Source organism: Metopolophium dirhodum, chromosome 6 (genome assembly GCF_019925205.1).
Source record: "Metopolophium dirhodum isolate CAU chromosome 6, ASM1992520v1, whole genome shotgun sequence".
NCBI classification, from domain to species: domain Eukaryota; kingdom Metazoa; phylum Arthropoda; class Insecta; order Hemiptera; family Aphididae; genus Metopolophium; species Metopolophium dirhodum.
The window spans coordinates 7,801,087-7,873,175 of record NC_083565.1 but is presented as its reverse complement, the minus strand read 5'-3'; the positions used below and the strand labels follow the sequence as shown (position 1 = coordinate 7,873,175).

At 31.6% G+C, this 72,089-nt stretch overlaps 1 long non-coding RNA gene across 1 annotated transcript; it reads left to right on the top strand.

The window, feature by feature from the left end:
* The first annotated feature begins 47,055 nt into the window (after positions 1 to 47,055).
* LOC132946042 (uncharacterized) lies at positions 47,056 to 67,069 on the top strand. The gene is made up of 4 exons (XR_009664641.1): positions 47,056 to 47,294; positions 54,480 to 54,557; positions 61,432 to 61,590; positions 66,596 to 67,069. It is a non-coding gene; the product is annotated as an uncharacterized LOC132946042 (long non-coding RNA).
* Positions 67,070 to 72,089: the final 5,020 nt, after the last annotated feature.

The following is a 72,089-nucleotide window of genomic DNA, read 5'->3' as shown; positions in this document are numbered from 1 at the left end:
ATGGACATGGACCGCCGCCGACTACAGTAGAAAAATAATTAAATTGTCGATGAAAAGCTTTAGTTCGCCGTTCACTTTCCGACTCTCGCGTTTATAATATCATAATAATATAACATTATGCCCACCTAGGCATCAATACGTCATATTATTATGTACAAATTGTGTTGTTTAATAATTATTATACTTGTTTTTCCGTAAAAAAAAAACATCGTATGGTCTATAATATTTTATTGCGAATCGTGTTTGGACACGAAAGCGTATATAATCGTATTTTTGTATAAAGTCTTATCGATCGACGAGATTTTCGTCAGTGGTCATATTTTCTCCCCCAAAAACATAATTGTTCTGAACTCGTGTAAGATATAGGCTGCGGCGAGTACCCATGCTACCCATTGTCCCCTACAATATAATATTACATAGGTGTGTGCGTTTATATATAGTGGCATGCGCAAACGAATTTCGTGGCTATATTACGAAACGCTTCACTACCCCTTCGTGTACAATAATAAACCGATTCGGCTGCATTATAATCATAATAATAGTATACCACATACCTGTGTATCAGTCATCGCGGGTGGTGCACCGGTGTACGGTGTACCTTGTGACATACTATATTATACTATTATAATATAAACGTTCACATTACAAAACGTATATTTTTTTAGGACAAGACAAAGGACGTGCAAGTACGAGACAAATAAAGAGAGGGAGAGAGAGAGAGAGAGAGTGAAAATTAAAATAATTAAAACAATCATATTATTATTTTACCTATCGTACAAGACGACGAAACGATTATTATATCGTGTATCAGCAAAAATCAATTTGTACTGCGGCGTACTCAGCAGGGTATTTCGTTGTGTTCGTACCCAAACTTATACTACCAGTCAAAAACTTTTTTTGATCGGTAAAAATTTTTAAATATGTTTTTGGTATATTCTATACATGTATTTTTTGATTTACCTAAACTCGATATAAAAATAGATAGATATCTTATAAAAAAAACAACTATATAATCGTTTACCAAATTTATATAGCGTTTTTTTCATATTAATTATCTTAAATGTTCAATTTATTGATGTATTATGCAAGTATATAGTAACTAACTTATTAAAGTGTAGGCAGTAGGTGGATTGTGGAGCAGAGAAGCATGTGTGTGCGAGGAAAAACACGGCGAAAAAATCCTTATCATTGTATAATCTTTATGAAAATATTCTCAGTTCACGTGATATAATATAGGTTATCACTATATTATAAATATGCACGCTGTATGTTTAATATTATACGAGCATGATATTCATTTTTTGCACTGTACTTTAGGTGAGTTTCGAGCACGTCTGATGGATTTATGTAGGAACATGTACCATATACGCCTTTATTAATAATGAGATATTAAGCTTTGTTATAATAATTATATTTGTTAAACATAATCATTTTTATTAGCAATATAGTTGATGTGCGAAAAATATTGGGAGCGCTTAATATACTATTGGGAAATTTTCCATCATTATAGGTAGACATCATAATATACAGTACCATCGATGCTGCTGCTTTTAGCGTATACACTCAAAAATTCCTGCAATTTGAATTTAAAAAAAAAATAAAATGCTAAAATTGGCCACTCTTAAACAATTTGACATTGTATACCTATAATCTATATGTATTATCATTTATCACTTATTATTTGTATCATCCTTTATTTTTACATTAAGTAGGTAGCTGGTAGGTATCTATATTATATAGGTGTGCATTTTAAAGTATGTGTAATCATAAGTGCGTTCAAATCTCCTTAAAGTGTTCTTTTCCCTCTATACCCACACCGCTTGCAAGTTTGACTGATTTGCCTACAAAGGAATAAGTGTGCAGTACCGCGGGACCTACATGTACCTGTTATAGTACCTACTAGGATATTATAAATTTATACTGAAACATAATAATGTATATTATAGTGTTTCATGTGTGAAAAGTGCGTATATAGTTATAATGGAATATACCAATAGCGTTTCGAATATCATTGTCCGGTCGATAACGCATGTTTACACGTTTAGGTATATAATATTATGAATAACGTACTTATGAATACATAATATTACTACTGTAGGTACGTATATCTATACATTATTATATTGTATCTATATATGTAACGCATACATTTCAACAACGTACCTCTATATAGGCTCTATAAAATGTTATACACGCGTATAATATATATCTAAACCATCGTACATATCATTATATTGCAATGATAATATGTAAACGATTTCTCGAGTCAAAGACTATACCTACACGTCATAATAATATCATATGATACCTATCATATATAAATATAACATTGTAACAATATGGGCTGGCTCAGTGCCGGAGTGGAAAATATAGCGTCGTAAGATTGGAGGTTCCTATATATAATATATTCTATAACAATATAATATAATATAATATATTATAATATAATCGTATATTAAGCATGTTTATATGTATATACTTTATACATTATACTGGATGTCTCGACAACTCGACGTGTGTTTGTCCGGGTCGATAACTTTTTTTTTCAAACATTTTTTTACGTATTATGCTACCACGTCCGATGTAGGTATAGAGGTATACGTTATGCGAGGGTGCCGAGGAAATGTACCTATAATATTTGTACGATTACTATACGTACGTGTATATAGCTGAGGTATAGGAATAAAAACGATTTATTTTATTTTCACGTTGCTCGAAAGTCTTTAATATATTATATGACATATAGGAAATCCGATTTGCAGAGCTGATGTAATACGTACCGAACGTAAATGTTTTGAAATTACACTAATTTCCTGTGATGTAAGTGTTCAAAAGTATTAGAGTTATGGAAGTTATATTAGGCTACAGCCCGCGGATACCGGATGATGATCGTGCAGCGGATATTATATATAGTATAATACGGTTGGTTAAAAGCACGCCGATGAGATGAGACACTTTGCTGTATACGCAAGGTGGAACATAATAATATATTAATACCCATCAAATGAAATAACTTTTGTTTTAATCAATATTTAATCATTAGGTAATTGTTTTTATATACATATATGCATAATATAATGAATTTATAAGTATACACACGCTTGCGTTAAGGTACCTTAAGGTATCTACAGTATACCATTCAATTTTTTTTTATATTCTGAAAACAAACAGTTTTAAATTGTATCACGTTATTTTTTTGGAAAAATTTAAAATAGCTAATTTGTAAATAAAATGTTTGGACAAATTTGGATTGTGAAAACGTTGATCTAAGTCAAGTAGTCCATTTTTTATTTTTTTTTTTTAAATACCTATCACTATTTTTGTGGAGTAAATTAATTTGAAACGTAATAACTTTTTTAAAAATATTCTTTTGGGAATTTCCTAATATAAGTATATCATTTCTTAAATTATTTATTATCCATGAATATTTTCATAATTTTTGTCATACGTTTAGCTATAGTATATCAATATATTTTATTTTTATTTATTATGTATTTCTGTTACACCTCTGTACATAGATACACAGTTGTAGTCTGCTAATAGGTACGTATTTGATGGCATGTCAGGTATAATTTCATTTACAGCAAAACTGAAAAATCGTTGGCAGCAAGGTTTTGAATCATCCAGAAATTATCTATGGGTACACGATAATTTTTTCTTGGGACCTTATGCCCCTTGGACAAGATTATATGAGCCACCGTGGCATTTCAATATTTATTCAAAAATACACACTAAATTCATATAAAATGAAGAATAGAAATCTGGCAAATGGGCACTGACTATATAACCTGCAGCTATACCTGATGGAAGGCATATTATAAGTCATGCGTGTCGCATACTCGCGTTATGTTAAAAAAATTCCCCACTACTATTGAAAAATGCTTTGAGCACGATGGTGCAGCGATGTGACACAATATAATGTATTGCAAGACATCAACAATTTTTGACTACGATTGTAGGGGGAGAACCCTGCTGATACTTTTCTTAGCTACACGTTGATGTGTATATAATATATGAACTACCACTGCAGTCGAATATTGAACCAACTATTATAGTTTTTTAAACGTGCCAACTTAACTGCTGCAAGAGCCTTATTTACATTGCAAGTGTTGATCAACGGGTTAATATCTATGTATACAGATGATTTACGCCGCGAACATTATATAGATATAGGCAATAAGTTTACGTGTAACAGTATAAACGGCAAAAAAGCAAAGTCCAAGGAAAAAAATCCGAGAAAAAAATGTATTTAAAGTAAATATATTTTTACTGTGAATCATCCCATACGATTGTACACATATTTTGATCATTATTATTAACTATAACAAAAAACGGGACTGGAAGAAAAACGTCCACCACAAACCTAATCGTCTGCATCAGTGATTTAACGAAAATTGTCGTCCAAAGCGAAAAAAATCGTTCAACAGAACCAACCGGTATCTTTTTTATAAAAGCGTTTAATTGTATATATAGAGAGCGCAACATCGCCGGTAAGTAGTAACACTTAATTCAGATAACCTTTGAGATTTTTTAGGATAATATGCTCGACTTTCATGATTCAGCAATAATGTTCTCTTTTGCCATCGGACAATTTTTTCCTCATACCTCGCGCAACAGCAGCGGCCAGCGACGAAGACGGCCACGGTCCTGACGCTAATATCGTGTGTGATACGAAGATTATTATTATTATTATCATCATCATCGTCGTAGCTTACACGAGGGGAGGGGCACACACAAACTCACACATACATTATACAAATACGAACAAACGCACACGCGCACACACACAAATGCGCACAAACACGAGTCCGTGGGCTCGGAATGCGCCGTGCGCTGCAATACATATATATATATACTATTATTATTATTATTATTATTATTATTATTGTACAATATAATATAGGCGCGGTCCGCCGCCGCCGACGTATTATTATTCGATCGTAATAAGTGGCGGTCTTACGTCGGACGCTGGCAAATCGCACACGCTGACGGCCGCGAGAATATAATATTTTATTAACATTATACTACGCAAGTACTCGCTATAATATTATCAGACTGCATTACGATATCGGCGCGCGTATGTATAGTTAAGGATTTCGACTTGTTGTGGTGGTGGTGGTGGTGGTGGTGATGGTGGTGTTACGGGAGGACGACGAGAACAATTTTTAAGCAGCTTTTAATTTATATTTTATAATTCCGTAATGGTCGGTATAGCTATGTTTTTATTTCTGTTTTGGTACTGATATAATATAATGATACAAATGGTCTATTACGACAGTCGAATAGATAGGGTACACACTTTTTGAATTCAAGTACCTACATTATTCGGTAAATTTCACTAAATAAACTCATTTTGTATATTATGCTGAGTGGAGTGATGAATGTATTGATTTTACAATAATGTGTGTGTTTTTTTTTTAAATTGAATATTTCATATTTGTGTCTAAAGACACTTTTCTAGTAAAAAATGGTAGTTTCGAGTTCATGAACTTTGATGGAGGTTTCAGGTAGCTAATTGGATCTAGTTGCTACTTTTAGGAGGTAAAAATTGATAATGCTCAGTACCTAGGTATTTTTTGTAATAGTAAAAAAAAAATACCGACCTTAATCTGTTTTTGTTGAGATTTTAATATTATTATTAAAAAAATAACTCGGTAACCTTGGTCACCAAAAAGTTGGACCGTCTCCGCTCAGAATCGTTTTTTATCGTATATTATTACAGTGCCTATTTGAGGTGGAAGAGGTGCACTCGACTTCTATTCTGTACAGCAGATGAGTGGTTACCTACTTTCCCCCTTATTGTCTTGACTGTAATAAATAAATAAATATTTTTGTTTTCTGTATAATACAAGTTATATAGGTTATATAGTCAATAATAGGTAAATCATAATACCTACACGTTATGTATACACATCAGCTATTCAATAAAATATTGAATAACAGTGTGTATGGTCTCAAGTACGTGTTATGGTAAAACAAAAAAAAAAATTTCACTTGGACATCTATTCATAATATCATATCCCACACACCCGACAAACGTATAATTACGCCACTGCCGCACGTTTGTGATGTGACTATAATATTGTGAGCGTTTGTATGGACACAATTTGCGTGCTTGCGCGTGTGTCGAGTTGTTGTTGTTGTTTTGGCATTCGTGTGTAGCCCGAGAGATAAACGCATTGACCTTGGCACGAGTGTTGGCAATCGAACGAAAAAATTATTCGCACACGTGTACCGTTTACACTACAGTTTAGGTACAACCGGCAAACAAAAAAAAAAAATTACGTCTGCGGACGTTGTTTCGCGCGTGGCCAACTTTCCGAATATTATACTCGGCACTAATGCACTATGATATTGTTATCAAGTTACCAAGTTACCACTATTCCATATATTTTTACCGCGAGAATATTATGATAGGTATAGGACACGGGTGCATATTGATATACAGTATAATAATATTATAATATATCCGTTGTAATTTAACATAACAATAGTTATACTAGGAAAGTTTTATCTAATGAGTAACTGTGCAATAGTAATAAATTAATAAAACTATTAGGGTCAGGTACATTATATATATATTAATATTATATTACCCTGAAGGTAGCACCACTTGAACCTCAGCCAGCAACAAGCTATATAGTGAACGTAGTTCAGACGAAAACTGTCTTATGATGTGGCGTGTTGTTACTGCAGCTATACGGCGATGTATGATGTAAGCGTATAGTCATTTTATTTATTTATCACTTTTAGATAAAACTTTCCTAGTAATATAATAAAGTGGAATAGTTAATCAACATACGATTATAATATTGTTAATACTATACTGAATTGGTACAACACATTGCCACGTTCAGTACACTAATTATAATTATTATTATTTAAATGCAGAAAATATCGATGGATCGCCGTCGGCTGCATCCGTTATAGACGGTCCGGGAGCGGAGAGTTAGGGATGTGAGATAGACACTAGTAAGTTAGTGGTTGTGATCACCGAGTGTTCGGCGTCTGTGATATTTAAATCAGGCCAATTAGGGTATTAACGTCACATATATGATAAGTAAATGGGTTTCATATACGAGAAACGCAATATTCACGCGTTTGAAAAGGAAACGAGGCCGATATATTAAGTGGTCAAACACCCCATAAATTGCTCGAAATCTTTGCGATGAATACCAGAATACATTGTCGTGAAAAGCCGCCATGTATCGCAGAACCATAATCTGGGATTTGCCACAAGTTATTTGAATAAGCTCATGCGATGAGATAAAAGTCGGCTTTGAGGTCATGAATGATGGGAGTAATGGTATGGAGGTGGTTTGGGTGTGTCCTTGATGGAATAATTAAAAGTAATCTTTAGAGAAAAACGGTTTTTTCTATACGAATATATAATACCCATGTCTCGATCTCGATATTACATCGTTGGAGTTATATATTATATATGTTCTATTCTACCACGCCGGGTAATGACGAAAGTTTGATTACTGCAGGATAAATATATTATTATATTTATGTTTTATTTTTATAAAGACACGCGTGATTTAGCAGAAATAAATAAATTAAAATCCATTTTTAAGGAGTTAGTGTAGGCAACCCTATACAGATTAGCACTCGCCGGAAGTGAACGTAGTTAATGCTCATTATAGTCATTAGTGTGCGCGCGCTACTCCGGATACCGATGCAGCTCTCGCACACGCACATATTATGTTATATTATAGCGCGTTTGAAAAAATATATCTTTTGTTCCAGTGCCACGACGGAAGTTGGAAAAGTATGATATACATTTTAGGTACTATATATATTATATATACTATATACACCAATAAGAAACAATAGATTTTCTTTCGTAAAAATAATATTCTTTTCCAGATGAATAATTATATAGAATATTATGATCATTCGATCTCAAAAACACGCAGCAGTATTTAATATAGGTAAGCGGGTCTCCGAGAACAGTCAGCCTATATAGGATGTAAGTGTACTTTCGAAATTATTTAAATCGGACGCAGCACAACCTTGATTCATTTAACGCTATACCTACGTAATTTTCATCGTCCACAGTATAGGCTATAGCTATAAGCTATATGGCTAAGTGCCTATACCATCGAAAATCGAAATGGATACCAAAATGATTACCTACTTTGTTTTTTGTATCGTCAATAATCTATACGCGTGCTTTGTGCTTATGTGTAAGACGACCTATCTAAGACTGCATCAGTAAATGTGACGTGGGTATTATAATGGCATCGATTATAAATACTTATAGTATGGTAATAGGCAATCGTAACCAATACGACCATAAAATATAATATAATTATGTATAAATCGTTATGTTATAATACGCGTAAAGTGTGGTGCGTATATAATATAATTTAAATGTGTTTTTGGTCCAATAGGAGCATTTTGACAAAGACTTTTTTGACGGAAGGTATGAAGACTTTTACGATACTTCTTCGTTTCAAAGAGCAAACAGAACATGTTTTCCGGGAACGGTTTGACCTTATCCTAATGTCACGCAATTATTCGTGTATTTTGAAGTATTTAAATGGCGACGACCGGTCCTCGGACGACATTAACGCCTTAGTGTTTTTTTTTTGTTGATAAATGCTATATTAACCAATACGTAAATGTATACAGAGTGATTTTTCAAGCATTTTAAGCAATTTGATTGGAAAATGATTTCTTTATTAAATTTGATGTATTAATTACCACGTGGTTTATGATGAATGGATCGATTAGAATTTTTTAAAAAATTATGTTGAAAATTAGCAAATAAAAGGAGGTTCTTGTAATACTTTTATTAAATTGCCATACACGATACGTCTATACTAGTTGCAAGTATTTGAAAATATGGTTTTTAAAATATATACTTACAAATTTCCAAATTCTGTATTTGAACATATGCATACACTTAACCTTAATTATAAAGATCCTGATCACTGGCCCCTGCCTTGGCATGCTTAAAATATCACTCTGTATATACATAATATATATAATTCAATCTTGTATGCCACGCATATACGATTCCAACAGGTTAGAGCAGGAGTCTTCGAACTGCAGCGGCCCGTGGACAAGTTTTTACTGGCCCGGTCAACAGCAGCGAACAATCCAAAAATGATTCAAAATAAAATATTCAAAATATTCTTGGTTATTTTCATCCAGGTTATCACGAAGTCTTCTACAGTACATCTTCTATACAACAAAAAAATCGCGAATGTGGTTATACACATAGGAGATAGTCCGGAAAGGGTTTTTAATATTTTTTATATGGCCCTCGATTAAAAATATTTTGAGACTCTTGGGTATTATGGAGACATACAGACACGAATCTTATACAATATGTATAACGATTAACGAATGTATACCGCCTGAGGTAAACAGACTGTATCATATAATTACGTTATCCCGTGGTTATCGGGACGTATTTCATCGCAATATTTCCAATATTTAGAATATTTCTCGCTTGACATCTGAAGGAATCATTTCGTCTTATGACTCGTAATAATAATAATATGTTAGGTATATACGCTCAGGTCCCTGCAATTATTGGCTTCAAGCCGGTGACTGAACGCAGGGACGCGCCCAATCAGAAATGCACAACGGGTGTAACACTGTGCCAGCATTGGTTAATACCACGGACTTAAATATAATGGACTGGAAACGACAAGGTGCGCGGGTGACGGGGGACAGCCCGCAAAAGGTTCCTCTGTTATCATCAACACTCATAATTGAATGTTTTCAGCGCTACCAGTGGTTTTATTTAGCGTCACATATTGTATCTCAGTCCGTGTTTTATACAGATGGCGCTGTAAACTCTCAATTATGATTGCGACCCCCGGCATTTGCCTCTTGTACATACTTTCGAGGCCACAACTGATAAGCTGCTCGTTCCCAGTCCATTATATCTTAGTCCGTGGTTAATACTAGAGCAGTGGCGCACTATACAGGGCAGCCAGTGTTGGCACCAGTACTGTCATATATCTGGGGATGATAACGTTTTACCAGCACTGTTCGTCTGTTCGGTACTGTCGTACTGACTTAATCTGCTGGCCTTGCGCAGGAATCCCGCCAACGTTTGTTCAACTACGACAAACACTGACTGACCGCATTGCTATAGCATATCGAATGGAGCCCGAAATATGCCAATACTGGTATAGTACTGTCTAAAAATGTGGCCAGTACTATGTGGCCCGTAATGGACAGTTAACTGTATAGGCTATGCAGGCGCAGTATTTTGCCCGTTGGGAGTGCATGTCGGCGTAAGTAATACATTTCATATTGGACCGCGGTATCGGTAGGTACCATATGGCATATTAGTCTAATGTATAAATATATTATTAGTAGACGCTTGTGCGTAATTTTCAGTGGTAAACTAACGAGATTTTGTTGGTAAAATATCTTCCGGTCGCTCCGAAACATTTTACGACGAAAAGGGCGTAGGACGTTTGCGCATCGCTATTGTTATGAATGACCTTTTTTGTAGGCCGTTTGCGCATCACTATTGTTAAAAAAGGCATAGGGTATTTTCCGATCGCTATTGTTACAAAAAACCTTTATATAGGCCGTTTGCGTATAGCTATTGTTAAAAAGGCATAGGGAGTTTTCCCTAGCTATTGTTACAAATAACCTTTTTATAGGCCGATTGCGCATTCCAAATTACATATACCAGGTTTTATTTACACTTACAAAAATAATCGTCAATATTCATAATTCATATTTAAAAAAAAATTACAAAATTAATATTCATATTTACCAAAAAAAAAAAAAAAATATAATATTATTTGATCATCTACTGAATAGATTTGTTGATTTGTTATAAATTGCAAAAGTATTTACATATAAATATTATCTAAATATATTATATCATCACTAATAGGTGGATAGGTAATAGGTAGTAGGTACCTTTCTATTGTTAAAATTTGCGATGCGCAAACGACCTACCAAATTTCTTACCTGTGGTACTAATGATGCGCAAACGACAAACTCCGGACGAAAAACGGTTTGATTCGAAGTAGGTAAACGTAATCGAACTATGCCGATAGGTACGTTAATAAGTTACGTGAATAAACGTAGGTACTTATGTAGTTGAATTCTTGAAATGCGTTTACAATTTTCTGGTATATGGGACAGCGATTTATATAACTGAATACATTTTTGAAAATGAAAGTTTTTTATTTTATTTCTCGTCATTTCGACTAGTTTGACTTAGTTTGACAATTTTCATACAGCACACGTGCATATAATCATGAAATGTTTTCTTGCGAACGTCGTCTTGTCATTTGTAATCATCTAAAGTGAAATTTTGTATAAGAGTCAAACATATCTAACGTACAGTTTTTTATTTATGCAATATAGATACCTACAATATTAATATTGTAATTTTCAGAAAAGTACCTATAAGTACCAAAGAAATTGTAATATACACGAACAGGGGAATTCTAAGGCGGGAAAAAGCGATTTTACAATAATATTCGGTCGTGTTGTAAAGTAATAAATAATATAATATTAAAAAATACAATTATAATAATATATTATGCAATACGTATCAACATAATATTTTCCAATATAGTAAATATAATTGTGCGTATTATATTTTAGGTAGGTATAATGTATATATATAGTATTAAATATGTATATACCAGATACCTCATACAGTCGTTATCGCTATATACACCCGTTACATAACGCAAATTTGTTTAAAGTTTGATGTTTTAAATTGTATTATAAAAAGCATGCAAGAAAAATCACATACGATAAAATGTAAAAACGATGATTGACGAGTGACAATTCAATTATCAAACCCGCCCTTTACCAAGCAAACAACGAAATGTATAATATTATAATATTATGACAACCGATATTTGTATTGCATTAATCATATTATTATATTGTGCTACTGATCTGTGATTGATTTCAATTATTATTTACGATCTCTGTTTAATTCAAAACCGTATATTATAATATATTTATATTATAATATTACGTTTTAATCGTACACGCACGACGCATAAGCAATCTATGGCATGAGCTGTAGCAAAGGGCACATAAAAGGTGAAACACGTCGCACTTTAATGTATAATAAAATATATATATATATATATATATTAGGTATATAATATCATATAATATGTAAGATTGGCATTAGAGAAGAAAAGCTGTATGGACGAATTAATATTGAAATAAAACGTAGACAATTGTCGTGTAACACGTCATTATATTAGTTATTCCTATATATAAATATAGCTCAAAAAGATTCAAAATATTTTGATGTAAATTTTATGGTTTATAGAAAATACTAACATACATTTTCGGTGAAAGTTTAAAGTATATATCTACGGTTAATCTTTTTTGAATTGCACAAAAATAAGAAAATCGACTTTTCACATAATATTATCTGGGTCACAGGGTCGACCCATATACATTTTCGTGAGAGCGTGGCGTGTCGTTCGACCCATTAGCTATGCAAGTGTACAACTGAGTATATATACTGAGTTATATATATATATACCTATATATTGTTATTATTATTATCATTATGCACGAAACTGCTGGTGGCTGCAGCCGAGCCTAAAAGTAAACTTTGGACCGGTGTCAAGCTGACCGGCGTATGCTGCATGATGATCAAAAGTGCCGGCCGATGCGTTTATAAATAACCACGATATTATAATATATTAAAGCTATACAGCAGACACAACAGTACAGCACACGGCAGAACTGCAGCAGGCCTAGAAAAAAAGAGAAAAAACCACGGCGTTCGATATGATTATATATATTACAACAGTTTATTGGTTTCCATCCGCATACACTGATACATGCATATTATAGTAATATATTATTTATTATCACAATACGCTGGATAATCGCAAAGTTCTCACGTTGGTTTTTTTCCGCCCTCCCCATAGCATAAAACTACGGCCAATAACCCATATAATATGATATATAGAGACGTATATATAATAATATATAAGTATTAAAGTATAATACTGCATTGCATTGCATGTACACGTTGCAAGCATGCCACTTTGGTTATATAATAATATAATATATGCAGTGTTGTAAAGTGTACCATGAATGCTGCGGAGTGCAGGGTGTCTATTTGTACAGTTTCAGGTCAGATCCTGCCCGCAATAATCTTTAAGAGTCGGATTCGAACGCTTGATGGAAATATTGACAATAATGCGAATTTTATTCAAACGTTCCTATACATTATACAAAATTGTATCATAACATATAATATACAATGACAATTAATTTGTTAAAATTTAAGACATTTTTCATAACAATTTTAGTTTTATTCATTTCCAAATTGTGCAAACCGAAAAACTAATTCAAGTTATAACGAATTATCTCGACTCGTGCGAATATCAGCTCAGAAATAAACTGGGTATATGAGATACTGCGTGTATAGGCCAGGCACGAGTTTGGTGGAATCGGTGGCGAAAACCTTTAAAACATCCATGATATTAATAATGTTATATATCATGGAGTTGTTATATATGGCGCGTCTGCGGATGGGATAACGATAATAATATTGATTTAATCCACCTATGTGCATAGTGTTATTATCCATTGTAATAATATAATGTACGCACGTGGACGACTTCCGGTTCACGCAGCTTCGCGTGGACGCAGCATCTAAATATACGATCTATAACTGTTGTAGTACCCCGCATAGCGAAAGGACGAGCGCATGATAAGTATTTGGCGAAATTCTGTCGTCAATCAATAATTCAAATCATAAATAATATGCATATCGGTTGGTATATAATAATAATCATAATCGTATAGGTATTACTCGCAAATATACAACGCGTTATTTCATTAAATTATTATATTATTATCGTTGAATATAATAATGATTCGAATTTCAAAACGAAAACCGAAGAAATTCCGAAACGAAACTCTTCGCGTTTGTCTCACCTCGGCATTCATAATAATATTATTGAGTTTTCCCCGTTTCAGAATTTTCGCAGCGGGCGTGTCCGGGTCGCGCAGGTCTGTGACATTTACACGGGTGATCCGCACGCATTCCGTCGCAGAAAATCTGCTGTCGCCCGCCGTCGACCTGGCAAAAGCCTCGCAGCGATAAAAATACATACTATGACGACGCTATGTTATTAATATTAAAAATAATGTGTTATACGAGAGAAATGAGTATTACGGCGCGTGCGCGATCTATACGGCCTCGTTTACCGCGGGTTACATGTAACGCGACGATGACTTCGCGCAAGCACGGCATAATATTATGTACTCACAACTTGTATCTACTTAGGTTTGTATATCAAATATTATAAATATAAATAAGTATAGATCATTCGGACGATTGGGCAACACCAGCCTTGCTATACATTACCGCCGATAAGTTTCATTATTCACGATTTGTCGATCTATATAAATAACATGCATAATATAATAATATATAATATATATTATATGTTTAACTCTTTAAGGGGCATACGATATTTACGTTCACTATAAGTACTGAGGATTTTCATATTAAAACATGACATGGTGGGATTACGTAAGACGGTGGGCCATAAATAGTAAATCACGAGACTAGATAAGTGCGAAACAAAACGGTACGCCTAAAGGTACAATAATATGTTAAAGCTTCTGCAGTGTAACAGTCATGAGTCGTTGCCATTACTACTAATAATTGTTATAGTTAAATATAATAATACAAAAATTATTGATAGTTAATAATAATATTAAGTATATAGGTACATTTAAAAATTTAAAAATTTAATTCAATTTAAACTTTACTTACCTGTATTTTTTCATGAATATGTATACTTATATTGTAGTCGATTAATATAGGTATAGGAATATATATGTATATAAAATCAACTTGTATAATAACATAGTATTATGTTATTATTCAGATAAATAAATGTTTCCATTACATGAACCCAAGTTCAACCAAACTTAGTAATAATATGATCGTATAGTTCATGAAATGGATATCCATTTTTTGAAAAATGAGATTTCACTAAGTGAATGCGACATAATATACATTTGTTTTTTCAACAAGCATAATTTTTTGGTTGTTAATTTTGACATGTAGTCTCAAGAAACATGTCACTCACTATAGTCACTATATAATAGAGACCCTTTCATCCACGATGAATGATGCGAACCATAGGAAAAAAAATTTTATTTCCATATGATATTATAATATAATATACAAGTCACTATAACTCGTATTTCAATATATAGTTTTTCGCTTCACTCGTAAAATTCGATAAAATCGAATTACGTGGGTTTGCAACGTTGCCGGCGAATCATAAATCATCTCCTACCGACGAGTATAAAAAGTCTACGGAGGGCTTATAATCTATATTAAACATTATGACGTATCACGTATGACATATTAGATATATTGGATAGGTATAAGTTTCAGCCGAACCGTTTTGTATTTTATAAATAAATTCACATTCGTGTCGTACCTATACCTACTGCAGTATAATACATCCTTTTCACTCACTGATATATTGTAGAGGGAGTAATATAATTAGTTGACAAATGTAATAATCACTTTTTCTATTTCATGACTATAGAAGCCTTTGTTTTTATCAAATGTATGAAGTGTTTTAATTTTAAATTTATAATTAACAATACCAAATTATATATAATGTTTAAATTTAAAAAAAAAAATAAAAAAAATTGATGAGAATAAAATATCTATTGGAGAGTTAATTAATTATGTTGTATAATTAAATATCTGCCAGCTATTTCTGTTACGCCCTGCATAACTACGCCAGAAATAGTCACTCAAAACTTACGATAAGACTTGGAATGTCGTCGCTTTTCGTATATAGTCCCTGCAGCTGGACCGGAGTGATGTTGGTCGCAGACATGTCTGCAGTACTACGTGATGTATATATTAATAATACAAAGTGTATTACGACAAAAAAAAAAAAAAAAAACAGTATATTTACATTTCCGTTTTCTTAATAATACATTCTTATTCAGTCAACAAGTAGATTCGTTGATATCTTCTGTCGAACGGATGTATAATATTTATTTAGTGTTTTCACCGCGCGTTTAGCCGTAATTGGTGTACAATACGTGCACTGCGGTATGCCGGTATTTACTCGTTAGTGAAACCATTTCGTTTACACGATCATCATTATGTTAATGTAAAGTCATTATTGTCTTTGGGTTAAATTACATTTCGTATAAATAATGCTCAATTAGTTGTAGCAATAATTACTATATTATTTTAAATGCGATTTACCACTCACGCATGATCGGTTTTAACGTGTGGGTAAAAATAATATGAAATAGAATTTAAAGTGATAAAATAATCTAAATTAATCTAAGCAATCATGTAGAGAATATAGGTAACTATATCAAGATACAAGACATTATAATATTTTGTTACAATAAATTATAATTATGAAATTCCAACGTCTTAATGAACGTTGGAATTTCATTATTAAATCGTTACGACGTTACTTGTTAAAGGCAACACATAATTAAATACTCTGTGTATACACACGCTATACGATGACATTGATTTAATAACTTTAAAATTTTCAATATCAATATGTCAAAAAGTCAGGAACCGTATTATTTTTTTATCAACGCACTTATTATAACAATATAATAATATGTTGTATACTCTAATCTTCTCCAGCTATAATATACATTTCTTTAGTGATAACTGATGATCATTGGCATATATGTATGTAGCACATTGGCCGTTGAGATTTCTATAAAATTCTGTTCTCGTCCATATAATTATATTATGTCGAGCATTTTGGTTGTTCAATCACGCGTATAGCTGTAATTATAATGGAAAAAAAATAAACTGAAAACGATAAACGATATGAAATATTATTATATATTTATATTTAATCGATTGATAGAATTAAAAGATTTCAAAAGAATTTCAAAAATATTTGCCTCAAGTAAGTTTACCATTACACAATCGTTTAGATAACACGTGGCACATAACAATATTACATCGGAATTATATTTTATAGTATATAATATTATTGTATTTTATTAAACGCTGGAGAGATATTTCTGATTTTTTTTCGATTTCTATAATCGAATTAAATACAAAGAGTTGGTTTGTTACGCTTGATCGAATGTACCATAATATATATATATATGATAATTCATACGTAAATATCATTGGAAAACGATTCAACGAATTCAGAAAAAAACGCAATGAAAATATAATATAGACAGTAGGTTTGTACAACACTATATTTAAATATTTTATACTTTTATTATCGTTTATTATTTTGCCTATATGGGTTAGGTACATGTAAAAAAGGTTTCTAGTTAATAATTTTGTATTTATTGTAAATACGAAATATTTGTTTGCAGTGAAAAAAGCAATACAAATTGTCGGGAAAACGATAGAAAAAATGGTTAGTATAAGTTCTCGCGTACATACACGAAGTATATATTTCTACTTACATTTACATGCACTGAAATACATACGGTAGCCTAGTATTTGTTATACAATATTCAATAGGTATTTATATACTTGAATACTTCTAAGCCAACAGACTCCCTCGTTTGAAGACTGGTGTGTTCAACCGTGAAAAAATCTTAGCAAATAATACTATACTGTTAAGTATTAATATATGGCCATATGGGTATAATAGGTATACTATTTCAAGGCTGAGCGTTTAAGAATGTTTTTTGAAGTTTTCACAGCAACCTTTTTTGCCGATCCATTCAACATTTTGGTGTAGCAGTTATTACAAACTATTGCAAATACTCTAACTTAACCAAATGCATTATAGTTTGATACGAAAATCAAAATGAAGATATGCCAAATTTGATGAAGAATAAAACAAATTAAATGGACTTACTGTTTGGACAAATATAATATTTTAGATTCTGAGCGGAGTGAAGAAGCTATACTGGTTTTAAAATGGTGTTTATTTATTTATTTTAAGTAGCAAATTGGATCAAGATGGTACTATTTAGAGAGGGCATTTTTAGATTTTCTCAATAGTTATTTAATGCCAAGGGAAAAACTACCGACAAATTACGAAAAACCACTAAAAATGGAATTTTAATTTCTAACGCTTTGTTTATCACTATAGGAATGAATAAAAAATTATAATATTGTAATATTAATTCAACTTACAAGCTATAATAAATAATAACAATATAAAAAATCCAGACTGACAAACCGTCTCCACTCAGAATCGTTTTTCTTATGCAATGATATTATATCATTGAATTCAAGTTTAATACAATCTATTACACATTGACCAAATTGTAACCTACTGTATAGCAGAGCGACATCCACTTACCCGCTTTTTCTTATTTGTTTCCATAATTTTATCGATGTATATAATGATTTTTAAAGTTTTTAGAATTCTTAAATAGTGCGTTCATTTTGGTCGTGTGCGTTAAATTTAAAAAATAACGGTTTTGGTTCGTCATCAAAAATCAAGTTTAGAACATGAAAACTGTACATAAAATATTAAAATATAAAGAATTTTGAAAATTCCGAACAATTATATAATTCGTGTAAACGTCAACGTCTAAATAGGACAAACTGAATCACTTAATTTTGACTTAAGCACGTTTGCTTGGACTGGTTAACCACCAGAATTTTCATCTGTCTTATAGTCGATTTTATCGCAGAGCATACCTAAAGGTTTAGTACATATACGATATGTATCGTTTCAATGTAGGAAATGTCTCCTTATAGTTAATTCCGTATGATGTATAACAAATTGTTTTATCATGTCTCTTTGATGTTTTGATATGATCTTTATTCTTTTGGTTGCGAATTGTGTAGATAATTATTGCGTACCAACGCAAAACTGGTAATTCTGAATTTTCGAACGCACTCAGATACAGAGCACATTTGCATTAGTTCCAAAATCGGCCATCAAGTTCCGACACGCCTATAGGACTGAAAATGTGTACGAAATACATAAATGGTAGAAACGTTTTTGAAATGGTGATAAACTTATATTGGAGTACTTAACAACGAGTACTGCGAACTGTGTAATATCTAATGGGTACCGTACCTAACTAATGACTTGCGACATTATATACATTAAACTGACACTATAAATGACGAAAAGTAACATTTCCAACTTATAGATTATTGGCGATATGCCTATACTTGTACAAAAAAAAAAAATAATAGTAATAATTAACCTACATTATTAATTATACACAATATTATATTTTTATGTTATCGTCTACTTCAGATTTCCACAAATGGTGTAACACGAAATAACATTACTATCGATCGAAACGAAATACCAAAATGTTGTAATAATTATATTGGTATTTTGTCAATAATATTAATATAATGTCATCGTGTTCTGCAACATATATCATGTTGCGTATTATTATTTTTTATTTTATTTTTAAATTTTCATATTATACTATTTGTGCGCTATAATTGTATAATAATCATATTTTTCATTAATGTTTAACACAAAGACTGGAAAAAAGGAGTCACTATCGTTGATGACACTTTCATGCGAGTTTCATCTATGAAATTTTACCATAATAAGTCACGTCACCAAATTTTTTTAGTGACAGCTAATACATGCCTATAAGTGTGGATTTTGGAGTACGGAGTGGTATTTTAACGTATTCTAACGTTTGCATATGGATATCACTATATCAGAATGGATAGAATGGTTTGTGAGTTTGTGATTATAGACAAAGGGTTTTTGACTGGATTCCAAACAGGATTTTTTTTAAAATTGTAGTTTTAGGCAGAACCCCATATTCGGATGCCATATACTGTGTATATCATATGCCAATATAATTATTGCGGTGCATTAGGTTGTGTGAAATAAAAAAAAAATTTCACCTTTCAAGAACACATTTTGAAAAATATTCTGACAACATAGGTATTGCGTCAAAATATACTATATATAATAGGCACATATTAACCAAATTTTAAGCCGTAGTGCTGTATATTAAATAACGATAAAATCCGATAATTATAATTCACGCTGACTGTAATGTTGCTATTGTAACAGCCCCACGTGCAATCGTGGAAGGAAAATATGTTATGTAAAGCTGTAAAGTCCAAAATATTTATTTTAAATCAAACGTTATAGCGACGTAGTATTATTATACGAAAAGTTTGCATCAATGTAAACATATATAAGATAAGATTATGGATAAATATGTTTGTGTTTCTTATTTCTTATCCCTATAGTTCGGCGGAAGAGCGTGGGATAAAGCTGTCCGGAGAAACTATTGCGTATTAGTTCAAAATAAATAAATAATTATTTCGCAAGAAAAATGGTACTAAAATAACGAAAAGAAGATATTATTATAATAATATTATAATATTACAGGATGACTGCTTCAAGTATTATAATAATAAATACGAAATATATTACATAATAATATTACTCTTATAAAGACAAAAAAAAAAAAAAAACAATTAACGAAAAACGAAATATTCTTATTATATTATAGGTTTTGAAATGTATTTTGAAGATTGCAGCTCGCGCGTATATTCATAAATAATTTATCGTGAGATTGTAGCGGCCCGTCAGAATGTTGAAATAATAATCACATTATGCTACAGCATACCTTATTATTATTGTGCGCCGCCGCTGCAATAAATGGACCGTCGGCTATGAGAAAATTAAATATTTCAGTGGCCGAATACCGTATTTAATGCTATATGCACGCGACGAGGTGATTAAACGCGCATATTATTAATTCAGGATTACCGCGAAGATGTTATTATAATTGTTATTATGTCATATTGTACGTCATTACTCATTAGGCGTGTGTGTTCCACATAATATGCGATTTCAGGCGTTTCGGAGAAGAGAGCCGGCTGCAGATATAAAATATAACGGAGACGGGTTTTGTTTCGTTAGTGGTACCTATAATATATCATAACAGTATGTGCTTACGTCGTTTAAGAAAACGAACACGGATTTAGTATATACTATATAGTTGCAGTAGGTGCCTATACCCCTAACAAATACGTAAGACATAAACGGCGGTAGCTAATAAATAATTATGAAAACGGCCAATCCAAAAGTATAATATACGAACAAGGTGAGCGTTTTTATATATAATATTATGTACCTATTGGCCTACAGGCAATTGTACCTAAAGGCACGAGGTACGTATTATATAGACAAATATTTTGAATTAAACATTGTTATCGTCAAAGAAACAAAATATTGTTAACTTATCGTAATGACGTTATCGTAAAAGTGACATTGATCATTATAAAAACCATGAAGTTCTGCGTGGATAATGCCTAACCTAACCTAACCCTGTTTGAACCCCAAAAACTCTCATATCATAATATACGTGCTTGCTATATATCTAATTATGTCAACAGCATCGAGCTAGCATTATTATATACAGACCATCAGCTATTATGGTATAAAATATGTCCATCTTCCCCCGATACATTTTTTGATAATGACAATAACCCCATACTTATTTTTTAAAAATGTATTATTTATTATTTAAAAGAATTTATAAAATTAATTTTTTTCGTCTAATGTCTAATAAAATATAATGAATTTTAGATGTATATTTTTTAATAAAAAGTACTATTAAAATAATAAGAAATGTTTAAAACTTTATAATATAATCACAGTGTTTTACAAAAACCCATTGCAATTTTATTTTTACTTAATTTTTTTTTAACATTACTTTTGATTACTTTTAACTATAGATATCATGTATTACAATATTTGTTTTAAACATTACTTATCATTTTAATATTTCTTTATTGTTTCAAGTAGGCAATGATCAAAAATATATAATATCTGTAATTTATTATAATGCTTATGAAAATATTTAGAAATTTGTTCTGTATTTAGACAAAATTAAAACATTGGACAAAAAAAAATTATTTCTAAATTATTTATATTTATTAATAAACTTTTAAAAAATATGGGGGGAAATGTCCACATCACAAAATGTATCAAGCTACACTACACTGGTAGCAGTCAGGGGGGGATTCAGCTATGATATAGGTATATATAAAAATATATATATATTATATATAGGTATATATATAATAAATTCACGTAGAAGCAGTATGGTGTAGAGTGTAGAGCGTTTATGACTATAGGTTTTGTAATTCGAACCTCAAAGAGCTTTAAGCTGTCATCCTCACTCAAAACTGTGTACTGTTCTCTTGTTCGGTCATTACTGACGGTGTAGTGGCGTCTGTTCTTTGCAGGGATCCGTTTACGGCAACAGAATCCTCACATTTAGAGCTTTGAGTTCAGAGCCGTTTTTTTTATCATCTGCCGCATTTATTTTGAAAATTAAACATTTTCAGCGAGATAACCTCTTGTATTAAATCAGCTTGGACTTATCTCCTTATAGCAGATGGACAAGTAACAGTCAACTTGGTATTATTGTTGAAGTTTATGGATGGACATATTGATGCTCCTTCTATCCTTTCTCAAAATAACTGAGTTCTAACTCGTTCTCTAGAGTCTGGATCATATTTTTCTTTTGTCGATCCTCATCTGTTATTACAAATTTTAGAAAGAATAATCAAATTTATCGGATTATGCATCCTGCCGATGAGGAACCTACTTTATTCATTTTGTAATAAATAATTATTAAGAATTAGATTTAACATTCAACACGTTTGTGTTTGTTAATTATATACAATGGTTTTATTTGTCAAGTCAATTAAGTTTAGTTTTTCTGTAAATCGATATTATGTATTTTCTGTTGAATTGTATTATTTGGGCATCATGGCTGTTTATCAATAATACATAATTAAATATTCACTTGTTGACTGGCCGTGGGGGTATCCGGCAGATATATAATATTATATACACATTTTATGCATCATATTATGTGCTTTCTGCTCGTTAGGTCTCTGGACCGTTTACGACTCGTGTGTGCCCATTTCCCACGTACGAAAAAAATAGCATTAATTTACAAAACCTAACAGGAAAATGCGCGTTCCTCCCCACGGACGGTCCGCATCTGTCGGCGTTTGGGTCTCGATATTTTCTGAATAAAAAAAAAAAATATATAAATCGTTTCCGACGATACGCCTATCTGTATGATGATAGCTATAATAGCCGCGCGGCCGCTATCGTTGTGTGTGGCACAATAATTGATCATTAATATCGTGTACTATACGAGAGAGTACAATATTAATAATACTATAACGTATAATAAAAATATCGTATATTATAGGTATATAACGCGAGACGGTGGAGTGCTGCACAATATTATAACGACTGCTGCTGCACATTTATAGCCGAAACACGGCCTGGGAAATTTGCATTACAACTTTACTTTATGTACGTTTGTAAGACATTTGTTTAGGTTAGTTAAGACAAAATGTTTGTTGGTATAAAAGAAAACCAAAAAATGTGTACCTGAGCAGTGAGCATTTCAAAATGGGGGAGAATTGAGAAATGGATGAAAATATGTGTGACATTTGGAATACACCAACCGTTTTTGGCACAATCGTTTGTGTAAAGCCGTTTTTAGAGGATCATATAAATGGTTTACAAACGAAATTTTCGCGTTTTTTAAAAATAAATGTTAAGTGGTAAATTTGTTTACTGTCAATGTAGAAGCATACAATCTACGCGTGGACATTTTCCTTTAAGATGTTTGATGATTTTTAAACTTTTTTTTTTTTTTGTATTATTTTGGTTAAGGCTTCGACTACTCAGGTCATTAGGCTGCTTTAAACTTTTATTAAGGTGAGTAATGCATATGTACTTGGACAAACAAGGTGATACACAATGCACTCTTATGGTACTTATATAATATTACGTCGACTCGGAAACACATCGACGACACACATATTATTATCGTAATGATCCCACGTCGCGATGTGGACGTGTGTAGCCGATGACCGCCCGAGTGTATAATATAGGAACTCGTTTTTTCGTTTTTTTTTTTTTTTATATTCTATATACCTACCGTTTTACGACCGTTGGTTTTCTAACGGTTTTTTAACGTCACCAGTAATTTTTTTTTATTCAACTCATTATATCGCTGCACCTGTACATAGGTAATAATTATTACCAAGTTTTCGATATACCTAGCTATAGTTATATAGGTATTTCGATACGTTGTTTGGATATGATCATACTATATTTCGCGATTTTTTTCGATTTATATAGGTACTTTCTCGTTCAACGACGACCGATCTGTATCAGTTTTCACCGCGAAATTACCTACACATAATTTCACCGTTGAATATTATATATTATTCTCAACACCGAGTATCGGATGATTAATTACACAAAATGTAATGATATAGGTACTATAGGTAGGCACGTGACATGTCTTAAATGTTATTCAAATACCGTAAACGAATGTTCGCTTTGATTGTTTCTGGGCTTGAAAGATTTGATCAAGAAAGACGAAAACTGTAAATTCCAATGATATGGCTATATTGACTTATTCTCGGAACTGCAGAAATCAGCAAAAAATAAAATGACGTGTCAAATTATTTTTCTTGAGGTTAAGTCATTTAGTCATATAATAGGTAAACAAACACTTTAAGTACACACGCATGCACACTCATATATTTATACATGGGTTTCGGTATTACCGTAATCAGATTATCAACATAACAATGGATATAATTATTTTATGAACAATACAATTATTGGGCAATTTAAATTTGCCACTTTTTAACTGTTGCCAGAAGGCACACAGCAGTGTTATAGGAAGTACACAATACACATGCAATTATAGTTCACTGTAAGAAAAATTTAATAAGATTTTATGAATATACTCGTACGGTGATATTGAACCAACGAGTGTGTTGTACCTATATACTACCAATACGATATGGAATATGGACGAGGTACTCAAAGTTACAAAACGAATCCATGGTGAATTAAAAATAATGAATAAACTATAAAGGTGTTAATAAGCAAAGTAATATTATACTGAAATATTAATGTTCTTCTGATTATGGCTACAAATGTCAGAGATTATTCAAGTTATAAATAACGGTTATTGCCTGCCTTGAAATTATATATTATAAATTTATATTAATATGTAATTATTACAGCCAAAGTATTCTTACTATAGAGATACTACCTTTTATATGTTTTGTATACAATAATATGTTGTACCTAATAAGCTTAAGTGTTTGTAAATATTTCATGACGTTTTTGAAAGAAAAATTACACGCTTACGACAAATTTATTATTATAATGAAGTGCTTTGAAAAGCATAAACCATCGTTTTTAAACGTGAAATGTTACAAAAGAATCATTAACCTATTTGTTTTATTTCACTTGATATTATATAGATGCACGTAACGTAATAGCTACAATGCCACAATGAGTATAGGATGTATCATATATTTTAACTGTTTGAGATAATACTGCACAATCAATTTACGTTTTAAATAGAAGAAAACAATAATACTATATTGTACAGGCGTGAAATATATTGCATAATTTCATACTTTCGTCAGATAATAAAAATTTAAATTTAAAATACATCAACGTAACCCAAAATGCAACTCAAAACACGTTGAAGATAAATTACAAAAAACGGCTACTGCGTTTAAAATAGGCAAAGTACAATATAATACTGTAAGGACCTAGAAGTCCATAGAGTCTTCTTCTATACTATAAAATTAGATTTAAATTGCATTCGTAGAAATTAGTTAGGTATTATACATTTATTGATAAACTAAATAAACAAGTAATAACAATGCAACACAATCATACATCATCGTATGTACCTATAAAGTATAATATCGGATTGGCGATTCAAAATAATAGATTAATGATTATTCATAATAATAGCGTAGTTGAGTAAGTTATCAATAGTATACATAATAAAAATGATATACCATTAAAGCTATAGGTATAGCCGTATTAATAGGTATCGCACAATAACTTTTCGAAAACAAAATGTTTACGTCGAATAACTGATTTGACCTAATTTTAAGGTGGACTTTAAAATTGTTTTTTTTCCTGCAGATAAAATGTATCAAACGAGTTATATTCTTTTAAGAATTTTTATTTTTATTGTTTTATACTTCATTGTTTTATATTGCGGGTGTGTACTATGTGTATACATTATAATTTATAATAAGCAAAATATAGATAATATATTAATATATGTAGACCAGATTAAAAAATTAATTAATACTATTTAGTATTCAATACATTTCTATATTAATATTAAACCCTAATATTTGAACATAAACTGATTTAACAGACAGTATTGGGATGATCCCAGCAGCACCCCTGAAAATTAATTCTCTTGAAATGAGATGTATACATTATACATAGTATAATATACACAAAACAAATTTGGTATGAAAGGAAATATTCAAAATTCGCTTAACAGAATTTGCTTAATTAAAACGAACATAATATACAGTACTTTTTAGATCACGTCTTGTATATTATACATAATATTAATCAATAATTAGGTAGTTGAAATTATAAATTGAAGATCTAAAAAGCTATCATCAAGCTATTTTAACGAATCGTTTTGTTTTAATAATTTAATTCATATTTTATAAGCCTCGTTTAAAGCCTTATTAAATATTTAAACACAAAGGACTTTACTGTGCATAGACATTAGGTACACATATTTTGTGTGTAGTTAAAAATAATAATATTAGATACCTAATATATCCAACGACAAAATAATATTTGTCACTTATTTTGGCATCATTTGGCTACTATGCATGCGATTAAATACAATTTGTAATCAGATGAAAATAATTTTAAGCACTAAACATATCATGTGTGGTTATTTTTTGTGTGGATGCATGCATTATATTTAAATATTTATAGAAAAACTATTTTGAAATAGTTTCTTTGGTGAGCAAAATATAAAAGCATATAACCATAAAACTATTTCATAATGTGATAAAAGACATGCATACATCCATCTTATCCGACAAAAATTATAAATGAATAAATAATAAGTGGTCGGATAAGTTTATTGACACATGTATTGATGTATACGACCGAATGTGTTGAGAATTGAGATAAATCGAAAAGATAACCCGTAAACTATTATAATATGAGTTTTTCGATGATTGGAACTATTGCGTACATGGTACATATATACCTAACCTACATGACAATTGAGCAATTATCATACTATTGAGCGCTGATATAATGGGCACGGTATGAAAAAATATATAAATAATTAATAATTATACGGTGAAAAAGTCGTTGTGCAACAATGACACAACGCTGCACTCTGCACTCTGCACGCATATATAAATATAATATTATAATATGACGCTATATTATATCTTTCCACTTCCTGCTGCAGTGTGACATCGACTAGTTATTCTGTATATTATATTATTTAGATTTAATATTGTGTAACACTGTCACATGTAGGAGGATTATTTAAATTCAAAATACCTAGCTTATAGAGATTTCTTTTACACCACAACATTTAAATTTCATATTTTGTACCGTTAATTGTACCAATGTATAATATTTTATGGAAACGCATACTTGGCTTACAGCTTTGAATCAAATTATTAAATTATACATATTACCACAGCAAGGCGCATCAAAAACGTTTTATAAAATTCACAATTTTAATTTCAAACATCTTACAGTTTGATACACGAGCACTGAGCAGACTATTGCAGACTATTCTAACTACCAGTACTAGCTGTATACTACAACTTAAAAAAGCAGAACATTAAATTTGGAAACGATAATTTTTTTAAGTGTTTTATTTGAAGTGGAATGACAGCAAAATGTATTGATTGTGCGACGCACAATAAAATACAATTTTTTATTTATCTATAATATAAATTGTATTATGTTGTTTTGGGTTTTAACATAGAATCTCAATGAGGAACTGAAACCATTGTCCGATTACGCAATCTGCGCAAACAATATATATCCTCTTTATCAATTTGTTGCATCAAATGAAAAATATATCTATACGAGGTCGTAGGGGGTAATAAACTGCGACATTGCCAGCATTCATGTTCCGGATTTACTGTATTTATTTAAAACAACCTTCCTGCAGAAACGTGTCGAGCTGTTATATGTAATATATACCTACCTACCAAAGACTAATATAGTAATATATACATATATATTATGATAAATAAGAATATAATAATTAATATCGAATAACTCGCCGGTAAGGTTTGCAACAAATGGAAATGGAAATGTCCAATTAATATATATTTTATATACCTATCACTTATTTACGATCAGCATTTCGTATATATATATAATATATATAGGAAAAGGTATATAAGAAAAGCGCATCGTAATATTATGTACTACAGCCTACAGGGATATTATTATATGGGCCACTGGGCGTAAAACTCCTTCCGATCGACGATAAAACTTTAAATTTATTAGATGACGGATGATCTGATGATCGGTAGGTAATTACATTGTCAGTCTATTAGTACTGACTCCACGCGGACCACGATACTTCGTCAATATTAATAAATCACTTATTTGATCACTTACAGTAAACTGATAAGATTGTCACAGACCTCAGTCCGTGTAATATAACGTTATAATTTATAATATTATGCGAAAAATAAAAGTCACGTTTAATGTATATAAATATGTCGTCAGTGTTCTAATAACGGACCCTCTTTGGTAAGTTTGCGAGTATATCAGCCCCGATACATTATAATATTATTCGCATTACGTCGACATAATACTGAATACCTATATGATAATACGTAATTATACTTGTTATAGCGCATTTTATTATTATAGTTGACAGGGATGGCCGACGATTTAGGGGGGTGGGGGCGGGGGTGGGGAGCCGTCATGCTGCACAATGCGTGCCATTTATACAATTTACCCGCGTGCGTGGACGAAACAATGATAACATTAATATATAATAAAAGTGAGAAAAAAATTTTGAATCCACGACAAAATAATAAAACACAACATTATTATTTTATATTGAACCCGACGCAATATTATATCGGCGTGCGCATTAATTTTGTCCGGCGCGTAACCCCCTCACGTTTCCGCCCACCGACAACCGCCACAACCGGCGACCGCCAAGGTTCGTTCTCCGCGTGCGTATACATTATATACATTATATATATGTATTTTATATGTGCGTGCGTATATACTATATAATACAACACATCCCGAACCGATTATATATACCGCGTGCGTGCGGCGGCGGCGTTGGTGTACGTATATATTATATATATATACAGAGAGAGCTGCAGAGAGAGGTCTATGACCGGACAACGTCCTTTCACTATTCTCCCGCGCCGCCGCCACCACGGGTATATATATATAATATAATACACGTATATAATAATATTATATACATACGCACACACTCTCCGACGTGTATATTATGTATATATGTATAATATTATTATGGTTTTTTTTTCTTTCGTTCTTTCCTTCCTCTCTGCGCGGGATTATATACATAAATATTATATACATATGTACATGTTATTTCTCTATCTCTATCTATCTCTCCCCATTCCTCTATCTATCTATCTCTCTCTCTCTCTCTCCCTCATTCTCTCTCTCTCTCTCCCTCTCTCTCTCTCGCTCACTCTATCTCTATAAAATGGTCTTTCTTCTGCCACAGAATCATATTCGTGTATATATATATATATAAATATACACGGGTTCGTGATGCGGCGCAGTTGTGGCGCGCGCGTGAGACCGCGCGAGACCGATGACCAGAAAACACACACACACACACACACACACATCGGCAGCGGAAGAATGGAAGGGTATAACGCGCCGATGTTGAACAGTATATACCTGCCTATACAACGTCATACAATGCATATTATTGTACACGAAAGAAAAAGAAGAGGAGAAGAAGGAACAGAGAAAAAATAGGAAACCGTGTACGGGTAAAAAGAGCTAGCGCGTGTGCACGAACAGAGAACGCGTAGTGAACAATCATCGTGGAGTCGTGGACGGAGAGTGGCATCGAAAATGTGTATATTATATTATTATTATTATTATATTAAACGCGCGCGTTGCGTGTGCTCCGCCGCGCGTAACACAAAAGAGTTGTGTGCGGACAGTAATAATAATTCGCGGGCCGCACACCTTCGCGCCGGCCCAGGGGGCATGATAATGGTCGGCGGCGCGTGAAGAAGAGGAGGAGGACCCGGTCGAGTGCCCGACGTCCTGCGTGGAGTGACGTCATGTCAGTCGCTCTTATGATATACGTTGCACCAACAGGTATACGGTGGTATTTACCTGGCGCATACCACTCAGGCTGAAGAAGACACTGGGGAAAAAAAAATTGCAAATTTCCATCTTTTCGGTTTTCTGCGTTTGTTTTACAACATATTATAAGCACACAGTATTTCATGATATCCGGTGTGCGGCTTCATAGTTCATAATATACACGAATTTTTTGCAGTACCATTTATGAAATTGTGTACACACCAATATATTTTACCAAAATATTTTAAAACTCAACTATTGTTCTGAAGTGACTTTTTACTGCACTTTACGGCGGTACAATAATAATCCATATCACACCGCCTCGTGCCGCACAATCAAGATAATTGTGTGAATGGTTTTTATTGTGTATACATCCTACAGCAATAATTGATGACGTGATTCTACAGGTTGCAGCATTCAACTATGATATTTTCGATATTTCAGTTGTCAACGCTGTCATAAGTTTTTTATACATTAATACTATCAATTTATAAGAGGTTTTTTATCATTATTATCACTCGAATTATGAATCCTATAGTTAAATGTGACTTGTAGAATGTTAAATTCTATATATAGAATATATAAACATTAAAAAAAATATATTAACATTTTTAAAGTCCGTTTTACGGCACCAGTTTAAGGATTTCAGAAACTGCCTTATAATTCTAACATTACTAACAACAATATCCAATAACACTCTTTTATTTAAAATGAATCTATCCATTTTTTTTTTTTTATAGAATATTTTATCAGTTTCATACTTTCATACACAGAAAGATCATTAAAAATGTATTGAAATTGAATGATTTAGAAATTAAACATATAGGTTTTAGGTAATTTATTTTTTTCTTTATTTTTTTTATTGTAAAATATAAGTAAGATGACTTACATATTTTTAAAATGTTTGCAATAAAATATCTACCTCCTTTAAGCGCAAAGCTTGTGATGATGGTAGAAAGTTACATTACATAATAAGACACAGAACAAAATACATACTAAAAATAATACAACTTAATTTCAATAAAATGACATATAATAAAAAGAAAGAGTAACACAATACAATGTTAAAAGTTACATTCAACGTCTTTTAGCACACTGTTTCATACTTTATATGAATAATTAAAATAAATACTTTTTTTTATTATTATTTATATACCTAATATACACATTTTTGTGGTTTGATTTCATATTATTTGCTCACATTGTACAAAAACTATGTTAAACCTAGTTAAAAAAAAAACGCTAAAAAAATGACTGACATGTGAAAATATTAATTTTTTAATCAACCAATTTGTGTTTGAAATTGATTATTTTGCACGCTTTTTAGCTATTAACAAGTGTTCCAACGTGTGCTTTATACAAATAACAAATTAAACAAATGTGTCGAGACATTTTAAATATTTGGTACAATGAAACTTGGTATTATATAGATATATGCATGGTTATTATCACATTACTGATATTATTTTAGTTATGATTCTCAATACATTTGACTATTTGAGTACCAATATAATTTACCAGAATATTTTAAGAATACAATGTTTTCATCTACTTTTTTAGAGTAAAATCCCAGATTTAAACCCTTATCGAATAACTTTAAAACGTTAATACAAGTTAATATAGTGGGTGTGGTATATCATGGTTAAATTATGGTTAATTTCATATCTAGCCTAATTATTACTTTAAATTGTCTACGTTACCAAAAATATTATAAACACTATGTCATTTTAAATACCTACATCGTTATACCGCCTGCAGTACTGCTTACTGAACACTATATAATATAGACTATATAGTTCAAATTCCACTTGATAGTATAGCTAGGTACTATAATACTATAGAATATTATACAAGACATTTTCTTGCACATAGGTACCTACAGCTAGAAACGTCAAGTGATTACTTGAATGTTATCGAAATATACACTCATTTTAGGAGTTTATATAAATAAGACCATCCGGAAACAAGAAGGAACTCCATTATTTAAGTAACAAATTAAACATTAGACCTGTATCATTCCTAATTAAAAATATTGTGACCGGAAACACGTTTATTTCATTCGTAAAACGATTATAATACCTATGTTATTCTCATGTATATTGTATATAATACAATATACTTGAACAGTTGATAAGCTATCATATTATAATATATTATATACAATCCAGACAGTTTGTGTTTAAGTATAAACTATTATTTGCCTTTAACAAAAACCAAATATATACATAACCAGTAGCGTACGCAGGACTTTAGTTTGGCTAGAGTTTTCCCTGAGTAAATAATTTACATTATTTTTTTATACAGTTTTTATATAACAAATTAAAGTTAGTCTCAAATTTAATCTACATTTACAGTATTTAACCTGGTCATCTAACCTGGTCTCTTCGGGCCGTAATAAACGTGGTAATAATCGATTGCAGAGCTTTAGAAATGTTCTAAATCAGCCAAAAAAACTGAATTTATGAACGTCTTTGTCATATTCATCAATTTATTTTATATCTGTTAAAAACGACAAACAATTGATCAGTGTGGATCAAAATGTTGGTAAATATGATTTTTTTTGTAGAAAAAATTAATTTCAGGGCGGGGTCAGAACCCTAGAACCCTATCCTTGCGTACGCTACTGTACATAACCGAGAAGAAGAGTTATGAATTTATGATCTAACATATTATGCATATACAGAGTAATCCACCAAGCATGCTCTCCCTTTTTTCTCTTTAATAATGAATTTATTTAAATTCTGATTATTGGACATTTTATATATATACTCAATAATGACCATTTTTATTACATTTTTGAAATTTTTTGTGCTAGGTACTTAAGAAGTGTCTTGTGGACATACTGTTTTTAAAAAGAGAAACCCTTCCTTACTGTAAATTGTTTAGTGATAATTTTTTTGATAATGTTGATGTAGGTATACCTATAATTCAAAATTCAAACGAGTAGTTTCTCAGTTATTGTCATGTTTGTACTAAGAATAATAGCCCTTAAAAAATGGTTTTACAAAATATAAAACATATGTAATATTGGATCTAGTACCTACCTATTTATTATACTTAGGCCATTTTTACTAATTATTTATGTTGATCGATTAATATTAATCGTTAAAGTGTTCAAATCACTGTACCTTAATTTCTTATAATTTAGTATAATAGTTAGTATATAATAGTTCCACCTATACTTAATATGAACCCATTTGTAATACAAAAAATCTTGATATGGGCTTAAAGTATATTCAAAAATTCCAAAAATCAGATTTTGAATAGCTGCATTATTAAATATATAAATATTATACTATAATATTATGTAGAAATATGGATCTATACACGGCAACAATATTTAGACCGTATGACGTATTGTTTATCTATGTTAACACATACTTGTTTTCCATTTGCTTTTCGAGTCCGATGCGTTTTGGACATTGACTTGTAAATATTGTCAGATATTATCTCTGTACATCGTAAACAATGTTTTTAATTTGCGTGCAGGAGATTATTTCATTATAAGCTACACTTTAGAACTAAAACGGAAATAACTCGATTATAAAAATTCAACTACAGGAACGATGTATGATGCAATTGTTGTATAAAACGTCCGTGAAAACCATAATTTATGCACCATTATAACCACAAATATAAATATATATTATAACTAAGATCAAATATAAACAGCCAATATTCAAGAGTATATTAAGCAACAACTGATATATAATATTATCAATATCATTACATATATTATTATGTTTAAAATTTAAATTGAACTTTTTGAATTGGTATACGTACGTCGTACAGTTTTGTCAAACAAAAAACGATGTAATATAGATATTGCTAGATTAGTATGGCAATAATATGATGTTTGTCTCTTTCGGTAACTTTTTTTAAATTAACATTTTAGATTCTGAGTGAAACGATGAATGTATTGATTTTACAATGATGTGTGTTTTTTTTTTTATTTTTTTTTTTATTTTTTTATTTTTGTGTCTGTGTACACGATAAGTAGTCGAAATAATGCTTCGATTTTCGACTTCAGTATCTTGTTCGATGGGAAAGTGAATATCGTTGGTGCATTGGGGAGGTCAAAATTTTAATTTCCCAGTAGTTTTCAAAAGCGATGTGAAAAACAAAAGAAAAATTAAGGAAAAACGGGAATTTTTACGCAAAATCGATTTTTAACAAAATCGATTTTGGTTATTGGTGTAACTCTAAAACAAATGACCGTAGATGCATGAAATTTTCACTGGTTGTTTATATTTGCATTTTCTATACACAATACAATTTTGAAAATAATTTGACTTTTTTTGAACTGTTTACGGACATTGTCAGTTTTCAGTTTTTTTAAATTTTTTTTCTATAAATATCAATAAAATTTTATTTGTTGGGTAAAAAAGCTTGAAAATTTAATAGAAGGCTCCTAGGTTATTGTTTCAAAGGCAGATGAAAAAAATTAAAAATCCTTAGTCACAGATTTTTTTATACACGTTTAAAGTTCAAATCTTGAAAAAATACGGAAAAATCACGAAAATTTGCAAATTATTTTGAGTTAGAAATTCATAAAAAATTTTCTTTTTAAATCTAAGATTTTAAAATCTAATACAAGATTCCTCATAAGTTTGTCTAACTTTATCAAAAAAAAAATTTCTACAAGAAAGTCAAATTAAATTTTTATGAGCGTTTTAAATTCATATTTTTACAATATTAGATATTCACTCGATTTCTCATGTACCGATTTCCTTATTTTCTTGTAATTCAAAAACGAATAACTGTAGATACATGAAAATTTCACTGAATGTTTATATTAGCATTTCCTATACACCATACAATTTTGAAAATATTTTGACACTTTTTGAGCTGTTTACGGGCATTTTCAGTTTTCAATTTTAGATTCTGAGTGAAACGATGAATGTATTGATTTTACAATGATGTGTGTTTTTTTTTTTATTTTTTTTTTTATTTTTTTTTTATTTTTTTATTTTTGTGTCTGTGTACACGACAAGTAGTCGAAATAATGCTTCGATTTTCGACTTCAGTATCTTGTTCGATGGGAAAGTGAATATCGTTGGTGCATTGGGGAGGTCAAAATTTTAATTTCCCAGTAGTTTTCAAAAGCGATGTGAAAAACAAAAGAAAAATTAAGGAAAAACGGGAATTTTTACGCAAAATCGATTTTTAACAAAATCGATTTTGGTTATTGGTGTAACTCTAAAACAAATGACCGTAGATACTTGAAAATTTCACTGAATGTTTATATTAGCATTTTCTATACACCATCAAATTTTCCAAATATTTTGACTCTTTTTGAGCTGTTTACAGCCATTGTCAGTTTTCAATTTTTTTATTTTTTTTTTCTATAAATATCAATAAATTTTTATTTGTTGGGCAAAAAAGCGTGAAAATTTAATATTAGACTCCTGATATATCGTTTTAATAGCAGTTGAAAAATATTAAAAATACATTTGCACAATTTTTTTTTATAAGCATTTAAAGTTCAAATTTTGACAACATTTATCAAATTTATAATTTATTAATTATTTTGTGGTTAAAAATTTATAAAATGTTTAACTTTTATGGCTAAGGATTGAAAATTTAAAACAAGGCTCCACGTTAATAGGTTATATATAAATTACTTTATTCACAATAATATCATCAAATATACTTGGTAATATCATAGGGTGACTGACCGTTTTCGCTCAGAATCGTTTTTCTTATACAATGATATTATATCATTGAATTCAAATTTAACACCATCCATTACAGTGACCCACTTGTAACCTACCGTACAGCAGAGCGACATCCACTTATCCACCTTTTTTTTAGTTTTTTTTTCTATAAATATCAATAAAGTTTTATCTGTTGGGCCAAAAAGTGTAAAAATTTAATACAAGACTCCTGATATATTTTTACAATAGCAGTTGAAAAATATTGAAAATACATAGGCACAGTTTTTTTTTATAAGCATTTAAAGATCAAATTTGGACAGAATTTATCAAAATCTCGAAAATTATCAACCATTGTAATTAATAAATTATAAAATGTTCAGTTTTTATAGCTAAGGATTGAAAATTTAAAACAAGATTCCATGTAAATAGATAATTCGGTTACCAAAAAATCTAAAAAATACACAAGCACAGTTTATTTGTATAGTCATTTTAAGTTCAAATTTGGACGAAATTACATAAAAACCTAGAATAACTATTTTAGTTATTTTGTTGTGATTGTATAATATTATTCGTGGGCACTTGAAACTTCTAATTTGTAATATTTTCATCGATATATTATGATGATAGTATCACGGTTTGTTGTTGATGTATAACGCGTTATATGTACCTAATGGATATTGTGATATGATTAATTTGGAATTTATTATAGGTCAATTTTTTTTTTAATACCATAGATAAGTGTATAATATGTCTTATACCTAGACTGACATATCGTCTCCACTCAGAATCGTTTTTCTTATACAATGATATATCATTGAATTCAAATTTAATACCATCCATTATACAGTGACCCACTTGTAACCTACAGTACAGCAGAGCGACATCCACTTGCCCACCTTTTTTAAATATGGTTTTAGAAAATTATTCTGGTATTAGAAATTAGAGAGCCACAGTTATTATATTATGCAGGCTTATATTATATACATATATTATGAGTGAACTCATCCGTATACAAGGATAAACACTGTGAGACATCAGTACATAACTGATCACTCTGTAGTCTGTACAATTGCCTGTTCTCGGTATAGTCTGTTAGTCTGTGTATTATAATATGCATTGTCGATCTAATATTAATAAATCAATTCGTGCTTTGAAATGCCTTTGGGCTTTGACGATCAATCATTCGAAATCATAATACTGCGATACTACGATAATACTACGATGAATTCGCAATAATAAATATATAGTATAGGTATACTGGAGTCGGATGGGAATGATGTGTCACGCCCGATAAAACAATAATAATGCCTATATAATAATATGATATATCATTTGCAATAATAATAATAATATATTATGTACCTATATTTATATATTGTTTCCAGTAAATCAGTAAACTAGATAACAGATGAAAATGTATGATTGCAGAAAAATTTTATTTTTTGTAAATTTTGGTATATTTATATTAATATAAATTTTATGATTAACTCGGATTGCGCTATACTCACACGACATGTAGGTACACTACGCGACGTTCTGCTGGAGTTGCTGCAAATGTAGACGATGAACAATTAAAACAAAAAATACCGAATATTATTTCTTACAGAAGATTGTGTGCAAAAATCTTTTTAGGCATGTGTAGGTACTTACATCGTATACTGCTTTAATTATTCAAAATGGAGTTTAATATTTTTATTTCGAGATAAGCGAACAGGGGAAAAATAATTTTGACAAGTGACAACGGATGACAGATGTACGTCCGTCACGAATTTCCATACTTATGCAAATTAAGATGACCGAAATTTGGATAAAAAGTATGCATATCATAATATACGTTTTATACGTGATGCACGTTGATAATATATCATAATAATATATTATAATAATAGGTTTTGTATGCACGTATAAAGTCATTGTGTATCCGGTCACTGGTCACTAAAAGTCTGAACAAATGTTGCATGTTTAATCTTGTCCAACATAATATTATAATATTTTGTACTGTAATATGTAAAATTGCACGGACATTATGTTATCTATTATTTTGACGTTAAGCGAAAAAATATACTACATGTCGTGCATTTTTTATTATTATGCAGACATCTGACTGTCGTTTTTAATATTATGTTTGTTTTATCGTCCTTTGGTTTTTATCAAAGTACATAGTTAGTTATAGTTTTATACTAAAATGTATAAACATATAGTTTGGTTTTAAAGTTATTTACGAACAATTATATTACTATATATTATTACAAATACTTATTACCAATATTATAAAAATATGTACCTATATGACATAACTGGTGGAAAACGAATTTATCTAATAAATTATATTATACATACATGTAAATAAATATGTAATACGTTTCGACAATTTTTGTAATTGTGTATAGGTACTTATCTAAATATATAAAGTTGTTAAAAGAATAATATTAACAACTGATAAATTGTTCAACTAAGTACAATATAAATACTTATGTTAGTTTAGGTATAGATTATGTATATCCAAAATACGGGAGTCTATATATTTTTTTCCTTCTTCAAAAACCATACATAATTGAGAAATCGTATTTAGATTTCAGTAATTTTCTATTCAATTACAATGTATGTAGGTATGTGTTTTTATTTTACACGTGAATTTCGTTCCTTTGTTCCCGTGTAAAAAAATCCACTCCGAGTATCCACCTGTATATGTGAAAACCGTGTACCCGTGTACTGTTATTTTTCAACTTGTTCGACAGACCATGAAGGCATTGTTGGAAAAATAAACCACTGTAGGGCCATCGGAACTAGAATCATTTCAATCATGAGAGAATATTATAGTAAGTTTATATTTCACGACTATTATATAGGAAACGAAACTAAAATATCTTAAGTACTAAGTATATACTCTTATAATTTCATCTATGTATATATACAAACAATATACATGGACAATAATAGGCTATGCGTTAGGTTATATAGCTGGTGTATAACACTATAACCTTGTAATTCATAATACTCGTATAAAAACATTTCGAAGATTTTTTTTAATTAACGAATCATTGAAGTATTCCTCGGTAAAAGTTGAAGAAAAAAATTATCCGTTTGCAGGTAATTATTACGTTCGGGTAATCTTCTTCGTGACTTTAGGATTCTCTAAGTCAAAAGTAATTTTATAGATAATTACGTCGAAAGCCGTTCCAAACGTTTAGATATTATTCTTACACTGACGAGCTGTTGTTATTACATTCTTGCATAAAACGTAATACGTATTAAATACATCAAACTTATTGCAAAATAAGTCTCTATGACTATATGATATGGTAAATTATATATAATCTAAACTGGTTATGTATCAATGAATTAGGGTCCTAAACGCTATGCCAGTAAAAGGAAGAAACCAACCGCAAATGGTACGTTGAACATTATTTTATTGTTCGTATTTTAATTTTCGTCTTCCTTAATAGGTATATTTTGTACAAGCCCTTTTATCGGTATACCTGTAAAAAAAAAATATAAACCAACGTATATTATTATATTTAAATAATATGGTTTTTTGAATTTTTAAATGTATACAATTTTGTACAGCTATACATAACAGATTTAGCATACCGATACCAATATCTTAATTATTGTGATTTCATTATATAATAGGTAATATGTGTATAAAACGGTTTTAATGTCGTAGAAAGGCAAAACTCTGGTTTAATAACAGTTGATTAACAACCAAGTGCATTATTGCGTGTACTTACATAGTTATTATAGTATGTTACATACATTAACCTATTTATGCACGTGACAGTGTCGATTAGAAATAAGTTTTAAAATACACCATAGGAATTGCGTCGATAGGGGAACAAACGTATATACAATATACCTACAATTGGAATAGTATAATTAGAGTGTTTTATTCACATATATTATATTAAATATTTATCTACTGTTCGGAACCGCTGCAACAACATTATTATGGGATACAATTTCGTAGGTATCTGGTATATACCTATATATATAGGCGCAATTAGGGTTAAAATTCTGGGGTGAGGGGGGGGGGGGAGGCTACAGCCCACCTAACAAAACTATTAATTTAAAATAACCCATAGGCTTGTATCTAAATCAATAAGGAATATTTTTGGGGGGCATAGCCCCCTCCCCCCTTGTTGCGCCACCGCCTAAATCAATTTTTATTTCTCATAGGTATTTTGTTTAAAAATTATTTGTTATGAAACAAAAAAAGATTATACTTTGAAACGATGAAATACTATAAAAATAAATAAATAAATAAATAAATAAATAAATAAATACTATCTCTATCGTATATTATGTTCACATAATATTATATTACATAATAACTAGAGCGCGGATTTTTATGCAATTTCATAATTTTTCCTTTTTACATTTTTGGGATTTTTGTCAGTTATCTTCAGGAATTCTAATAGTTTGAAGCTAATACTGATTTTTTGCTTATATAGATAATACTGCATATGTAATGGTTACTTATTGCATATTTCTACATATTTTGACAAAGTTCAAAATGTATTGCACATTAAATCGAAAATATAAAAAAATATAAAATAATATTTTGTTAAGCATAAAATATAATAATACATTTTTTAGCCACTAAAATTATTCATTTTAATAATATTAAATTATAAATTACAAAATGTTTTTGTTTGTTATGTAGATACCAATAATTATAATAATAAGTTAACTATTTAATTTGTTTTAAGTTATTTTTGAGTCATAAATTTATAAACTTAAATTGTGAATTTTTTTTATCATATCACACAATTTAAAGTTTTTTCCTTGGATATTTCTTGCATATTTTCACGATTTTAACTGCATATTATGTGTCATATTTTAACACTTTTTAGTGCATATATCCACGCTCTGATATATTAACATTTAACAGACCCTATAGAGTCTATATGCTGTTGAAATGGAGCTTGTCTGTGGGCCAGGTAAAATTTGTCAGAGGGTCGTATCTGGCCCGCGGGCCGCCATTTGGTGACCGCTGCTATAGATCAATTCGAGACGATCGTTCTAAGAAAAAAATCAAAACAAAACAGTGCAGGGTGATCCACTGAGCATGCTCACTCCTACTTTTTTCTTTGATATTACATTTATTCAAATTCTAATTTCCAATATATCTAAGGACTTATTTTTTAAATACCTACTTCATATTTTTATACCATTTAAGGAATGTCATCCAGACTCCAGTGGTGATACAAAATTCTTTTTTTCCAATGATAATTACCCTTTTTTCTTGTACATTTTTAAGCAGATATAGAAAAGCAGGTTCTATTTCTATTTGTATCACCACAAACTCCTTAAATAGTTAAATGGCTTATAAAATCTAAATATTTGAGAATACAGTCCTCTTCAAGTATTATCAACTTAAGGAAAAAGGGTGATTGTCATTTAAAATAAAGTTGGTAACGGACACTCTTTAAATGGTATGAAAAATCCAAGTTTTTGAAAATATGGTTCGTAAGTACCTATACTAGATAGGTATCTGAATTCAAAAAATTCAAAAATCATAATTTTAATAAATGTATTGTTAAATAAATGTATGCTTGGTGAATCAGCCTGTAGATCCGAGTCATAGTGTATATCATATGCAGTACTAGCATTTTTTTTTTTTAGTATAGGTATATTTAATGTACTCGTTATTCGCGGCGCGTCGATCGGATTCATGACGTTTTCAAAATTGGGTGATAAAATTAAAATTTTTTTCCTCATAAAAACCAGTCTCAACTGCCTGCGAGAAACCAGTTTTTACGCATACTTTTTTCCTGTCCCCGAACGCGTTTGCTGTTACTCAAACTGCAGCGCACTGCAAGCGCTCCGGGTAAAATAATATTATTATACATACATAATATTATATTCATAACGTTGTGACGTGTAAACGCAATAATATATATAATAACCTACACGTTTAAATATATAGTATGGTAATACACTAATATGTGTAACGAGACATGCAAGTGCAGCGACGGAATGCCCGATGCATGTATACCTTATACCTACTTATAATATAATAATATATTGTAACATGCGATACGGACGACGACGAGACGCGCTTGAGGATAGTAAAAGCAATTGATTAATATAGCCATTAAAATAATGATAATTTTTTATTTGGGCTTGGAAATTGTAGCGTATTTTTCATAATTTTCACTGGATATAATATAATGTTTTAGCATATCGATTGTTTAATACATTTAATAATGCAACATTTGATTCATAAACATCAAATATAACTTGTCTTTACTCAAATAACTTGATTTTAAACTTTTTGTGTTCTTGTACGATTTTTAAGAATATAAGCATTTTTTAATACTTTTTAGATCGTTTTAGAAAGAGTTAAAATATATTTCTTTTTGTCAATTACAATCACGTAATATTAGAATTTTTAACATAATACGCCGTTGTTAAACTCGTCGTTCATAATGTTTGTAAAAAAAATTACAAGTTTAAAATAATATGATAGTAAATAATAGTACTAGTTTTTGACGTTTTATCATTAGTTTTACATTTAAATGCATTGTATGATATAATATTATACAGTTTCACATTCTTGACTGAATCTTGTAAGTTATTATGCAACGTTTTCCTAGCACTAATAAATAATATTATTTTACAATTACCTATATTATAATGTACGACGTATGTAATATTCTCACGATTAGTAAGTTAGGTTATAGCGTAGATGACGTTGTACAGTTTATACCTATATAACACTGCATTATACGGCCAGAGTGCAGTTGTAAGTGCGTTTTTCGCGTTTCTACGAGTACACTGCGGTATTATAATATAATATATAGATGCGTCAAATAATGTACCTTTATGATTCTCCCGTCACCGCTCCCATCTCCTCGCCCGTTAACCATCCCACCTGACCCGAAAAGAGTAATCGAAAAATAAAAATTCGACAACCTCCCATCAACCCCGCCCCCCCCCCCTACCCCAGACCATACCGCAAACACTGCCCACCCGCCGCACAGCCGAGTTATTTCGCCTCTTTCCACCGAGACGGCTACTGTTTGGCGGCCTGTATTATAGTTGCATCGCGTTCCGACGGCGACGCACGCGGAGCTCGTTTTATCACGCCGGGGTCGTCGACCTCCAAATATTTCCTGAAGGCAACGCACGCAGCAGCGGCCTACACCGCCCCTCCGCCACCACCGCCGCCGCCGCCGCCGCCTTCACCACGACTCCGACGAATGCGTTTTCGAAAGTGTGTGCGCGCCGCCCGTGGAAATCTCTTCACGCGCGTCCGGCGGACGCTGCAGCACGACGGCCGAAATATATAATGATGATGATGATGATGATGATATTCGTACGATTATTACTACAATGCGCGCGGCGTATAATAAACTCTCTGCAGCTGCAGCGACGCATATTATACACTCGGCGAACTCGATAGTAATAATATTATATTGTATAGTGTGCAGTGACAGTGGCAAGCTGAACAATAATTTTTAAACTCGAGACAAGACACGAAATTAAGAACCCACTAGGCACCGAAAAATATGGATTTTTATATTCCATGAATAATGGTTTACAGCTAAAAAATAACATTGTTTTGTTTTATCATATGACATATTTTTTTTGGATTTATTACGTTTAATCACACACCCGCCCATTTTAGACTTGAGGGAATTGCTTCAAAAAACCCTTAATCGGCACGCCACTGTTCTGTGACGAGTGTAACGTTGTATAATATTATATTATATTATATTGCCGTTGGCCGTATAATACGATTACACGTTTGAAGAGTCCTTTGAAAATGCGCGTCGGAAACGATTTTTTTTTTCTGTAAGAACATAGTCAGTAATTCATGCCATTGTTTGGCCGACGTTGTTTTTCCGGATCAAAAGCGTGTAGTTCGGACGAAAAATAATACCGTTGAATACACAGATTTACAAATAAATGTCACAAATTACACACATATTTGACCATCTCTTAAATGCCACCGCTGAAAAGTGTCAGGTTTTTTGTACATGATTGGTGGCTGAATTGCCGGCAAACGAATACAAAATATGACGTATTATCCAATATTGTAGTTTTACATGGATATAATATTATGTGCTCGACTGAATTTAATAATTATGATTATTGTTTTTCGTTTAAACAGATCACAACACTTGAAAATCGTGATATTGTGTATACTGTACACGCACGTCCCACACCAATAACGTTTCCGCTGCAAGATTAAAATACAGTTCGCTGCAGCGATCAGATTTTAACTCGAGAAAAAAAATCAAAACCGCTATTCGACTTTACAGCTCACTTGCGCATAATATACGTTTACATACTTGTACGTATGGATAAAATGTGATATACGATCAAGTGTAACTACGATATAACATAATAATGCATTGCCCGTCTGAGGATGGATATTATGATTTATGATTAGCAGCTGCAGCGTGGGCACTCCATCACGTGATTTGCAACCGGCACACACTTTTACACCATCGTATACAATAATATATAATATTAATAATCGAATAGGTAATAACTGCAGCCGTCCGGTTGCAAAGTGTAGAGTTTTCCACGTGAAGATGCGATTTTGTTAATTTGCCAATATTATTACTGACGACGGCGCAAAACATTATAACAAAAAACATAAACGCGCACTTGTAACGAATACTATATACTATATTATTATTATGTTTGTTGTCCACTGTACAATATTGAATATAAAAATATGATATAGTATACCGGAGCGAGGAATTTATGTACCTATACAATATTAATATTATTAGGTTAAAACAGCCCCCCCCAAACAATTATATAATATTTAAATTTCGTCAACCGTATCCATCAGAATGGACAGCACAACGATAATTCGATATAAATTAATATATTATCACATTGTGCATATAGATTGAAACAAAACAGAAATCCGGACAAGTGGCAACGTAATAACAATATAATACTTCGGTAGAGACACAATCTGCCGTGATAATTATAAATTAGAATATTTTATTGCTTCGTTTGGTGGCCCAGCCGATTACGAAGCACCTTCGTTAATCCTGCGTACTTTTATAATATAATCATAAGCAGCGATAAATCATATTCGCATTCGTAAACTGCAGAGAATTTTTAGAACTCGGTTAACCGTCACGGTTTAAACCGTTCCAGCTTGATATCAGATTACTTAAATTGAGATTACTTTTTTAAGATGTCAGTGTATATTATAATTTAATATATATTTACGACTTTTACTTACGCTCAAGGGAAATCGCTGAGATACCGATTCGGTCCGTCGAAAAACGATCGTCGAAACTCACGTGGCTTTCCCGGATTTCGGACAGAACGCTGTACAATGTACATATTATATTAATATATAGTATTAGCCATTAGGTATCACGAGATCATTCAAGGCACGGTTAGGTTTAAATAAAATAAAATAATTTAATAATATAAATAATTATAAAGTACCTAATAGTTATTATAGAATTAAAAAAATTAAATCGTCAGGGGAAAACATTTATCAACACAGTTGCTTTAGTGTATGGCCTATTAGTTAGAATTTAATTAGAATTTAGTTCTGATGCAAAAGCCTATAATATAGTATATATTGGGGTATTATTATCAAGACATTGAATTTTTAATATTTATAAATTGTATTATTTTTAAAACAGAGCTTTGATAACAGTTAAAAATACAATACAAAAAAACTATCGACTTAAACAAATAAATCGACTGTTTTTTATTAATTAAATTTTTTTTAACTGGAAGCAGTTACGAATTTCAAAAGTAAAATAATTATTATTCTCTTCTCACATCGAAACGACTATCTATTATTATTATATTATAATATGGGTAGTAAGTATACCGCGTAGGTATATCACGCTTTGTGTGATAATTAATAAATTTGAATTGCGTAATTGATATTAATGACAAGTTGTATACTTTTTAATAGACATTATTCTACAAAGCGTCGTATACTAATATATTGTATACTTGTTTTTTAATCAACTACATTATTTATTATTTTTTTTAATATTTGATTACCTAGTGAGTGGTTATTCAAACGCGCACAAACCTGCAAACAGTGTTAGATGTATACTTAGCGTTCGGTTAATTTATGTAGGTCGTATTATAGAATATGTTATGGCTATTTTATATACGGGAATACAATTATTAAAAGTGTTGAGTTGTAAAACGACGGTGGGTGGCGGGTAGGATCCCAAAAATTCTATAAATGATGGTTAATTGTTTGCTTTTGGTCCATCTGCCCTCACACGCCCATACCGAATTTGATTATTATTATTAGTACCTATATTATCTTATTTTCGGTTGCGACTTAATTTCCAATCAAGATCTTAGACGTAGTCAATAATATAATATGTGCAGTGTGCACCGTTTTAAGCGAGCGTCGAATCTTTTTACTCTGCGTGAACTGAGATGGCCGGAGATGAAAGCTGTTTTAAACGATAACAATAATTATTAATATAATACGTGTTATGGGGTCATCATACGGCGCAATGTCGGACGAGGAGAAGCAGATGCCGGCACGTGTAAGACTGCACGATATTAAAAATCAATTATTACGATATAATATTATACCGTGCTCTTAAAATTTACTAACACAATAATATATTACACTCGTACAATTTTGTACCGGTTTCGAATAAATATCTAAATGTTTACGAGACAATAACGTTATAGTATGACATTTATGACAATTCTCAAGATTTCCCAAACATAGTACGAGGATGTACTGTAATAAATTCGTCTAAATCATTTTAGGTATTATACATACGCGTATTAACCCGCGATCAAAGATACAGTCTAAAACTTTTAACACGGTCTACATAATGCGATTCTTTTTAGTTGCTGCAGGGCATCTATCGTGCTTCGCGTATTTCAGTCACAGGTACCAAGTAATTAAGTATGTAAGATTTTAGGTTTACTGCAATATTGTACTATGCGATTTATTATTGTACCGGACAAGTCGACGGAAAGACTCAAAAATAAAGTCTGACTATCCTTCACGAAAATCTAACCATTATAACGACGATGGTCAAAACTAACAATAATATAGGTAGGCCGCGTAAGGCAGTTAAGATTTAAATCCGGTAATCTTCAAACCCAAATACAGACGTCATTCAATATAATAATACCTATTTTATACCTGATGGCTGATATGCCGTCGCTTAAAATATTTATTAGAAGTTTATATAACACGGATCGTGTCGATACCTCGATACCAATAAACATTATAATAATTTAGTAACAGTTGTGCCGTCGAACGAACAGGCAGTTAATTTTTTTTTGTACGCCATAATATCGTACGATGTTCACGTTTTATCGTGCCGTCCATAATATCATATAATAAAAGTACCATTAAATATTATGTACGATATATTATTATTACATATCGCGACTTTACACAAATTAACGAAAACCGTATAAATTCTCGTACGGGACTTTTCGTGAACAAAATGCGTTTTTAGTGTGCTCGGACCGACCGCGGTTGAAATTTCGCCGGGAAATCGAGTCGCGCGAGGTGGGTGAATTACACATATTATTATTATTATATTACACACGACGATACGGGTAGCGTAAGTGAAAAACGCGAAAAACCGGAAAACGAAAAACCTCCCGAAATGTCGTGAAATCGATAGCGCGCTTACCCGCCGTTTTACCTGTGTGTCGGCGACGGGGGCGCCGTGCGTGCGTGCGTGCGTGCGTGCTTGGGTAGCGCGTGCGGCGGCCGGGCCGGGTCAACGAACTCGCGGAGAAATGCGCGCGTGTACCACGCGGCAACGGCCGCCGACGGAGCGCGAACGACGGACTCGGTTCGGGGCCGATCCCGACGACGGCCGAACGCCGCCGCCGCCGCAGCGAGGTCGTCGAACCCGGCGACGCAACAAAAGCCGCTTTGTGTCGTGGTGCGCTCAAACGCTCGCTCGATCGCTCGTTCGCCGCTCGTCGCTCATTTCGCCGCAGCGGGCGCGGCGTGCGCGTACGACGACCGCGGCGACACGACAATAAACGATATTATGATAAAAACGCGGCGATGGTGGCCCGCGCTCGCGAAACGCACTCTTCCCACCGTCCTTCGCCGGCAAACCGGCAACCAGCGGCGATGAAAATGTTAATATAATCGCCGCGCAGTATAATATTATTATTATATTGCAAATTGTGCCAATAATATTATATTATTATGATTTATGATGCAACCAGGAGTTTGAAATAATAATAATATGATATTGTTGCACGGGCCCCATTTTTGTGCGGAGTCGGCCGAGGTACGGTCATCGTGTCAGTTATGGCTTTTGCAGAATATCGGCCGGCTCGACGTGTCTACTTGTTTTTCGGCGTTCGCATTTTTTTACGAATTTACCGAAATATTGCGCGATTGTATGACGTTACCATAGCGAATTCACGACCGCGGGAGAGCGGTGTATGATTATGGTTCAAACCGGATGCCGGACGTTTTTAGGGCGTTCCAATGTAGGTTTGATATTGTATACCTTATCGAGAAAACAGATCCCATCACACAATTCCACCTCCATGAGTTGACGGAACCGCTGGGTGCTGGTTAACGCACCCATATAGGCCATGACTTACGATTTAGATTTTAAACTATATTGTTCATACCTACTTCACATTTCTGTACATTTTTAAAAAATCATTTATAATAACTATTCTATAATTCCAACAGACAATTTTTGCTATAGCCTATAGGTATCAAATGGTAATATAGATTATTATATACCTACATTATAATAAAATTATTATTTATTACTTATTACCAAGTTATTAGTATATAATAAGTAATAGATGACAATGACAATGTTATATTATAACTATTCTAAGACATTTTATTGTTAACCATGTAACGACGAAGGGGGCACTTTTTGAACCATTCATGTAATAATTTATAATAACAATATTATACTCATCTAACATCGAAATCGATTTTCAAGTTTCCGGAAACACATGTACACAAACTTGACGACGATCCTTATACATTACTATACGTTTTCCTGTCCAATACATTTTATACATCATAATATAATATAATGTATAAGTACGATGGAAGAACAGCAGGTACACCGTGATTACATCCACTGGTCACGTTGCGTTCGATCTTTGGGATATTTCTCTGTTTTCGCGTTTGTATATTTTACCCAAAATATCACGCAGGAAACATTTGTGTAAACATTGTGTGCCGCCTTGACGAGTTTTCACAGTAAAAACAATCGCGAGAAACTAGCAAACACGAAAAAATGTAATCGCACAACCACACGTAGGCACATGGGCATTATTTTGATGGCTTTTGTTATGGGTACCATCGCGGAAGCAAACGAAACGAAACGAACGATTTCACTTTACAACATAAACCCATACACGGTATCAACTGGAGCAGAAACAAATTTACGATATATACCCATATGGTTTATTATGATATTATAATATTCAACTGATTTATTATTACCTCAATATTTTGAAAGTAGAATAATTATTAATTTCCGTTTAGTACATATACAAAAAGTTTGGTAGTTAGTATAACTTATAAGTTATAAAGCTTATATAGGTAGAGAAAGCGGGCAAATCTCCACGACTTCGGGTCGAATTGAAACCGTGATTTTCCATGTAGAAACTTATACACCACCAATATTGTATTTTGTATTATATGAAATATGATATTGTGTGTATGTCGGTAAAGGCGCGTGCAAACATGCAAACAGTGGAAACGGTGTAACATTTTTAGGGACTGCAAATATTTTTCCAGATAAATCGTTTTTACGTTTACCTCATTTTCTTAACCCATATAGGTACCATACAATCATAATATAAAATAATATAATATATTAGAAATATTATTTTACCATAATATTTTTCATAATATTAATGAAAGGCATCATTTTTTTTTTAAGGTTGTGAATGTTTCCACAATATTTAGGTATTCAACATTAAATTTGCCCATAATCCTTCGATTTTGAAATTTAGAAGATATAGCCGAACAGTCCACCTTCAAAATGGCGTAATAAGATTCGACCGATTAAAAAAATCAAATAAAAATACCCATCACTGCAATCGTCACTATTACATTACACTATATTTGGTAGAGACAAACCAACCGTGCACTGACGTAACGTAGCCATTTGTAAAATAATTGAACTGTTTCACTCAGGTTTCAAATAATAATGACAACAGTCGTTTTCATCGAATTTCACGCGAACAAAGACGATTTAATAATATATTTTTTTCACTATTCTTACGATGAGTAAAAAACCCTAACTATATAACGTAGTTCTTGCACTATAGATTTCGGTACATCTACTCGAACAATAAAACAACGATTTTATTTATCATAATATAATAATAATAATAATAACCATATATAAAATACAGTGAAACTTGCATATAACGAATTATACTATATTACGAATTTTTTTCAACCCTATAAGACGTCGTTACATGGAAGTTCACTGTATAATATAGGCATTGAATGACGATACATATACACATAGGTGGGTACTGGGTACATCGTAAACAGTGACAATAGTATAATAGTACCGGCTGTGGATTTAAATGATAATGCTGAACACTGGCCGTGAACTGTATAGATACATGCAAGTAGAATTTTTCTTTGGCGCATAACGATGGCAATTTTTTAAATGGTTATTTAATTTATATATTTTAATTTGACCGTATATTATATAGTAGATAATAGTGACCACAAAACGCCGTCAACGTTACACCTAGGTTACTCCAGGATAATCGACGCGGCACTCATATTGGACGAAGGTTTTTTTTTCTTGTACGATAAACTCACCGCGACCGATCGTGATTTTCACTCTGGCTCGGAGATTATTCCAAATTCTAATATTCATATACTATTATATTATTGTATATTATCGTTTCGTCACGAACTGTACAGCCGACCGCCGAAATAATCGAACGGTCGGTGGTTTTTTCAGGTATCTCTTATAGTCTACGAATATTAATAATATCGTAGGTACCAAGATATCTGGTATACAGAGAAATGGAAATGACAAAGTCACGATACCGACGACGAACTGCCGCCGTAGCAGTGAAGAAACATACAATATTAACATTTCGGAAACCAACTGAAAAAAGAATAAAATGTATACACTTAGCAATCGCTAAAAATTTACCACAATCCGAAATAGCCGAATATTTGGGTTGTGTACTTACCTAATGACGTGCGACCAAATGTTATAGAGTGGACTTGAAAAATGTGTGGAATGCTTTCGTCACGGTATTGTAATCGAAAATATAGGTTTCGTAATGCAACTAAGTGATGTACACATCGTTTTGAGACATTTTTTAAAAGCTTTCGGTCGTTTCGTACGATTCTATTATGTATTGTCCAAACGTTTCGGTATATTTTAGCTTAAAAACTAAACAACACAATTTTATATCTCTGCAGAATCCGCTTTTATAAATCAAACAATTCAAACGAACTCGAGATACTAATATTTTCGATTTCACCGATATAACCCTTTGTTGGTACGGAGGGTAAATATTTATTTTTTTAGTAATAAAAATACCTAACTGTCTATATTTTGGAAGTCTTGCAGTATGGTATATTGTTATAGTTTTACATACTAGGTAATAATATCGATCACTGTATTTCACACGATATTTATTTTTATTGTTGTTAGACTATTATTTTCCGCGTATAAAATGTTTATTTCATAAAATTGTACAAAAAAAGTTCCTCGTAGTGACTCGCCGTATTTTCGTTTTGATTTATATTGTAATTTTTTTATGTATGATAAAATAGTCCATTTAATAATATTAATATTATGTATTATATTTTGTTTTTACTCCCGTCCAGCCACTGACATGAATCATACGCTGCAGATTACCAAATGTGTTTCCGTGTAACGGTGGTTGCATCGAAAACTATTCGTGTATAATAATAGTATAACACAACACACGACCGGGCAAGTCGCTATAATTTATTAGATTTTATTCATATAGGTGCCCCAGTTTGCGGTTAAACAATACAACACACATTTAATGTCACGGGATTTACGCGAGGACGAGTTCATTTGTTTAACACCGTTATAATCACATAAAATATCGTTCCGTGTAAAATTACACGAGTTCTGTTTTATTCGAAAAATAAAAAAAATTGGCAAGGCCATGACGACTGACGAGCGTTTTATACATTAAAATATGCATGTATGACGTATGTGTACATTTATGTATGTATCTATGTGTTATGTGTGTGTGTGTCATTACACAATTCTAACACAAGTAGAAAACAAAGAATTTAATAGAAAGCGCAGAAATTATCTATGAAGAATTATATACAATGAGACCAAGTCATGGCGGGAAATGTAAGACATGAAGTTATGTCCATAGTAAGTTGTAGAATTTATTATTAAAATTTATTTCGACTAGTGGTCTCGTTCGCATTACTGCAGTAGACAGTAGTTTTATTGTGACGAGTAAGGAAGCTAGTTCAAGCTAACCGTGTTTCATTATTCGTCTCGAAGAGCATTAGTTCTAAATTTTAAGTAAAATATGTTACCATACAATTATTATTTCTCATTCAAACTATGACACCCCCTTCCGCCCTCTTAGGGGACAAGTTTCTAAGAATCCCTTCTTAAACGAAACACTCCCCCACCAAATTTAAAATTTCCATCCACGCAGTTTACTTTCAATCGCATTACAGTAGTTATTTCGTTTCACCCTTAAGGTGTTGATTTTTTGTTTTTAAGTAGCTAGCTACTTTATCAGGGTTCAAGCTATCTTTATAAACCAAATTTTATTAAAATCAGTTCAGTGGTCGAGACACGTTGAGAACGTAGCAACAGACACATTTATACTTTCGTATTTACAATATTTTATAAGTAGGTTATCGTTTAAAAGTCGTCATCGGTATGACGGTATGTTATTGTTTTATATTCATATTTTATATTCTAGGTATATTTGAAAAAAAAATTATGATATTATAGTATTATACATTATTGTTTATTGGATGGATATATAGGTACCTAAGTATACAAGTATACATTATGTCAAGATTTGGAGAGCAACGGAATTTGCTAAATAATAATACATTGTTAACCTATGCTATACCTTTTAAGATACTGTTAAAGTGATAAGTAACCGATACTGAAAATAAGAAATTTAACACAAAGTTTACTATATTTCATACATTCTTACTAATTTCTCAATAACTCTAAATTTGTTTTAAATTTTAGAATATCAGTAGTCGTGCTTGTTTTCCGTACTTGTATTATACCATACCAATATATTATCTCGTGTGTGTATATATATAATATAACACACCTGATAAGCCCTGTGGCGATACAAACTTCTTTTTTTTTTTCAAATATAAACTAAACGGTTTTACTGTGAAATATCAAGCAGATTACTAGCTCTTTTGAAAATTATGATGTATATCAATATTCTAATAATGGTTAAAAAATGTTTACATGTTGTAAAATGTTAATAGATTAGTATTAAACCTAATAAACTTAAAAATTCTAAAAAATAAAATGAAATACATTTATTATTAAAAAAAAAATATGGGTGAGCGTGCTTGCGGGTGAATCACTCTGTATATATAAGCTGTAATTAAGGACTATTAAAATTTCATATAACACGTTGAAGATACTGAAAAATCAAGTTTCATAGTTTTTAGCTTTCATATTTCGCGTTGGTACCTACCTACTGATAATAATAATTTTAAAATTTGTTGTACGAAGATGAAAAGTTTACTTTACTATTATTAGTATTAGTATCATTGTCTAGTTGGTACAACTATTGGCACGTATATTTTTAAAACATATTTTAATTATATAAGTATCATTTAGGTTAGTTAAATAAAAAATATTTTACAATATTTTTGACTCTATATTACGATCAACGGGAATAATATTATCGGATGATTACGACGTTGAGTGATTGACTGCGATAGCTAATATTTTTTAACATGGCTGACCGATCATTTATCATATTATATCAAGTGGGTTATGATCGTATGAATGTTAATCGATGTTATTCGGTGCTTATGAGTTATGAAATTGGAAAAAATAAATAATAATAAAATAACGTAAACAATTTTTCTTTTAAATATAGATATGCGTTACTGTTGTATTTATGAAGACCTAAGACTAGGCTGGAGTAATTAAGAGTAAAATCCAATGAGCCCAATGCGTGTTAGATGTATAGACGAAGTGTTTATCATAAACACGAGAATTGAGAAAATCAGATAGTTGTTATTAAGGGAGACATATTATTATATAGCTAAATTCGAGTTTTTATTATCTAATGGTTATACGACCAATACGTTGAAAATAAGTTATAAATTAAAGTTAAATTCAATGAAATTACCTATTCTAAATGTCTTTGAAAGCAGACTAGAAATTGATGCAGAAATATACTTGAAGGTATATTCCCTAACCTTACAGCGGTATATCTCCCAAAGTTCAAGCTCTGTCTGTGCAGCGGGTTGTAAACTTGTAAGTTATACGTATACAGAAATTCGATCCTATTTCGCTATGCACAAGACATTTTACAAAACAATAATAATTAATAACTTCATTAAAATACGGTTTACGCATTCCATTTTGGTAACTACAGTCTATAGAATAAAAATATCCAAATAACGAATAAAATACTACAACATCACTAAGGTTAACGAGCCGTTGATAATGATGATTTATATGTCTATTTTTTGTTTTTGTTTTAGGTGTTGTCACTGCTTCGAAAATTCAAAAAATGTTATTGCCACAATGATATAGGTACACCTGTCACCTATAGGCTATAGGTACGTACGTGAAGTCGTGAAGCGGTAAATCGAAAAATGCGTTCATTGTATATAATATTTGCCACTGAGTAAAATCCATAAGTTGTATTTTTTTATATTTTCCTAATGATTACATTATTATTAAAAAACAGGAATACAGGAAAAAAAAATATAATATATATATACATGGATATAATGACCGCTCTACGAAATGTCCAATAAGTTACTAGGTATATGAAATGTAATAATATAATACCATTAGAAAACGTAAAACACTGTATTTATTTTATAGACAATATTTAAAGTATTACCTAATACTTTATTATTTTATATTAGTGTATACGAACCTAACACTTGCCTATAGCTCTAAATAAATCAGTTAAATATATGCAACTATGCCACAATATAGGCTATATAATATATATAATATTTATACATCGGCTGTCGGGAAAAATAATTAGACAATGATTTTTCCTATTCATAGTGGGCCACAACTGAATTCTATTCATATAACCGGCATCAGGAATGTTTTTTGTTAGATCGTTGGGTTTTCGTGTAATCTTGAGTTGAGCTAAAGGATAAAAATCGTTATGAATAATAACATAATAATATGTACCGTGGGAATAATATAATAATATTCATCATACTAAAAGTCATTATTTTAATAATATGTAAATGTAATATGAATATAAACGTTCTATTATAATGTATATATTAGAAATATTTCATAAACATTTTAAGTGATTAATATTATCCTACGTATGTACATAGTTTTTATTTTAAATTATAATATTTTATTATTATAAAATGCATTTTTTACTTGTTTTTTTTTTTTTTTTAAATAATGGTTCGTTTTAACATACAATTTACGACAAGCATGCAGAATATTTCGAGTGAAATTTAATAATTTAATTTGTTCACAACACTCACAAGTCTCCATAAATATATATAAAAAAAGCGCAATAAAATTAGAAATAACTGAAGAAAAAACCCGTATCCGACCTTATAACTTATTCAGATTTACTTTCATGTATATACATTCGTCCTCTTTTCTAATAACAATAAAAGCCAGGCCGTTTCCATACAAGTACAATGCGGTGCATGCATAATACATCCGTGTTTCTTCTGAGATGCTTTGTTGTATATTATTCGGATATTTTATATTATATTTATTACGTTTACTGCACATAGATCAAAATTATTTTAAGATACAGTGTTTTGTCCGTTTTTTTTTTTCTAAGCACATTTACTTTCGAGTTTCGTACGTGCACTGCACTGTACCTATTTCATATATTATGTAGCTGTGAACATTTGAAACGCAACGACCGAAACATTTTTATTGCAATAATAGTATACTGTAGTGTGTGTTGTAATAAAATAACAATAATGATAATAATAACTTCACAAATAAGTAACAACCTCATTGTATGCCATACATGTGTATTATAACACACGAGATACTCGCGTAGCAGATTAGAACTGTTTATTGTTATAATATTATGTCCGTCTTGAAATTGGTCTCTTAGAATCTAACCCTCTTATTATATTATATGATTATTGATTATTCATAATATTACTTGATTAATAGGTTGTTCTTAGGCATTAATTCGGATAACAATTAATAATATTATGCACAGCCGATCTTAGTTATCTCCGAAAGTTAGGATAACTTAGGTTCAACACATATTATATTCGACGACTCTACGGTATTATGTAGATTATATTGGAAGCCGCGCCGAAAAGACTTCCAACTTGTCTATACTGTATATAGTAAGTTTATATCTAGAATATTAAGCTCATAATAAACATTCGTAAGTCAATTTGTATATTATAATCGGTCATAATTGCACTGTACAGCGGGAACGTTTTTACGTTAATGACTTTATATCGTGCGTAATATAGTATCCTATATTATAATAATTATGTACTTAATTTGCAAATCTATCCTCTGCCCTTATCAACGATTTTATTATATTGTAGTCATAGATAAAAAAATAAATTGACATTGTTCATCACGCGATAATTTGGTGATAAGCTTTTAATAATATGGAGCCCATTATGTTCATTGTTTTGTATATAACCACAATATAGCCTCATAATGTCTGTCTTTTCAACAAACGCGAAAAACTGTCAAAAACAACTCTTCCTCGAAAAGGACCAAGGCTCTATACGTAGTTGATACCTATATTATGTTTGTCCAATAATAGTGTCCATACCTTTATTATCTATTATTGTAATAATATCGATGGATAAGAAATTGTACTTTACGTATATTTACCACATTATTACAGATGCAATGAGCACAGGTAATTGCTTACAGAACATAAAACATTGTCATATATTATATTATTGGCACGTCCGAATACCGTTGTATTGTATACCAGTAATTTAAATTGTTAAAAGTAACCAGCGGCCTGGCGGTCAACCAAACTTTCATCGAAATAAAAAATATCGCTCTTAGACCAATAATAAAATAACGTAATTATATAGTTACCTTAGCAGTGGTTCACAACCAGCGTATCGCTACACATTATACTCTAAGTTTACCCACTTTTTTTTGCGCACGCACAGTATGGTAAAAATGTTGTGACAATACAATTCACTATGTGTCCACCGCGGTGTTTCGTTTCGCGACGTGAAACTGTAAAAATTGAATTGTCACAATACGTTTTCACCATACTCTGCGTGCGCAAAAAAACAAAAAGCGGGTAAACTTGCGGGGAATAGAGTATAGAATTACCGTGATGTGTGTCACCAAAAAAAAAAAAAATGGTTTATTTATATTGCACACATGTTCAAAGTGTGAATACATGAGATTATTACGGCACACAATTGTGAAGATGAATGTCTCTTTCTCAATTTACGTATGGTTTATAGTAATTATATCCATTAATTGTTTTAAGTGTGTCGCTGAGTTTGCGTTTATTTTTCAAAGCCGTCCACCGACCCTCCCTGCAGCACGCCGTTTCAGATGATAAACGTGTCTATAGGTAGACCGACATATTTGGTTTTGGACATGACAGTAATAATCACAAATCATAACTTACTCATGAAGTACAAGAATTTCAAAAGTCTTTGTGTGGTAAAAAAAATTACGTTATGCCAAAGTACATAAGTTTCAGTTAAACTTCCACGGGGATAATCTCGCATGGTGTCAGCTGAACTATTACTTACATATGAGCTCGTGCTAACAATCATGCGGACAAGGGGTTTATAGTATATATAAATAATATAATATTTAGTGACCAGAGTTATTCTAGAATATTTACAGGCATCGCACTAACTATAGAACATGAATGCACCTCTTGTTGGAGTTCTCAGTCGAAATGAAAATTCCCGTCACTTATCTACAGGCGCTGAGCGATCAGACGATTATTAAAAATTTTCTTTCGTGTTTATGACTACGCTATGGCCGTATTGAATATCTGCACAGGTTTGTCGTCGCTTACTTGTCACTACAATTTCTCACCATGTACAACAATTTGAAGACAAATAATAGTTATAGGACTTTGCTAACCACCACGTCTAATCGTCATGGTTTTTATCAAACATGACGATAATAATGATAAAAATAAAAATAATAATGGTCAGGGAGGTGGAATCAGATTTCATTCCTACATCCGAATCGGGATGAGGGGAATCTCTTACACATATAGTTGAATATAGAATATAGAATACAGCTGCATTATATTAAAGTCGTCGTGCTGAGTATCTGAAAGAGCAACACGGGGACGGAGAATTACGGAAAAAAATCATCAGTGAAAAATGTAGCTGCAAAATAATATCAAACCTATTTTGGACGTGTATATAATGATTAAATTATATTTTAAAATTTAACGAATTATACTTTGGAAATAATTGCATTATACCTATAGAACATAGGTAATCCAAGAAAATTCTATGTACCTATATTTAATCTATTTTAACTCGTATTTTATTTATTATTCAAATTATTAATTATAGCCCAGCGAGTATAAAATATTATTTATCTAGAGTTTTATTTCCTTGTAAGAGGATTTATTTCCTAAAATCCACGGAGACGTTATCCATTTAGTTATTTGTAGTCGAGAAATTTACTCGGTTATAGTCTACTATATCTGCTATTAAAACATTATTATTATTGAAGTTGTGCTGTGTGCAAGTGCGACACCGAGACTAGTAACCGTGGCTGGCATATAATAGGAGACCACGTTAAGATCTGTCCCATTTTATATTCCATTGCTGAGGATATAAGTTTTCTTAACAAATCTATACCTACACCGGCAATGAATGATATCTGCACCGGCCGATTGGAAGGGCCGCTAGTGGCTGGTGCGTACCATGTCAAGCATCCAAAAGACACTGCCAAGCATAAGTGCTTCTATAATTGCACTATAATGGGCAGTATGCCTCTCCGGCGAAATTTTCGATTTGCGATATGTTATATTTTAATAAATCTCGTGGACAAGATTCCAGAAATATTCTATCCTACAGATGTATTATTCGCCTCTCCACCTTGCAAGCGGTGGGTTGAGGCAAGAGTGAGTATGGAGAGGCTCCTCGGGAGAACCTCCAAATCGTGGACCTTATCTACGGACTTGCTGTGTGGGCCTAGGAAGGAAGACCTACCGACTGACCTTTACCTAAGAATTATTATTTTAGCTGAATCACTGTTGGATATAAACTCTACCATATGGTTGTAGACATCATGAGCGAGAATGAAGATCTGCAGGAGAAGCAGCGACAGAGGGTGCGTCGCCATTAAAGAAGGTGAACGGGGGTCTTCTATTATTTTAATTTACTTTATGTGTATGTTGGTATTTTAGACGTAGGCTCTGTCAGTCTGGCCACCACAGCGGCACAGCACATATTATGATGTATCTATATAATATTATGTACCTACGAATGTATTTGAGATTTTCTATGATTTTCTGGTAATTAACTATGCAACGGAGGTGGAACTCGTGGAAGTAATACTATCTTGGTTCCTGCCTCAGCTGTGAAAACCACACGAAAAAAAAGAAAAATACGTCTATATCATAAAATATAAGGTCGATCGTAAGTCGTTGGCTGAATAACTCTGTATAATATTAATGTCGGTGGAATGATGTAATATTTTATGAATCCAACTTTAATGAATTTAATGTATAATATTATGTTATATACTGCACGTTGACGACAACGTGCGATATTAATATACTTACGTATTACATAATATGCGACACAGGCACGTGTTGACGTTGTGCGTCGCAGACGTTCACTTAAAAGTTAAAATAGACACCAAGTGGCATAATTATATTTTATTTATTAAAAATATCTTGTTTGATTACAACTTACTGTATAACATTGTCCAGGACCATAGAACAAAATGTTATCTTTAAACCGGACGTGTATGAAGTTAGAACCACCGCGTCGATGAAGTAAAAATGTTTATACGTCTTTGTAATCAATTATCAAAATACGTTTTTCGATACTTGCCTTTAATTAATAATAATTAATAGTTTCTACATTCTTGAAAATTGAAACATACATATGGGTACACGAATGAAGAGGCTATTTATTTATTACTTTCGTAAGTTCTAACGAATTTATCCCTATTCGTTATCATAATATTACAAGTTTGCTGTTATTCGGCGCTGTCCTGTAAATTAGTGTAAAAACTTAATTATTAAAAATACTATAAAATAACATCTAGATATATATTGCGTTACATTACATGTTTATTATTTTATATACATGTTTAACTACAGTAAAATGTATATTGTGTAATGTAGTGGGACATTAAGCTTATTCAAAAGTTTTACAATGAAATCGTCACGCAACGACAAGACATAAAATTGTTAACCTAATTCAAAAATAAAATTTTACATGCAAGTATGACGCGAGGGGCAAGTTGTAATTTGATTTATATAATATTATGTACTTGTTTGTTAAACATACCAATGTTAAAGATCACGAATTAATGCAAACAAAAAAATCTTCATGGCGTGAGCGTATAGGTTGAATATAGCGTAAAAGCGCCCGCAGGGTTGGCAAAGAGACCATCCGCCCTCGGGGAATTTTTTACTACATCTACTTAAATATCAATATCGCTATAGCTATTATTATATTATAAGTAATTTTTAACTTTCCCCCGGGTGTGATTTTATGCTGCGGGAGTGCTTGGCGTATAGTAAGTATATGCACGTTTTATATAATTATTATAACTAATTTATAAGTGTGCCCACATATTATGGACCTACGTATTTTATTAGTATACAATTTGATGGAAAGAAATTCCAAAAGTGCATTTGACTTGACAAGTATGGATTTGCGTTCAGTTGTAGTAAAATAATCATTAATCACTGCTTATAGTGAAACACGGACAGACCAATTGTGCAGGAAGTGGCAATGAGCGAACCAGCAAAATGGGTATAGGCCAAAACATTTTTAAAAATAAATTGATAAAGTAAATAATTACTCAGTTGCATAGTTGAGTTTCGAGTGTACCTCGTAATTTTGTGAGACGCTGTAGTCTACAAGTTAAATTCGAATTCGATGATAATTTCTTCCATACGGAAAACTATTCTGAGCTAAAACAAGTCTATCAGCCTATATTACTAAGTATATTTTATAATATATTTTAATTTTTATATAATATAATTTCTTGTACTTTTATCAATACAATAAATGTAATGCTTATAAAATTATATTTATTAAATTATTATCATTCAATTATTAAAATAGTATATGTCCCTACTTATATAGTTTATTTTTTTTTATTGATCTTAAAAACAACTCGGCATCAAAGGCCATTAGTTCACAATTCTTAATAACAATAATTTAGGTATTATACATATGGTTCATAGATACAATTATATTTTGTTAATTAAATTAGTTAGTTTAAGAAATTTAAGCGTTTTTTTGTTCTGATCAGGTTGTGGTCCGAGAGTTGAGTCGAGGGTTTCGGTCAAGTTGAGGTCCATTCGCTCCTGGTCGTAAACATGGCATTCAGTCAAGATGTGATTGACGGTGAGATGTTGGCCGCAGGCTTCACAGAAGGGGGGTTTCGTCATTGGACATGAGATATCCGTGGGTAAGTCTAGTATGTCCTATTCTTAAACGGTTTAAGGCAGTTTCTTCTTTTCGATTGAGGTTGGAATTATCCCATCTGAAAGTTGTTGACATGATCTGGTTTAATTTAGTATTCTGGCTATTCCAGGATATGTTATATAGTTTATTATGAACTTTGAGTCAATCTTGACTTACATGGAACAGTATGAATATGTTTATGGTATAGACGATGTCATATAATTAATCTAAACGTTTTGAAAATGTCACTATAAATCTCCACGAAAATATGCTTGAACTAAATAACTAAAATCGATATTATTTGTTTAAATATCTAATTTTGTCCAGATTTTAACTTTAATTGTCTATAAAAAATTGTTTACTGATGTGTCTCTATCATAATAATTTTAATATGTAACTACTTATGGGAAACCTTGTATTAAAATTTCATGTTATATGACATTTTTTATTGATAATTATCGAAAAAAATTGAAATTTTCATTCGCCTAAATTAAAAGAAATGAACATATTTTGAAAATTATACCATATACAGGATATTGTACTTCTAAAGATCTACTTTAAGGTTATTCGTTTTTTAGTCACTCGTACGCACGAGAAATAGAATTTTACCGAAAACTAATTTCGCGTAGTAAAAATTCCTTTATCTATAATTTATTTCCCCAGTCATTAAGGATACTGTAACGGTACATTTTACTTATTTGCTTCATTTGAAAATACCAACTAGATTCTATTTCTTATTAGAAAAGATGCTTAAATCGAACATCAAAACATTTTGTCTATCGCAAAAGTGTCGAAAGACAAAAAAAAAAAACACATAACATCATTGTAGAAATCTCAACACGCGTTCATCGCTCTGCAGCTAAGAATCTAAAAACGCGCCGAATATAGTAATTAATTTTAAACGTACAAGTTCATCTGCAGAAACGATCTATAGCAGACTATACATACAATATAGATGTAAACGAATACTGCAGTATATGTATATAGGTGGTTTAATATAATATACATACAGCTGTTGATTTGGCAAATTCCAATTAAAACTTTCGTCGGTGGGACATAATACACGCGTATTGTACACATACACAATATGTTATATATTCATAAGAGGTACTCGCACTGGAATTGGCGTTTCAAAGTTAATCGACTTCATTGTATATAACGTATATTATATATATATATATATATATTGTAATACGCACTTTATGCGCGTTCGCACTGTACGATACGGTTTTAACGGCGAAACGCTCGACAAGTTTTCGTCGGCAAGTCGCCTTTCTTCTCACTTAATTAATGTAAAACGGACATTTTAATTTCTTAGAAAACCATGGTAGGTTTTCAAACAATTATGTAACATAAAATATCGTATCGAGATTGCCGTCGCAGGTTTCACTAAAACATAATTTCGTCGTACCGCAGCACTTACTTATATATGTATTGTTATATTGTATAATGTAAATAATTACTCCGACAGTGAAAAGACGAATTTTACGCCATACGAAATCAAGCCGCGCTTATTAAAATTAAACTACTGGTGCGTTTAAGACTCACCCATACCTGCAGCCTACCTAAATATAATTTAATATTAATTTCGAACAGTGCATGAAATTACGACGTTGGTTTTATTATTGTCATTGATGTTATAATTATTTTTTTGAGTCATTAACGGCTGTTATACGCGCGTATTATATTTACGAGGACAAATGATAATTTTTTTTTCCTTTTAATCGCCGTTGTATAGTCGCGGCGTAGTAGGATTTATTTATAAAATACCTTTTAATGTGAAATTTCTACTCGTGTTCCGAGTAAAGTATACGCAATAATTATTATACTCGACTGTTTAATAAGAATAACGGGAACGTTGCGCGTTCGGTAGACACCTTTTCAAAACCACGTCGTAATGAACGATAATTAAAAAAAAAAATTACTATAGAAAATTTAACATTAAAACGCCATCACTTGCTGACGATAAAATATACTTTAGTAAAATGTCATATGATGACGCAAAAAAAATCATAAATGAGCGCACAAAATATAAATGGCAAAACATTTGGAACTTACAAAACACTAAATTAAACGAAATAAAAAGACACATACATCGTTGGACAAACCCTAACATCAACCGTAAAGAAGATACTGTTCTCAATAGACTCCGTTCTGGTCACACCAGAATGACTCACGGCTTCCTGATGGCAAGAGAGGAATCTCCCATATGTCAAACCTGCGGAACCTTGTTCACCGTCAAACATATAATAGCAGATTGTTTAATGTTCAACGAAGAGCGGACCACACATAAGATATCCTACAATCTAGACTCTTTACTCGGACCCAATCAAGAAAAAAACCTTGATTTAATAAAGTTTATGAAACAAACCAAATTGTACAATCTTATATAAAAAAAAAAAAAAAAAAATGTTTATTATTTAGTATTTAATTAATGTAACAATTCTTATTTGTAACTAATGGCCTTTGTTGTCGACGTTATTTTTTTGAGATCAAAAAAAAAATATACTTTATAGTTAATACCCAGGCAAGAGAAAAAAATTCCGTCAGACAGATAATGATGCTATAGTATATCAGTTTACCTTTCACGGTGATACCGTAGCCCGATGATGAAATTGTATAATGTTATAAAAATGTCGACGCTCATTCAGTGGGACTTTGGTTTCGGTAAGATTAGGATCCGGTCCGGAAGTTATTGCGACATTCTGACATTGGTCACGCGGGATGAAGTTACTGTTGTAGAATGAAAAAATTACGATTACGCGGCGTCTTAAGTAGGCCACAAAGCTACACCACTGTCGTGGGTCCATTTACACTGTAGGTACATGTCACAAAGAGTACCCATATTATATTATTATTATTATACCAACCCGACAACTGATCGCAGAATACATTCACTATCTAAAACTTAACAATCTAACGATTGAGCTTTGTAATTTTGGCAAATGAGTCGCGGCTTATTGGATGACTACAACAGCCTTACTATATAGCGTGGGGTCACATGAGATAAGAAGTACCTACCTACCTATGACTTTGACGAATTATATTTAATATCATATTTACACGTAACCAATACAGAGTTGAACGATAGAGGGCGTCTGCAGTCGGTGATGTGCAGACAGTTTAGACTTTAACTGCCCCCAATAGTTTTATTGTAATGTAAAATTACAAATAATTATAAATAGTGTTTCGATATTTATTCTTATATATGTTTATGATAAACTATAATGGCGATACCCAATCAGATATGGCTGATATAAGCTTGAAGTACAAATTAAATACAACATTTAATATTTTAAAAGTATTCGAAATGAATCACGTACGAGTATTGCATACGTGTTGTAAAAAATGTAATTATTTCAAGAAAAATTACAATATTATGTCATATACTTACCTACTTAATATATTATATGTATATATTTTTTTAACAAATGTCAAGTTATATACAATATTATAGGATAACAAATTGCTCAATTTTTTAACACTATCATAATTCGTTCCTTTTAAAAAGGAAATCACGGGGTTTTATACAGATAACTTAAACTGCAAAATGTCTATTAAACAAAAATAATATATTTTCAATAACTCAACACTAATAAAAAAAAATGCTAAAATAGTTTTTATCTTAAGGATGTAGTTATCAGCTAATTATTAGTAATTATTATTATAACCTACTATTTGTTTTTATTATTTTATTCAGGCTAGGATCAGGACATTTACGATACGGAGTAATAAAACTAGAGCATTTCAATAATCAAAAATTACTTTTCAGGATAAAAGATGACGGCTTGTATAATAATCGGATCCCGATAATTTTCTTTTTGTTTCAAAGAGGAAAACATTATTCAGGTCGTGTGATTGGACTTCGATTTTTGAATTAACTTTCTATATAGCGCCAAGAAAATAAAAATTTAAGCACTGAAACATTTTTTTATAATAGACGTTTCAAATTAAAATTTCTTAAAATGGTGTTTTTAAATCGGGGTCCATTGCGACTTGCATAATTTTATCATATTTCGAATAAAAAAAAATCGAAATCTATCTAATACGCAAGGTGTGAAAGTTTTTCCTGTGAGGCAAGATTTTTATTTTTGTAATAAAAAGTAAAAACCCGTAGGTCCCGACATACTTAATTCCAATGTAATTAAATACAAGAATGTATAGGATGGATGGTAATTTTTATTCTATAGGGCCAAAACCATTGTACAGTATATTTTTTAATATTATTTGTTGGTAAATATAATGTGTATTAATTAAAACACCATATACATGTGCACAAACAAGCAGAATTCTGCAGAATTTGCAATAGCCACATTTTTTTTTTAATTAGCTAGCTTTACTTATGAAAATCTTCCATCTTCAATCATAAAATAAAGTGGCAATCGTCAACAAAAAAAAAAATCAAAATTTTCAGAAATTATAATATATAAATATACATATATGACTGTGACGTAATTTATTAAAATATTAATTATGATTATCTTTTAAAGTTTATATTGAACAAGTTTCCACTTAATAAACAATTACGAGACGTTTGAAAAGACATTTTCCGAGGGTTGAGTGACGTAACCGGTATCCTGCAGGTGAAATATTTTAAGTGATTACTAATGAAACTTTTAGAGCGTATACCCGAAAAAGCTGTCACGTACACGACTGACTAAAAACTAAGAAAAAACGAATCGTCGTAAAACTAATAAACTAAAATCTGCTTCGTTTTTTATTTTAAATTTAAAATAAATAAATACAATCACGATAATATTATTATTCGTTTCAGCTTTAACTATACGTAGTGAAAAAAAAGTAAAAAATATTTTTATGTTTTCAAATTCATATTATGGGAACAGAATAATACGTGTCACAGATGTTTCGATAAAAATCTTCGACGAACGGCAAACAAAAAGTTGTACAGCGTTAAGGGCGTAAACAAATTATTTGTTGAAAATACCATGTCCTAAAACAATAATACATATATATATATATTGATGATACATTTTTAACAATGTTTATAGGTCGCTCAATCGTGTTTACAGACCATGACGTGAAAAAAATAAAATAGACTTCCAGTCTTGACAATATAATGGCACGTCAACAGGTATTCAAATATTCAAATATCATATATTATTTATCGTGTTTTTATGACCACTACATCAGTGGTTCAACAATGTTAACTCTGCAGTAGTATAGACCCTATTTATTTGGTCTTTTCAATTTTTTAATAATCCATTTGGTTTATTTACCTAAAACTTTATTATGTATGTACCTATTGTAAGTTGTAACTATCTGTCTGTTTTTTTAATAATTCACACTTTATGATATGGCGTTATAGGAAGTATTATTGTGTTATAATTATATATTTTATTTTTTTTTTTCTCATCTCGCTTTATTTGTATTATATTTGTATTAATATATTGAATATTCTATAAACATCTAAATGTTTTCAATCTGTGTAAATCGAGTTAATTCGTTATGCTTTATTTTTTATACCTAACCTAACCTAAATTGGTCAGAAAATTCAAACACACACATGTATTTTGTATTTTTTGACATTTTATGTCATAATTTGAGTTTTTTCATTTGGAAACATTTTAGGTCATCACATTCTGGTCCATAATTATGACGGTGAAATTAATCTGACCAACTGTTTGTTTAATAGGTAGGTAGTATTAAGTACTGGACAATTGTCGTTCAGTTTTTATTGAAAACTCTTAATATTCAGTGTAAGTTTCTAAAATAATAAATTGTAAACTATTAAATAACCAAAATATTATACGCCTTTTAGACATAATGACTGTGTTAAATTAAATATTAATCTTTTAAAAATAATTATAATAATTATTATTATAAGGGTATGGCTGAACGAGTGACATTAAATATATTTTAGTGAATGTATAATAAATTACTCGAAAGGGAGGCTGTATTAACACGGCGAATCGTGTAGGCAATTGTGCAGCATCCATGCGTAAATATTATATTGTTATACACAATGGCTCGACACTAGTAAATCAGAAAGAAAATAACATCAACGGATTATTTATCGGATTAGCTCCACGCTGTTCTGTCAATAAACCGCAATGACTAAATCATATTACGGAAGGTGACAAAATAACGAATTCACGTTGAACGTATCTTAGCCGAAATTCAGAAACGCTCTTAAACCGGGAAGGTGGTTTAAGTCCGTTGCAAGAAAACCTTTAAATCCGCAAAACAGTTTGTTTCACTATAACGACAGATTATTTTGAGACAATATTCCCGATACCAACATAGTCATATGTATATTATGTACACTTATATTATGTATTATTCTTTTACATTTTGCACAACCTAGCAGCAATATGTATACAACCACAATTCCATGTCTTTTGTTCAGACATGTAATACAATTTAACAATGAAGGTACATACCTACCTAATTACAATTTAATTAAATTTTAAAATATTAATTTTTGAAAAAAGTGATGAAACTAGTATGGGAGAGGTATACTCATTTAAAAATAAAAATGCTTTGTATCGCCACACGCGACAATTCACCCGAAACGCCACGAAAAGTCCAAACCATCGAAAACGTCTTCGACCGTGTAATATATTATATACTATCGAAAATACCAAAAATTCTAATTCGAATAATCTACAGTACCCAATGCGTGACACGGTATATGATAATAATGGTAATGTGTAGGTATGCGTGATGTTGGCGGATGGCTGTCGTGCCGGTTGTAGTTTTCAGCCGCGAATTTCGGCATCGCATCGCCAATACGGAGGACAGACTATAGTCGCGATGTGGGTGAATATAATAACAATAATATAATATGTAGCCAAGTAGACGAGGCAACGGGCGGGAGACGTCGTCGAGCCGGCGGCCGCCGCGGGTTTAATTTTTACGTGTATATACTCTCTGGTGTATAATGTGTATACATATATTATGAATGTATAATATATATTTCTGGCAAACAACGACGGCTGTGGCGGCGGCGAGACTACTGCGGGCTACGGCGTATATTAAAGCTGCTGCCGCGATGAGTCATAGTCGTCCCGAGGACAAAATTACGTTATTATTATTATTGCTTTATATATAGAGCACGTCGTCGTGATATTTCGGAACGGCCGTGAGCCGAGAGGCCGTTGCCAAAAATCGCCAAAAAAACCATCGTCTCTCCGCGAAAACATTGCACGAGTTTTTGGACGCGATTCAAAAAGCCGAAAACGTTTCGTTGGCCAGAGACGACGGTGGCGCGCGGCGGTGACGGACGATCACCTATATATGCATACAACATTATGTACACGTTCACCACACACACATAATAATATGTTACATAGGTACTTAACCATGCTGTACGGTCGCGTGTATACATCCTTATCAACTCTTCTTCTTTGCGTGTCAGTCAGTGATAGATATTTACATTTTTAGATTCCATTCTCCTCCCAAAACTAGGCGATTTGAATTGCATTGTCGTTTAACAATCGTCCCAAAAACTTCCATCTTTATCTTACAGGTAACACTAAACTCCACTAGAGATGAGCCGACGTTTGCTCTCATACTTTCCTGCACTCGCCATCCGCGTCGGTGTATACTATATTGCATTTCGTTAAACTCTAGCTGATCCGTAAGTGGAAATGTGTCGTTTTTTAGTGTCGTGTGCGGGCGCCATAAAATATATTACACTATACTATTATACAGCATCTTCAGCAGGTACGCGTACGGAAACATTAGTCGTTTTGAAAATGATTTTTATATACAGTGTACTACATATACAATAATGATTCAATATAATATTATTAACTACAAAATTGAGATAAAATTATTTATTGGTACCGGGCTGGTCGCTATTCTCACTGTGTCGCTAGTGAAGATACAAATCAAATATATTTATTCGTCATATATATAAGTACTCATATTGTTATATAATAATCGTTTACGTATGTATAACTATATAAATCTGTATCTATGTACCTTACAAGTTGAGGTGTATGTTATTGGAGTGGTAAAAGTTTTAAACCTTACATGTTTTTATTTTAGAAACCGCTTGAAGATTCTACTCTCACAACAGACTTCAGGTCTTCTACGATGATCGTTTCAGTATAATAAATCATTACTATTTACTAATAGTTATTACTGATCGACGCGTACATGACAGGCAAATTACCGACCATGGCGTGTCACGTTTATAAATGTACCTGTAAAATGACGACGGTGTAGTTAATATAGACATATCAACCACCGTCGTAACTCGTATAAGTAATTTGCGTTATAAATAATTACTGGCAGTATACCTATAACCAATCATTTTTATACTGTCGCTTCTCAGATTCCAAAAGCCGCTGTTGTATAATGTTGTAGTTATATGTAGGCCAAAACCATTGTGCCCAGGACCCAGGTCATTATATTCCGATTCCCAAGACCCAAGAACCATGTGGTACACCACATTTCCGATTTCGGAGATTTCGTTTGCGATCGATACCATTGACTCTTCCGTTTGACATATTACAGTTATCATTATTTTATCTAGTCGTCAGGAACATGCTTGAATCACCCAAAACATTCGTTTTTAGTACGTTTCGTTGGTCTGTGCTCGATTCCTTCCGAAGGTACTACCATTTTTCTGTGTGATGGATACCGAGAGCCAGAGAAAATTAAAATATCTAGTCCAGATTTAATGAGAGCCTTATGTCTGACGGCCGAGTGGCAACAAGGGAAGACGGATGTCACATCGCAAAAAAAAAAGTAATCAACCAGGTCGAACTCTAATTATATTATTCATATTAAAACGAGTTCACGCACAATAATATGATTTATTTTTTATTCAAACTACACAGCAACCGACATCATATGATGCAGAAGCCATCAGATTTCGTTTAATTATGTACGCATTCAGCGGAAGTCTGATCGATTTTCGTTTACAAATAAATCCTATGGTTTCCTATTCTAATAAGTAATATCTAATGTACCGTAACATCAGTTCTCTCTTTTCCCTCCAAACTCTCCCTACTACAATAGTACAATACTATATAATAACACAACAGAACTATAATAGTTTACCGTAACGCGATCTTCGCATAGAATATGTACATTACTAGGGCTAGGATTTATATGCATTTGCATGTTTTTTTCTTTAAGTCCAAATTGATTGATTGTCGGATTTGTCCACGTATTGGCTTATTCTCGTTTAAATAAAACAATTTTTTTTTTGTGCATATTTTGAACATAGTGCATATAATTGCATATTCATAGATTTTTGAGAACTTGATTTTTTTTAACTTAAATTTTTAAATTATTATAAGTTATTGTGAATTTTAAATGGTGTTTATTTCACGAAATCGATAGTTTTTGGTTTATCCGTTGAATTGTCGTAAATATATAGTATAAAAACTACCTAACTAATCTTATTTTTGGTCGGATGACTGATAGAATTACTTACGCATTGTTATACAGTGAGACAGCATAAAATTATTTCATTTGTATGTCGTGTGTTGCGTAAATGTGCGAACATTTATACTTAATAATTTAAGTTTTATAAAATGCCGAAAGTCCAAATTGAAGGTGCCAAGTTACGTCATTTTGTTGAAGAATTTTCCAGTGACGTTTTTAAAACAGATGGTAAAATAGTAAATTAAAAATTTGTTTTTGTATTTTTTGGTAAATAAAATGCATATTTTACAATTTGTCATTCCATATAAATCCTAGCCCTATACATTACTATGTTTTACGAAGAACAGACCGCGAAGTGACGATAATGCAGTTATACTATTAATATTTATTATATATCACTAGAATATTTTACGAAGGTTTTTCTTGGATTTTCCAAATCTGATACGAAGGCTACCGTTCAATACTCGTTTCGTCGAAATTTCATTTGATTCGAAAATCGCAGCACTGCCGATTTGAATATTATGTAATATGTATTATTGGTGTTCTGACGAACATCGAATGATATTTGGGTAGGTGTTTGTTATTTTGTCAATCCGCGACAAATTCTATACTAAATACATATATATTATGTGTAACTATACTGTGCATAACTATATAAGTAAATACTAATTATTACATACCATGTCTAGGTATTATACACACATACATTCACTATAAATAGGTAATTATTATATAGGTAGTAACTACCTGGTAGTTGGTTTATTTTTATTATAATTACAAAAAGTAAAATATGATTAACAAAAATGATAAAACAAAAATTGTATGCTTGTAGGTACTTCTCATAGCAATTGCATGTTTCCCACTGTTCAGAATATTGTAATTTCTGTGCTCTCGAATAAATGTCACGTAATATACTACGTTGGTCTAAAGCTCAAATGGGTCTCCAATATCGATTAAATTAAATTATTTATTTTTATTATCACTATTAACTTCACTTCAATCCCTGAATTGTCTATATTCATTGTTACATTTATAGACAAATATGGCATAAATTTTATATAATGTTATAAATTAGCAATGATGGGAGAATCCCCATCCATATACTATATGGCATGATACCACCCATGAAGACATGAAATT